Consider the following 72,089-nt stretch of genomic DNA (forward strand, 5'->3'; position numbering starts at 1 on the left):
AATGCAGAGTTCCAAAGAATAGCCAGGAGAGATAAGAAAGCCTTCCTCAGTGATCATGCAAAGAAATAGAGGAAAACAATAGAATGGGAAAGACTGAGATCTCTTCAAGAAAATTAGAGATACCAAGGAGATATTTCATGCAAAGATGGGCACAATAAAGGACAGAAATGGTATGGATCTAACAGAAGCAGAAGACATTAACAAGAGGTGGCAACAATACACAGAATAAGTATACAAAAAAGATTTTCATGATCCAGGTAACTGTGATGGTGTGATCAGTCAGCTAGAGCCAGACATACTGGAATGAGAAGTCAAGTGGGCCTTAGGAAGTATCACTACGAACAAAGGTAGTGGAGGTGATGGAATTCTAGTTGAACTATTTCAAATCCTAAACGATGATGCTGTGAAAGTGCTGCACTCAATATGCCAGCAAATTTGGAAAATGCAGCAGTGGCTACAGGGCTGGAAAAGGCCAGTTTTCATTCCAATCCCAAAGAAAGGCAATGCCAAAGAATGCTCAAGCTACCGCACAATTGCACTCATCTCACACGCTAGCAAAGTAATGCTCAAAATTCTCCAAGCCAGGCTTCAACAGTACATGAATTATGAACTCCCAGATGTTCAAGCTGGATTTAGAAAAGGCAAAGCTCCAGAAGTCAAATTTCTAACATGTGCTGGATCATCGAAAAAGCAAGAGAGTTCCAGAAAAGCATCTACTTCTGCTTTATTGACTATGCCAAAGCCTTGGACTGTGTGGATCACAACAAACTTTGGAAAATTCTGAAAGAGATGGGAATACCAGACCACCTGACCTGCCTCCTGAGAAATCTGTATGCAGGTCAAGAAGCAACAGTTAGAACTGGACATGAAACAACAGACTGGTTCCAAATCAGGAAAGAAGTACATCAAGGCTGTATGTTGTCACCCTGCTTATTTAACTTATATGCAGAGTACATCACGCAAAATGCCAGGCTGGATGAACCACAAGCTGGAATCAAGATTGCCAGGAGACATATCAATAATCTCAGATATGCAGATGACACCACCCTTATGGCAGAAAGTGAAGAAGAGCTAAAGATTCTCTTGATGAAAGTGAAAAGAGGACAGTGAAAAAGTTGGCTTAAAGATCAACATTCAGAAAACTAAGATCATGGCATCCAGTCCCATCACTTCATGGCAAATAGATGGGAAACAATGGAAACAGTGTCAGACTTTATTTTCTGGGGCTCCAAAATCACTGCAGATGGTGATTGCTGCCATGAAATTAAAAGATGCTTACTCCTTGGAAGGAAAGTTATGACCAACCTAGACAGAATATTAAAAAGCAGAGACATTACTTTGACAACAAATGTCCGTCTAGTCAAGGCTATGGTTTTTCCAGTAGCCATGTATGGATGTGAGAGTTGGACTATAAAGAAAGCTGAGCACCGAAGAATTGATGTTTTCGAAATGTGATGTTGGAGAAGACTCTTGAGAGTCTCTTGGACTGCAAGAAAATCAAACCAGTCAATCCTGAAGGAAATCAGTCCTGAATATTCATTGGAAGAACTGATGCTGAGGTAGAAACTCCAATACCTTGGCCACCTGATGCGAACAACTGACTCATTGGAAAAGACCCTGATGCTGGAAAGATTGACGGTAGGAGGAGAAGGGGATGGCTGAGGATGAGATGGTTGGATGGCATCACTGACTCAATGGACATGAGGTTGAGTAAGCTCCAGGAGGTGGTGATGGACAGGGAAGCTTGGCGTGCTACAGTCCATGGGGTCGCAAAGAGTTGGACATGTCTGAGCGACTCAACTGACTGAATGTTCTGAAAATATCAATAAAATTTAATGTGCTATTGTATCATTTAGATTCTCTGTTGCCTTATTGATTCTTTGTCTAAAAGATCTGTCCATTGATATGAATGGGGTATTAAAGTCTTTCAATATTATTGTATTCCTGTCAGTTTCTCCCTTCTTGTTTGTTAGTATTTGTTTTATGTATTTAGGTGCTCCTATATTTGGTGTGGGCTTACCAGGTGGTTCAGCAGTAAAGAATCAGCCTTCCAATTCAGGAACAAGGGTTTGATCCCTGGCTCAGGAAGATCCCCTGTAGAAGGATGGCAACTCACTCCAGTATTCTTGCCTGGGAAATCTCATTGACAGAGGAGCCCCAGAGTTGGACATGGTTTAGCGACTAAACAACAACAACAATGTATTAGGTGCATATACATTGATGAGTGCAAAATACTCCTTTTTTTTAATCCTTTTTTATTATATAGTGTCCTTCTTTATCTTTCTTTATAGCTTTTGTTTAAGTCTATTTTCTCTGCTACGACTATTGTGGCCCCTGCTTTCTTGTCATTTCTGTTTACATGAAATATCGTTTTCTATCCCTTCACTTTTAATCTATGTGTGTCCTTAGCCCTAAAGTGGATTTCTTATAGGCAGCGTATTGTTGCCTCTTGTTTTTTTTAATGTAATCTGCCACTCTGTTTTTTGATTGGAGCATTTAGTCCATTGACATTTAAGGTAATTATTAATAGATACATATTTGGCCCTCACTTTTGACTTCCCTGGTGGTTCAGATGGTAAAGCATCTGTCTACAATGTGGGAGACCTGGGTTCAATCCCTGGGTCGGGAAGATTCCCTGGAGAAGGAAATGGCAGCCCACTCCAGTACTCTTGCCTAGAAAATCCCAGGGATGGAGGAGCCTGGTGCAGGCTACTGTCCATGGGGTCGCAGAGTTGGACACAACTGAGCGACTTCACTTCACATATTTATTGCCATTTTAAACTGTGTTTTCCCATTGATTTTATATTTCTTCTTTGTCTCTCTGTCTGGTTCCTTTTTGTTTTTCCTTTTGTGGTTTGATGATTTTATTTTGTATTATATTTATGTTCTGGTTTTTTTGGTTTTTGTGAGTCTGGTGTATGTTTTTGATTTGTGGTTACTCTGTTTTTCAAATATGTTAACCACTTTTTTATATCTATTTGCCTTAGACTGGTAGTTACAGGAAGGCTTCCTTGAGAAACCGACATATGAACTGAGCTTTGAAGAGCGGGTACGAACAAATCTGTGTAGAAGACAGCTCCAGACACAGGAAAGAGCATTCCAGGTGGCCCTGAGGCACGAAGGAGAGCTAGAAAACCTAAGAATGCCATCAGTGTGGGAGCAGTGGGAGAGGTAGGGAGAGGCCAGGGTTATAACCCAAGAAAGGATGAAGGAGGCAGGGCTAGAATGCAAGGAACTTGAAAGTTTGAAAAAGATTCTGGTTTCTTGGATAATACATATCCTTTGGAATGTGTATATCCATTCGAGATCAGCTTGCATGTCTTCTCCTCCAGGCAGCCTTTGCCTTTCCTGATGCACTCTCTCTTCCTGACCTCCCTTCACTGCTTTGCGCTCATGGTTTATTTAACACTGCACGTGGGTAATGCAACTATTTGCTATGTGTCTGTACCCTACATCTGATGGTGTACTTCCTGAAGTCAGGAACCATGTACTGTTCATCTCCATATACCCCAAGTTATAGTTTTATTGATATCCCACTGAAAGGAGAGAGCTGACACCAGTAATCATGTAACTGTAATCCAGGGAAAAATCATGAAAGATAGGAGGAATAATCTGAGGGGCTAGGAGATTTTTTTTTTCAATTTTAATTTTTAAAGTTGGTTTTTTAAAAATGTATACAGGATTTCAGAATTTGTTTTTAAGAAAATATTAATGGATATTTAGAATTAAATTTTTTGTCATAATCATCCCCCACTCCTCCCAACACATATGCGTGTCTAGTAGTAGAAGAAAGAGAAGCCTTATGAGTATGAATTGAAGTATTCAATGAATGAATGGTCTTCATCCAGATGCCCCGGCCCCCGCCCCCGCCCCGCCGTCTCTAGCCCCCTGTGTCCTCCAGGCTGGACAGCAGACGGTTCCTGAGCTGAATTTAGGGCTGTTGGTGTGCCCGGCCTGGGCTGGGCCCTGGTGGTGCTCTGCTCGGGGGCAGCCCTGAAGGTGCTGGCTCGTTACCCGCTGCTGACTCAGCCCTTTGTTGCAGGTACCCGTCTAGTGCCCGGGGCTGCAACAGCTCCGAGACTGGGGACTTACTATTTATTGTTTCCTCCTAGATGTGATGAACAAAAGAATTTGAGTAAAAGTGAGAGCCAGAATTAGGGTGGACAGGTTTTGTAATAATTGGCTTTCTCGCTGTTGGCTCTTAAATTCTAAACCTGGGTGGAGGAGGTGGGGCAAGGGTAGCAGTTGGAAAGAGGGTCTTGAGGGTACCTCTGTGAGGATGACAGCCCTTTCTCGGATGGGGTGGGCGGCCTGCCTGCCCAGGAAGCCTGCTCTTCTGTGGCACTTCCCCTTTTGCTCTTGGAACTGGCTCAAAGGGCATTTCTGTTTCCATCTTTCACCATTAGGGATGCACATGAACCGTAAGATAGAACTTGTTTGAAAAATTAAAGTCCAAAGCAATGTGAACTGACCTCTAAGGCAAAGGAAAAACTCCGGACCTCTACGGGTAACTTGGCGTAGAGGGACACAGGGAACGCATGGAAATGTGTTTGGTTGTAATGGCAGCCCACTCCAGTGCTCTTGCCTGGAAAAGCCCATGGACGGAGGAGCCTGGTGGGCTGCAGTCCATGGGGTCGCTAAGAGTCGGACACGACTGAGCGACTTCACTTTCACTTTCATGCACTGGGGGAGGAAATGACAACCCACTCCAGTGTTCTTGCCTGAAGAATCCCAGGGACGGGGGAGCCTGGTGGGCTGCCGTCTATGCCGTCGCTTGGAGTCGGACACGACTGAAGTGACTTAGCAGCAGCAGCAGTGAAGTAGGGAATTTCTTTTAAATCATGTGACTAAGAAATTGTTTATGCAAGCTGTTAGGTACTAGACCACACAAGGGGAGACAAAGCCGTTGTATGAGAATCCCAGCTTTAACCATGGGCTGTCAGCTTGACAGTCTTCTCCACTTTATTTGTGTGTTCCCTCTGAGTCTTACTCCACGTGGCCGCCACCAGCCACTGGACTAAGATACTTGTTGACTAGTAGGCATTGAGAAGAAATGGCAACTGACTCTGGTATTCTTGCCTGGAGAAATCCCACGGACAGAGGAGCGTGGAGGGCTACAGTCCATGGGGTCACAAAGGAGTTGGACACTACTGAGCACACACTAGGCTTGGCAAGTCTCAGGCCATTGTTCACATACCTTGCTAAAACCCCTGTGTTTTCCAAGTGCATTAGAAAGGGGCTCCAATTCTAATAATGAGGCATTTCTTCATGACATAGAGTCAGCCATATTTGCCTCTGGGAACATATTATAATCAGAGATTATTTTTCTTAAAAAAAAAAAAAAACCCAAATTATAATCTAATCATGCCTATTTCTACCAGGCTTTCCTAAAACTGAAAATGTAACAGTTTCAAACTTCTATACTCACTTAAAAATATTGAGATGACTTGAGTTTCTGATAACTGCTTGCTAGTAAACCACTCATTCTGATGGTACAAAAGTCCTCTGGGGATTTTCTGGGGAGGGAACATAAGACATACTACAGGTAATGTTTTAATGCACCATAAAAGCAGTGTAAAGCAAAGGTGCTGGCTCTAACAAGGCAGGTTAATTATTAAATTCACAAGCTTTTTTTTTTTTCAAAGACTTGGTTGTTCCAAATACATTTTGAAAGTTTTCCAGAGGCCTGTGAATTAATATCTTCTTCCCTACCCCCTGTCCGTTTTCACCCTGGTCATCAAAAACATCCAAAATTATTCTACTGACCTTAAAATTGAACTTTTAAAATAGACTTTAGTTTCTCCTCTTGGGCTAAATCAGTGAATGAGTGAATAAAAATGCTGAATATTCAAATGTATTTCTATTTTGAGCAAAGTCAAATGAACAACTGAGACACAGGTCCTGCCTCTAAAGGCATAATCCTTTGTTTTCTTGTTGCTATTTTTTCATATCTATGGCTGAGTTGGAGCTGAAGTTGGAGGGCTGGTCTGGTAATGAAGTCCCTGGAAAAGTCAATAGGAAGATTTGCTTTATAAGAATAAGATTTCAGAAATCCTGACATATTAACCTGCATTCAGGATGTGATTTTTTAATAAGGAGAGGCAGTGTTCGCTAAAAGATGTAATTTCTGCCCAATAGACCTTGATGATTTAGTCTTTCCTGAAGAAATATATCAAATATGCAAAACATACAATGATTAACAAAATTAATTCAGTCTCCCAGTGCTTAAGAGCCATTTATAATTTTATTGAGGTAGCAAAACTACAGAACAATTTTTCATTATCTCTGCCCATGGGAAAAGTCAATAGCTAGCTTTCAATGTCTTTTTAGATGATGCTGCAGACCTTACAGTGTAAATATTAATAAAGAGAAATACAAAAGAATGATAACTATAGGGGGAAGACAGTGGAAGAAAAGTCACTAGTGGATTCTCTGCAAATGGAGCAGTGAGCCCCAGTACTCATTTCCATTTGTCAAGAGATATTTTGCTAAATTTTTGATTATATATATACATATATATGTATGCATATATATGGTCATATATAGGCTCATATTCTTCTGGGTGTTAATGTGATGCAAAGTGGCTTTTTGAGTAACAGTTCAGCCAGAACAAAAGAGACACCCCGCTTACTCAGATTTTCTGATGAAGATATTCTGAACAGCATTCAGTATTTTGGTTGCCCACACTGTCCACATACCAAGCAGTATATCCTACCTCTGCCCTTGCATTCTTTGTTTGCATTCTTGTCCTGATATAGAAGAACCGATCCTTGTATTTCTTTGGTTATTAAATAACTTGATATTTTTAAAGGTTTCAACAAACTGAGAAAATATGTCAGTGGACCCTGTGTACTCTGTACTTTGATCTGTGCTAGGCTGGTTATTTGAATATGCAAGACAGGAGGCCGCTTCTTGTTATCCACCTCTATGACAATCATTTCATCTGTAGCAAAATATTATCGAAAAGAGACAATATGTGGACATTTAAGGATATAGTCTCATTGTACCAAACTGAATAATATTTTCAACTTCTAATACTCTATGAACAATGTATGCGTAGAGAGCCAAGCTTGTAAGAGGTAATTTCTCAGTGAGCTTTATTTTGAATTTATTTCTCATTTAGGATAATACGCATCCTGACTTGTACTTTTGGAAGATGTGTTTCAGAGGTGACAGAAAATAGTGGTAAGTGTTCCTTCTCAGAGAAGATTGCTGTGCTGGTATCTGTAGATGCCCCAAGGCTGAAGTTCCTTTTGAAACTATTTTTAGACTACTTGAATCCCCAACCTCCCACCATTCCCCATACGGCAAAGTCTTAGAGGTGCCGCTTCCAAGGAAATCCACGATTGTGATGCCATGTGTATTTGTGTATTCGGGAAGGAAAATATAAAGACAAGAGCAATGACTTATCTTAAAGATCATTTATTTGTTCCAAAACTATATTTAGACATAAATAGAAGTAATACATCAAGCTATTTCTCTTCCAGTCAAAATTAACCATTCTTCCCTTTTTTATTGCACTTTGCTATACTTACTATCCTAGTCAGATTTGAAAAGATTGTTACGTGTGTGTATTTCTTTCTGGAGTCCCTGAATAGTGGTTCCTTGGGAAGTAGGGACCAGGTTTTGTGTTTCCCCCTGGGCACCTGGGAGCACTCACAGTGTAGACAGTAGCTGCCCAGTTCTCTCTTCAGCTGAATCCAGCGTTTCAAACGTTTCAGAGAAACCCAGTTGTTAGATAAGATCATTTCATTTTGTGAAGGACTGAACTCAGGAAACTGAGATCAGAGCCATGGTGGGAAACTTTTTGTGTTTTCAGACATTTTTGTGATCACAATGTAAACGGAACATTGTCACAGCGGTCCTTTCACTGAGGTCGCTGAGGACACATCAGAGGGGTGTTTGATTTCTCTTCTAAACCCATGGTGATGCCCATCTCACAGGCACCCTGGGTGTGGCCATCAGCAGGTGGACCCTGAAGCGGTCATGGCCCCAGGATGGATTTCAGAGGCTAAGGGTATGGATGAAAGTTGGGGGGTGGGAATGAAGAAGTAGAAAGAGGAGAGGAGGAATTCAGCCAAGGGGTTAATGTTTCTAATACTGTGTCTTTTATCGTTTTGTAGGGTAGAAGTGTGGGGAATTGTTCCATAAATTTGAGTTTATGAAGCGGCTGGCGCAGTGCTAACTACATGGTAAGCAAACACATCTCATGCTGCAGTGTCTTTAAAAAATAACCTCTGGGGAATTAAGCCACTATGTTTAGAAGTGGGTCGACAGTGATTTGAAGTGTGGGGATATTTTCAAATCTGCACGCCATAGCCAGACATTAGAAATACGTGCTTTCGTTGTTGTTCAGTTGTTAAGTCATATCCAACTCTATGCAACCCCATGGACTGCAGCATGTCAGGCTTCCCTGTCCTCCGTTATCTCCCAGGGTCTGCTCAAGTTCACGTCCATTGAATTGGTGATACTATTTAACCATTTCATCCTCTGTCGCCCTCTTCTCCTTTTGCCTTCAATTGTTCCCAGCATCTGGGTCTTTTGCAATGAGTTGACTCTTTGCATCAAATGGCCAGAGTATGGGAGCTTCAGCTTTAGCATCAGTCTTTCCAATGAATATTCAGAGTTGATTTCCTTTAGGATTGACTAGTTTGATCTCCTTGCTATACGTGCTATAAGCTGTGACAAAAGCAAACCCCACCTGGAGATCATATTGATCATCTCTTTTGAGTGGAGCCCAGAGGCTGGAAAGCCCCTGAACCAAAGTTTGTGTTGAGTTTGCTCAGAGCTCACTGTTGAGTGCTTTGGATTTCACCTCCTCTCACGGGCAGTGCTGTGGATCATCCTGATTCTTTGCCCGCTCCCCCCATAAGCGAGGAAAGACAAAATGTTGTTTCTCAGTGTTTAATGGTCATAATGTTCATGAGTTAATCACTAAAAAACATACATATAACACACTCCTTACCCTTCACCAATTATATTCCAGGATATTATCATAGGCACACCCCTAAATACCCAGTCACCCAGGCTGAAGCCTGCTATCCCCTCTCTTTGAAAAGTAAGCATCGATTGGATCAGATGCAAGATGGGGTTAGTTGGAATTAGATGTTTGCTACAAAAATCCACGGGTATATAGAGTGGTGGATGAATTTCACTGCTTTATCTACTAAGTGTCTAGAGTGGTGGTAGGGGGAGCAGTGAGGGAGGGGAGGAGGGGCCTGAATGGGGGCTTGGAGGTGAGTGGAGGATAAGAAGGCCTTTCCCAGATACCTGCTCCTAGTCGTCTTCAACTCTCTGGATCTCTCCAGGTGCTCTGATTCCTGGGTTTCCTCATCTCAATCCCAGGCAGATGGAGGACAGGCACCCTACTGAGGCATCTCCCACCCAGGGTCAATGCCCACAGCGCGAGTTGTCCAAGTGCCCGCCGCCATGGTCTGGTTGTTGGCAAAAGCGCAGCTCCTTTCCAGGGCTCTAATCCTCCCCTCTGCCCTCAAGGTCTGGGTTCTACTAGTGGAGTGTAACTGTAACCACCATTTAAGAACATCCTTAGGGTCTGAAACATTGCCAGATATTTTTAAAAAAGCTATAGCTTGATTCTTTGAGCTGTTGTTTCCTCTCCAGGGGAACAGGCAGTCAAGGTTGTATCAGCAGGATAACACTTCAGGAAAATCTTTCAATTTCGCAGAAGAGATGTAGAAAAAAACTGCTAGAGGGTGCATAAGATAGCCCTCATTTAGCAAGATAGAAGCCAGCCTGCTAAATGAAAAATAGCACATTCTGAGGGCTGCAGGGGACAGCATTGGATTTGTACAGTGGCTGTGAAAGGATAGGTAATCTTGGGGATGTTGTTCATGTCAGGGGAAGTGGTGATGCCCAGGTACTGAATACAGATCTGGGAGACCTAGGGTGAATGACTCTTACTGGAAAAATGATTCTTTTCATTAGAACACAACTCTGTTTCTATGCTTATTAAAAATTACATGGTATTTGCTTAGGAATAATCTTATGGACTTAGAACTGATAGGAATTCTATCACTTAGAATCCTAAGATTCTAATCTTAGGAGTTAGAAGTGACAAATATTTTTATTAAGTGTCTCCCAGCCCCTTTCAGGGATTTACTCCTCCCTTTGAAAACCAGAAATAGTGGAATGAAGTGATGTGATTCTAATAGTGCTTGTTTTATCAACCATGTTAATCTCTGTCTAAGGAGCTGGGCAGGTTACACTGTGTATTTGATTCCTGACTACTGTCCCTAAATGGACCATTCACATCATTAGGTTAAATTTATTTACATTGTTGGAAATTTCCAGCCAACCCACCATTCAGTAACCTTAGCTGGGTGGGTTCTTAATTTCCTCATCTTACATAACACCCTGAATACAGATCTAATGAGGGAATGAATGTAGTATTTCTTTTATTTGATTTAAAGCTTATGTTTTAGTTTCCCTTGCAAGAGAAAATATTTTATAATAGAACAGAAACAAGTGATAGCAATGTTGATATTGTCGCCATCGCTCAGTCATGTCTGACTTTTTGAGACCCCACGGTGACAGGAAAAATCTTAACAGACAGAATACAGACTTCCTGTGTTCATGTAGGGGAGATTGAAGTAGCCAAGGATATAATTTCTAATGATGACCTGATCTGATCTGTGATCTCACTCCATCAGTGGCAGTTCAAAGAGTGGTTTCTAGCACTTTGCATCAATGTAGTAATTGGGATCTTGAAAAAACTCACATTTGCCATCTCAGATAGGAAGAGTCAAAAATATGAGTACCCCTAAGTTCTTGCCTGGAGAATCCCAGGGATGGGGGAGCCTGGTGGGCTGCAGTCTATGGGGCCGCACAGAGTCGGACACGACTGAAGCGACTTAGTAGCAGCAGCAGCTAAGTATTTGTTGCTGTTCTTTAGTTGTTAGGTGGTGTCCGACTCTTTGTGACCCCATGGACTGTAGCCAGCAGGGTTTCTATGTCCATGGGGTTCTCCAGGAAAGTATACTGGAGTGGGGTGCCACTTCCTTTGCCAGGGGATCTTCCTGACCCCAAGATCAAACCTGGGTTTCCTGCATTGCAGACAATTCTTTACCCGCTATGCCACCAGGAAAGTCCAAACTAAGTATATTATGAAAAAATAAGTTAGCTCATTCCAGCATTATTTGTAATAAGAAAAATTGAAAACAATTAAAATTAAAATAGCTAAACAAACAGTGTTATATTCATTTAATCCAATGTTATTCAGTATTTAAAAATTGACAAAGTTTGAGGTATTAACTAAGAAAAATAAACATGTTGTAGGGAGTGGGAATAACTACAGAATGATATGCAAATCATAATTTTACCTTGATAAAAATAAATAAGTCTATCTACATATATACTATATGTTAGTACACATACACAGACATGTATATGTCTACAAGTTGTGGCAGTGTGGTGTGTGAACATGTAGAGGGATGAGTAAATTAACTATAAGAAAGATGTAGGAGGGCAAACATTGCATGCTTTTCTTTTAATTTTTTTACACTGTTTTACTTTTTATTGTACTGTATCATAGTTCACATACAGTACTATGGTAGTTTCAGGTGTACCACAAAGTGATTTGACATTAGATACACAAAAAAATGATTATTACAATGCCTAATAACATCTGTTCCCATAAAAAGTTATTACAGTATTATTGATAATATTTTTTGTTTTTATATATATATATACACACCCCATGAATAATTTATCTTCTAGCATGTTTTCCTTTTCATATTACTGAAGTAGTATATGTGTATTAAAACAATAAATAGCTAATGAAAACATTACCAACTCAATAGATGGGTTTCATCAAATTAACTGTGTTATATATTAAAACCACCATCAAGTTCAGATGTTTTATTTAAGGCCACTGTAAAAGCATATGTGTTTCTGAGCCAGGTCAGAGAACCTGGCAATGATGACTTGATGTTTTTAATATCTTTGTGCTTGTAACTCTAATTATTTTTATTGATTTAAAAGAGTGTACCTCAGCATTCTATCTGGGTGGTCCAGAGATTGGAGTAGTGTATTGTAGCACTCTGAAGTAACTGTCATTAGGCAATTAGGATCTTGCAGACTATTACATTCTAAGCATGTTTTCATTGCCTTGTGTAAATATTTTGACAGTTGCTTATGTGCACTGATAACATTTTGCATAACAAAGAGTAACAGGTGCAGTGAAAAGGGAATCAAGTTCCTTGAGGATGCATTTTTGATTTATTGTGTGTGCCTTGACTTTTCTAAAGGTATATTAGCAATAATAGTTTTTGTGGTGTAATTGCTTGCTATGAATAACCTATGGCAATGAAAACCTTCTTTGGGGACTTCCCTGACAATCCAGTGGTTAAGACTGTGCTTCCACGCCAGGGAGCATGGGTTCAAATCCCTGGTCAGGGAACTAAGGTCCTGCATGTGGCACTCTGTGGCCAAAATTTTTTCAGAAAGCAAACCTTCTTTGGAATAAAGTAAGAAATCTTCTCACATGAGTTCAGGAGATCATGGAGAGGCATTCTGATCAAAACCTCTGCTTCCCAGGGGTGTCACCCTCTTAGGCCCTGGGCCAGTTGATGCCCTGCCCCTGCCTAATTAATGGGCAAGAAGATGTAAGGGCAGTGTCAGAAGAACACAAGGTTTGTCCATCTAATGATCAGAGGCAGTTCTAATGAGCACTTGAGTCCACCACACATCCATGCAGATAGAGATGTGAACACTCACCCATTTATAAAGGATGAATTGTGCCTGCTGTCACCCAGGGCCAGGGGACACGGCAAAGATTTTTTTGGCAGGTAGACTTTTTTCCTTTTAAGGGATATATCTGGAAATGTAGTTTAATGTGCACTTGTGGTTAGAAGAAAAACCATAAAATGACTTTCCTACTGTGATAAAGTTTTTTGGAACTCAAGGAGGGTCAATTCCCCCTCCCCTCAGAATTGCCTGACTATAATTCCTGGTAAGATATACAAGCTAAATCCATATATTTCATGCTATTATCATCATGTGAAGTCAGCCTGAAAATAGAATATAAAGAAAAATCAAGGCTAATATGAAAAGGTACAATCCAAAGCCATTTACAGCTGTCATGGCATTAAAATCACAGACAGAAAGCAGTGTCTCTGTTGTAAAACAGAATAAAGTGTTGTAAAATTAATACAATAATACTTCTATGAATGTGTCCAGAGGAAGAAAATCCAAATTCACTCATCCAACATAAATACATTGGTTTTCCCTCCCCCAGATTTGGAGGTTACTATTATAGTTTGGGGAGATGCATTTTACATAGTTTTATAAACTTGGGATTAATGTAACTTTCTGATTAGATACTTATGGTTAGAGAGTCATGGTTCTATCTTTCTCTCTCTGTGTCTGTTTCTCTCTCCTCTTCTTGGTATGAAACACTTCATCTCAGTCACCCTAAATAAGAATTTTTCAGTCAGTTTAGTCGCTCAGTCATGTCTGATTCTTTGCGACCCCATGGACTTTAGCACGCCAGGCTTCCCTGTCCATCATCAACTCCCAGAGCTGGCTCAAACTCATGTCCACTGAGTTGGTGATGCCATCCAACCATCTCATCCTCTGTTGTCCCCTTCTCCTCCTGCCTTCAATGTTTCCAGGCATCAGGATCTTTTCCAATGAGTCAGTTCTTCACATCAGGTGATTAAAGTATTGGAGTTTCAGCTTCAGCATCAGTCCTTCCAGTGAATATTCAGGACTGATTTCCTTTAAGATTGACTGGTTTGAACTCCTTGCAGTCCAAGGGACTCTCAAAAGTCTTCTCCAACATCTCGGTTCAAAAGCATCAGTTTTTTGGTGCTCATCCTTCTTTATGGTCCAATTCTCACATCCATACATGGCTCCTGGAAAAACCATAGCTTCGACTATGAGAATGTTTAATCTTCTCAAATACTAGTTTTTAAACCCTAGTCTGAAGCCAAGTGAAGAGTTAGCACTTTAAAAATATCTACCAATCAAATCTTTCTCCCTATGTAATTCTAGTTCATCTATTCAGCAAAGTGCAAGGCAAGCTATTAAACAGCAGCATTTCATTCATTCACTGAATTCTCTTTGATAATAGATATGAATGAATGTTCTGACTCATGTCTTTCAGTACTAGGTTTGTAGGCTCTTATAATTGTTTAATAAAATTTAAAAGTTTAACACGTTTTGCTGTAAAAAGTACCCTTGGCTATTGGGTTATGGATCCTTAGCTCTGACTTAACCACTTTCACTCCTCAGCATTCCTGTACTATTGGTGAAAGATGAGTAACAGAAACTCTCAAGGAGATAGCGTATCAGTGGCTGGCCAAGGACACAGCACTACACGTGGAGTAAGAGTTCGTTACACGTTGAGTTAATGGGGTAAAGTGTTCAGGTCTTTTGGATTTTGGTTCTATGGTGTGTGCATTCAATTACACCAGGTTTAGTGAGGCTAAAAGACAAATTAAGTTTCAGAGGAACTAAATCATTTCTGTACTAAAGAGAGCAGTAGTGTGTACCCAGCTGTCAGCAAGCATGTGTACTAAGTTGCCTCAGTCATGTCCAACTCTTTGTGACCCCATGGACTGTAGCCTGCTAGGCTCCTCGGTCCATGGGATTTTCCAGGCAAGAGTACTGGAGTGCGTTGCCCTGCCCTCCTCCAGGAGATCTTCCCAACCCAGGGATCAAACCTGCATCTCCTGTGGCTCTTGCATTGGAAGGTGGATTCTTTACCACTGAGCTATGGGCAAAGCCCATCCATTTGGCAGGGAGGGTTACTATTAGTGCATTTTATCAATTTAAGAGAAATCTGTTAATAAAATATTATGTTTCAGTCAAGTGAGGGCTTACAAAGTGAATATGACATAGGCATTTTCCCCAAGCTGTTCACATCAAAAGGGAGAGACAGACTTCTGAATATCTGATCATAACACAACATAAATCTGTGCTAAAATCAAGGTCAAGCTGCTCAAAAGAGAGAGAGAGAGTAATTCACCTTCAATTTATAGAAAAATTTTATTTCCAAAACCAAGATTCCTTGCCAGTGAAGCATATGTAAACATTTTTAGATAAAGTACATTTTTTGAAATGTTATTTTAATACAACTTTTACTAGTAAGAAAATATGGAAATTCTTTGAAGGCTAGTAAAACATCTACAGGGGTATGGAAATTGACATTTGTGGGATTATTGGCATGAAACTCAGTTTTTAAACACACATGGGACATTTCTGAAAGTCAGTCTGATACATTTGGCCTAAAGATCTCAATTTTTTTGAAAGATCTCAACACGTCTATGGCCATACCACCCTGAACACGCCCGATATCATCTGAAAGATCACAACATAACCTGTCACATTATCTTACTGTAATACAGTAAATAGATGACCAAAAATGTTCTGTACATTCAGAGTTTAAAACATACTTCCAAACCAGTCAAGGAAGAATTGAAATTAGGAAATTCTTAGACGTAAATAATAGACAAAATACTATGTCAAAACTTGTGGGATGTAGTAAGATTGCACTGAAGGATAAATTTGTAGCCTTAAATGCTTGTTTTAAAAAATAAATGCAAAAAAAAAAAAAAATGAGCTAAGCATCCAATTTAGGAGATCAGAGGGAAGAACAAACTCACTGAATAACGCAAACAAAGTTGAAGAGACAGAAACTAATGAAACAGAAATCAAAGGTACAAGTGAGGTTTGTGTTGTATGGCAGAAACCAACACCACATTGCAAAAATTTTTTAAATAAATTTAAAGTTAAAAAATAGGAAAAAAGGAGTCTGTTTTTAAAAGAGTAATAGAGGACTTCCCTGGTAGTCCAGTGGAAGGGAATCTGCCTGCCAGCCCAGGGACAAGGTTTCAGTCCCTGGTCCAGGAAGAGCAGCAAACCCATGCATTGCTGAGCTACTGAGCCCATGTGCCTAGAGCCCGTCTCTGCTGCGAGAGATGCCACCGCAACGAGAAGCCTTTGCACCACAGTGAACAGGAGCCCCGCTCAGCGCAGCTAGAGAAAGCCCACGGGCAGCAACAAAGACCCAGGACCACCGAAAAAGGGTAATAAAGATAGCAACCTCTGTGAGGCTTTGTCAAGGGGGAAAAAATGAGAAAAGGATGTTTCTACGCATTGCATTACAGGATTAGATAAATGAGGAAAAACACGTTTATGCTCATAAATTTAAAAACTTCTAAGAAATAGATGCATTACGAAGAAAATAAAAATAATCGGAACTGACTAAAAATTAAACAAAACCCAATTTGTGCTATAACCATGGAAAAAATTGAATTAAAAATTTAAACTCTTTCTGTGAGCAAAATGTTATGCCCAGGTTATCTTCTTAGACAAGTTCAAGCTATTGATAATTCCAAACTTAAACTCTTTTACAGTAGATAAAAAGATGAAGCACTTCTTCTCAACTCATTTTATGAGTCCATAAAACTCATATCAACCCAACCCTTATATCAAAGCCAGATAAGAATGGTATAAAAAAGAAATTATTAAAAGAAAATATTACATATAGAGGCAAAATTCTGAAACAAAATACCAGCAACCAAAATTTAGCCATAGATTAGAAAAAAATCACACAGTCAAGCTTACAAATACAGGGCTAATATATTTAATAGGTTAAGGGAATATGGGAGAGGAAAGAGGAATATGGTTACCTCTACAGTAGTAGAACAAATATTGGATAAAATTACACACATGTTCATGGTTTAACAAGTAAGCAAACATAACTCCTGGTAATAAGAAGATCATCACTACCTTAGCCAGAAAAGGTAAATCTAAAAAATTGTATTTATTTTTCAGAGATCTAGAAGGTAACTAGAAATAAGCTCTCTTGCTTCATATAAAGATAAGAAAAGATTGTTAACATTTAAACCATTTTTTTTGCCCCATTATATTTATAAATGTGTGTGTTTGTACAAATATAAATATACACAACTACACAGAACTTTATTGCATAGTAGTTAAGAATGTGAGTTCTGGAGAAAAATTGCTAAATTAAAATCCTAGGGTTGTATGATTTGGGGCAAGTTTTCTGACTTCACTGTGCCTCAGTATTCTCATCAGTAAAATGGGTGAGGAAAACATCTCATTGGGTTGTTGTAAGAGTTAAATAAATAAACACATATGAAGTATATAGAGAAATGCCTGACAGATTCTAAGTACTCAATATATGTATTAGTGACTATAGTTTTTTTCACTCAGTACTAAAATATCTCCTTTATATTTTTTCTGTATTTTCCAAATTTTCTACAATATTTTACTTTTATAAAAAAAGCTATTTTAAACACACACACATGTACTGCTCACATACACCCCACAAAAGTCTTTTGATCTGAGTTGCTTTGTACACTTCCCTGGAAGATTGGGATGTGGCAAAACATGTCTTCTGAGACTCTGCTTTCATCTGTCATGGTTCCTGTCAGGATACCTCTGTGCTCACTGCATCTCCTAAGGCAGGACAGTTGAAGCATTGTTCTGACCATGTGTCATAATCCTATCACAGTCCATTCTGAGCCCTGGTGAGTCCAGAGGAAGAGGAAAGGTTCTTTCTGATCATTTTGAGACAAAGGTGCAGCAGAATCACCCATGGAACTTCCTGACTCAGGATGCTCACCCTGCCCTTGAAGACTGTGATGTGGCAGGTCAGAGGGCACTTGCATAACTGTGATGCCAATGGGCACCTGGGTTGTGATCAGCTGCTTTATTCTGTTTCCATTCAACCTTTCCTCATATCCTGACACCGGTAGCCCTCAGTTGATGGATTTTAATGGCATACAGCACTTCCCAATGAATTCCAATTAATTTTCCAAATTGTTCAGGAGATATTCTAGGTTAGAAAAAGGAGAAACAACATTCCTCATCCTCAGAAGTTTATATTTTCATGTAGGAAGACAGAAGTAAACACAGGGGATATTTATAGAATGTAATAAGTGGTCTTCAGAGGGAATAAAGGGGCTGATTTGATAGAGTGATGGGAGAGGAGGCTTGAGACAGGTACCCAGGGACAGCTCTACTGAACAGGTAATATTGTAGTGGAGACTCTGAGATGAGAGGAGCAGTTTATGCCCAGAGTAGAAGTGAATGTCTTCCAGGCAGAGGCAACAGCCACCACAATAGGGCCACCACCACAGGAAAGAACTCTGCATGTTCAAGTTCGGTGTCTGGAAGACCATGTGTGGAAGGAGACTCTGGGGAGGTCACTTCATGGGGACTTGTCTAGGCCAAGGAGTTTAGGGTTTATTCTAAGTGTAGTTAAAAAACCACCAGCTTTTCAGTGGGGTATGGTGGAGGTGACATAGGAAATCCATGTTTTCAAAGTTTGCACTGGTTTTATATATGGAGATAGATTGGTGGAAAGTAATAGCAGAAGCAAGGAAATTCAGAAGACCATTGCAATAACCCGGGCAACAGATGATGGCAGCTTGGACCTGGTGGGTAGCAGAGGGCTGGAGAGGCATGAATCAGGTTGGAGTCTCTTTGGAGGTAGATGGCAACTAGGGTATTTGTGGCAGATTCACGGTTCTGATTGGCTAATTGGCAATTGTAGATTCAGGCCATTGGGTCAAAAGCCACTGCAGGGCCTCCTTCCCGTGAAGGTAAATGGAGGTTAATGGAGAGAATGCTGACTGGTCTCATACGTTCAAAGTCCAAGTTCCCATTTGTCCTTTGGCTCATTAGATAGTTGCACTGTGGCAGTTGTAAATGCCTTACTGTGTCAAGAGGGTGAGATGCTGTTTTCATCAAGGGATCAGTTTTCAGCTGCAGAGTTCCATATTCTGGGCAACATTTGGGGCTCACTTAATTACCCTCTTTCATCACAGGTAGACTAAGTCTAGGCTTCCTCAGTCCCAGTAGATGTGCTGGAGATGAGGGGTAGCTCCAGAGTCTATGGGGCATCTGTTCCAAGTTCTTGAGTAGTCTTGACCTCACCTGAAGCATTGGGACCTCTCTCTTGAGAGGACCAGAGCTAACTAGCTTCTCAGAGGTTGATTCTGAGCCTGGGTCAATCTGAGTCCAGGGCGTAGTCCTCCCATTCTCTACACACCTACTCAATGTGACTCAATGCAAGTTCAACCCAGCCCTACTCAGCCCCTGGGGCATCTCCAGAGAGTCTCAGGCTGGTGAGGAACTGGGGGATGGGGCCCAAATGCCCCGTGCAAGCAAGCTCAATTGTGTCTGACTCTATGACCCCATGCAGTGCAGTTTGCCAAGCTCCTCTGTGCATGGGATTTTTCAGGCAAGAATGCTGAAGTGGGTTGCCATTTCCTTCTCCAAGGGAATTTCCTGACCCAGGGATCACACCCATGTCTCTTGCATGGGCAGGCAGATTTTTTACCTCTGCACCACCTAGGAAGCCCAATGGGATGGGGGGGACGGTGTAATGTGACAGCTCCTGTGGGCAAAAGCAGAAATGAACCATACTTCACTTCCCCATTTTCTATTAGGAGAAAATGGTAAGATATTACAAAACCCATGGTTCTCAGATGGGGTATGCATGTATGATATGGTGGAACATTCTCAACCAGCAGCTTAAAGAAAATATAAGTAAGAAAGAAATTATAAACCAGTGTGTAAGTCAAATGACACACCCAGTGCCCTCAGTTTCAGGAGAGATGTTTGTATGCATATTAACTACAGAGTGTAAGGGTGTTTCCAGGAGTATGATCCAGTTTCTTTATCTCATCCACAAACAAGTGTTATAAAGGACTTGGACCTTTATGCTTATGGCACTGAGTGAGGGGTCAGGAGTAAATTTAGAAGCAATTTGAAGACATGAAAGCTGTAACCATTTATTTTATAGGTTGAAAATATTGAACAGTAATGTGGATATAAATGCAATGTGAGTTTTAAATATTGTGTAAAGTACTTTTTTAGGTTTTCTGGAAAAACAGATTTCAAAACAATACATCAAGTATGAACCATTTAATTGAAAACTAAACAATTTGGTGTTTCACTCAATCTAAGAAGCTATCAAATATAAGCCAGCCCAATTTCAGACATGTTAAAATGTGAGCACAGGTACACTTTAAAATAGGTTTATAAAGGTTAATAAAGATTTTTATAAATGCTATTCATGATTGTTTTTAAATAAATGTTTTTAAAGGCAGAAAGAGTATAAGAACAATATATTCTAAAATGTAAACAGAAATATACTTTAAAATGTTAAAAAAGATACCTCTATGAGAGGGGAGTAGGATAGGATAAAGGACTTTTTACAATGAGCATGTAATGAGAGAATTTGTGTCTCTGTGTGTGTGTGTATAAATGACACCGATTCATGTGAGTAAAGCTATGTGTAAATTTGCTAGTCAAAAAATTTTGTGTATGGAGCAAATAGGCCAATAGGTTATGATTTTTATTAGCACAGCAAACACTCACATAATTCAGGGAAGGTCAAAGAAATTTTCTGTTTGTGCTTCAATTGCACATTCCTACCTGCTGTGAAATAAACCCAACCTTCCTGCCGGGGTCTGTTGATTCAGCTTTGCCATCTGGAGTCATCTAACATTCACATTCTGAATGGAATAATGCTGCTTTGGTCAGAGGCTCTGAGGGGAGCAGAGTTTGTGGTAGATGGTGTTAATTACATTCTTTCCATAAAATAGCAGGGCTCTAAGCACAAGCTGGGTGGAAGCCATTGTGTCCATGTGGCAGCCAAGATTCGGGATATAGGTAATTCCCTTGGATTTCATCTGTTATCTCACTTGGAAGGGGAGAATCCAGATTCAGATCAGAAGGTGAAAGGTTTATGGGCGAGAACACCAGTCAGGCAGGGCCATGAAGTCCAAGAAGTGGCTGCTTCATTATTCATGATTCCTGCTGCTTCTGAGAACATTCTGTACCACTTGTGCTGTTGGCTTAGTACAAATTCCAAAGTCATTTTATATTATCATTTAGAATCTCATTTTCAGATGAGGTGGATAAATAAGCTGAAAGTTAAACATTTGTGAACCAATACATTCCAACAAAGTCCACCCATTGACCATAGGCCCAAAAGGATATCATGGTGCTTTAGAATTGGTGCAGAAAGCGGCTTTCTCCTGTCTACTAGGAGTATTCATTCATTTCTTCATTTACTCATTCATTCACGAAATGACTTGCTGAGTGCCTTCCGTGTGCTGGAAATACATACTGACTGATGAAGTCAGAGAGGTTCTTGCTCTTGTAGAGTTTACATTCCAGTGAAGTTGACAGATAATGAACAAACAAGAAAGAAAGAATTACGGATGCTGACAATGTTATGAAGGGCATGAGTGACATGCCAGGGAGTAAGTGGGAGTGAGAATGAGCCAGGAGGTTCTTCATGTGGTTTAGGGTGCAAACAACGGCGCCTTTTCGGAGAAGCAGCACTAGAACTTACTGCCAAAGGCTGCAAAGGCATCAGTAGAAGCTTCTAGGAGAACCCTTCCCTGAGCATCAGGAGACCTGGGTTTAGATGGGCAGTATATTTCTCAAGGAGCCGCTTCGCAGTGAATCTAAATAATCACAAAGCTCTTAACTGAAGAAGAGTAACTCTTATGTGAAAATGCTTTGTAAATTATAAAGAATTTTATAACATGACCTCTATTCAGTATTCTTAGCTCTTCTAAGTAGGTCAGATAAGGATTAAAATTAGTTGGAAGCTGGTAAGTCCAGCTACATAATTTGCAGTACCTGGTACAAAATATAAAAGCAGGACCTCGTGTTCAAAAATAATTAAGAATTTCCAAGTGGCAACAGCAGAGTTTTGAACCATGAAACTTCTGAGCACAGGGCCCCATGTGACTGAACAGGTTGCCTTCTCACGAAGGCCAGCCCTGAACACTTTGCTATTGTCATATTTGTTGGTAAAGGGCTGGGGAAGGGGTAACATTTTTTTCACTACATTTATATTCAGGGTACATATTTTAGCAAAATACTAAATTGTCAAATACTAGTTTTTATTAATGTAACCATACCATTGAGCTTATTCCAAGAAATCTGGTCTGTTTCTTCATTTGGTATTTTCTACCATCTTCTTTCAATAATTAAAAAATCTGGGCCAATATCCTTTTCAAAAATGTGTAGCAGTTGAGTTGTTTGTATGCAAGTTGTCTTGAGAAAAAGGACTTTTGTGCACTAAAGAGATCTTGGTTTGAAATAAGAATGCCTGAATGTGAGTCCTGGTTCTGCCCTTAATGTTTGTGTGATTGTCAATAAATTGCTTAGTCACACTGAACTTTAGTTTCTTCTAAAATGGAAGAACGATCTCTTAACAAATGAGTCTGAATTGTTGGTAAGGAGTAAGTGACATCATGCCTGCTGACCTGCAAAGTGTGGCTCATATAGAAAATGATTCTTTGGTGGTTTTTTTGTCTGAAGGCTGGGAAGGGCTGACAGTCAGCTGACTTGAACTAATGAGAGGTGTCATTTCTGATTGGGGGCATGTGTTCCTTGCTGTTATTAAATATCTTGAACATCATCCTTATATGGTAGGCTGTATGCCAAATTGATTTACCCAAGAATGGCAAGTTTATAATTTTATTTATATTAACAATATCTCAATGGGAGGGCATGCAATTTTTGAAAACTGACATTAAATTCACATAACATAAAGTTAACTATTTTGAAGTGAACAACTCAGTGGCAGTTAGTTCATTCACAATGCCATATAGTCATCATGTTTATCTAGTTCCCAAGCATCCGTATCTCCTTAAACGGAAACGTGGTCCCCATTAAGCAATTGTTCTCCCATTTCTCCTTTCCTTCAGCCTCTGGCTGCAATTAATGCACTTTCTGTTTCTGGGGATTTACCTCTTCTGGATGTCTTGTATAAATGGAGTCACTAGTATGTGACCTTTGTGTCTGGCTTCTTTGACTTAGCATGTGTCTTCCAGGTTCACCTTGTAGCATGTATCAGTACCCACTTCTTTTTATGAATGAACAGTATTCTACTCTATGTGTATGCCACAGTCTGTTTATCCATTTATCTGTTGATGGACATTGGGCTTTTTCCATGTTTTAGTTACTGGTAATAGTGCCACTCTGAAAGTGCAAGTAGATATATTGGTTTCAATACCTGATTTCAGTTCTTTAGGTGCATACCTAGGCGTAAAATTGCTGGGTCAGATGGTAATTCTATGTTTAACTTTTTGAGGAACAAGTCATGTAATTTAAAGCCAAATAGGTAATCAAATACATTGTTTTATTATAAAACATAATAATAACAAGAAAACACTTCCATTCCTTTTCTTGCTTTTTCTATCCCAGCTGCTGGCTCTTGAACTGCTCTGTCATGAGACTGACCAAAAAGGAAGACTTGGGCTCCAGGGTCCCTGATTTTGACCGAGAGACCTCCCAGCTGAGAGTTCCCAAGGATGTGTTAGATGTCAGTGTGGGAACACATGAGCCAGACTTCATCGTGTATTTCCATCTTCCATTGTCTATTATGGGAGCTTGCTGGTTTTAACAACCTCTGAGTCAGTCTAGTGAAGAGAACTATTAGCCAAGGTTAATTATCATCATTGAAATGTGAATAAATGAAAGAAAGTGAGTCATGCACTAAGGCGATTTTATGGTGCTCTATGAGGGAAGGGTAAATCAAATATTCAAATCTAAACTGCAGGGAACATTTGAGTGAGGCTGAATCATATGTTTGAGTGGATATGTATTTTATAGCATGTGGCTGTAGATTGTTCAGGTGATTGTCCCACTCCTGTGGTCAGACTGTTCTCTCCCTGGCAACCCAGCGGTGACCTCTCCAAACCCATCAACCTAAGCCCAGGTCACTTCACATGGGAGCCACCCAGATAGGGGAAGAAGAAAACAGAAGGGGAAGAAAGAGAGCAACAAAGTCACATTTCTTCTTCTGAGTTTCATCAAGAGCTGCTCTCATCCTGCAGTGGACAATTTCCCCTGCAATTCATACTTTTTACCTCATTTTAGCCCAGCAGCCCAAAGAAGGTAGCAGGGGGGAGCACGTGGGAACGAAATGACCAAAGAGGAAGGACAGTGTTTCTCCAGTTCCATCAGCATGTGTGTATCCCATGTGATCTAAGCCCAGATGCCTTGATGCCATCTTCACCTATTTGCTATTCATCTATTCAGTTAATGATTTGATTTCTAGGTCTGCCCCAGGCACTATGTTAAATGTTCTCTGGGACACAGGCATGAATCAGAGTGAACTCTGTTCTCAGTAATCCTGAAGGGAGAACAAAAAGTTGGGTGTGGATGCCTATAGCCTTAACACGGTGAGAGGAGTGTGGGGGAGCTCAGACCGCCTTGACTTGAATCTTGTTCCACCTTGGCAGAGCCACCTCCTATCTCTGTCCCTTGGATCTCCATTTATTAAATGAGGGTGATACTAGGACACATCACATAGGCTTATTTTGAGGAACTCAATGGGAACAGTGTTGGCACTAAGGTAAATCTACAAAAAAATAAGTGCCAAATATACTAGCAGAGAAATGACTGAAGTGCCCTGGAATTCAGAGGCAGCCATGTGCTGGGAGACTAGGACGGCTCAGGCTGGAGATGCATTTGACCTCGGCCTTGAAGACTCGGCTGAGCTCTCTATCTGATGTTCTTTGTCTGACTGTCCATCTGAGTCAGTGCTCTCAGCATGAGATAAGCAGAACTTCGCCCAAATTTCTCTGTGTATATCTATTAGCATGTAATATACACCTGGCTCTCAAAACATGCTTTCTGAGGACAATGAGTAAATTTTTTCTTACGTAAGGGTTAGCTATGTGTCCTTCAAATAATTAGATCACTATTTGCTTGACTTTGAGTTAGTCACCTCATCTCTTTGAGACTTGGTTAACCCATTTGGAATAGAAAAGACTAGAATAGAATAGACTCAGGAAGCACTATGTCTTAAAAAAAAAAAAACAGAACTCTAAACTATCATGATTATTAACAATATTGTGAGTTTAAGCCTTGACTTTCATTTACATTATTTATGAAGCATTGCCTACATGTCACTTAAACCTTGGGCCTCAGTTTTTTAGTGATTTGATTTCTCTTTCCAAACCTCAAAAGGAGCTTTCCAAAACTGTAAGACTGCCAAAAATTCTATTTGACCAGCAAAGTTTACAGTGCTTATGCTTACATTTACAAATTCCATCCTTCTCCATCCTACCCCTGGTCTGTCTGCTTTCCATCATTTTACCTGGTGAAGGAAAAAAACAGCTAGTTTACTACCGCAGTAAAAGTCAGTGTCCTTCCTACAAATACAGAGATCTCCGAAAGGAATAGACCTTTCATTTTTTTTTTTAGATTTGTGACCTAATCTCAATTAGACTCACTACCTAACCTCACTCTGCTTTGCCTTGTGACTCAGATGGTAAAGAATCTGCCTGCCATGCAGGAGACCCGGGTTCAAACCCTGGGTTGGCAAGATCCCCTGGAGAAGGGAGTGGCAATCCACGCCAATATTCTTGCCTGGAGAATTACATGGACTGCAGAGCCTGGCGGGCTACAGTTCATTGGGTCACAAAGAGTTGGACACGACTAACAGACTAACCCTTGGTTTATTCATACCTGTTATAGATCCACATACTTTATTGCCTAAGAAAAAGAGAACTCCTGGCGGTTTTCTCTGGGCTAGCTGTAAGGAAATCTGGCATATGACTAAAGGTCTGCGGCTCCTCAGTCTCGGGGGTGCTAAGGGGGCAGAGTGGAGATGGATGGGCCATAATAGAGTTAGGTGAGCTGATCTGCATTAACTTCCACTTAGAGAAGCAAAGACCTGTAAGATGCTGTGAAGACTAATGAAGTAAGAATGATGGAATTAAACAAAAGCATCAGTAGTGAATCACTACTTTCAGTTCCAGGACACGATTTATTATTTTCAACTACTGCAGCCTATTTATTCACAGACTAGAAATTATAAGTATTTTAAAAAGGCTAATGATTTATTTTCTTCTTACCAGCAGGATTAGAGTTAGGCCCAATATCTTTGAAACCTGTCAGAGCCTGGGGTAGGTGTGGTATGTGAGTACCAAGGGAAGAACAGGCATAAAGGAAAACTTCAGTATACTCTGGGCTGATTAATAATGTCTACTCACCTGTTCTCAGAAATCTTAGGAATGTCCTCATGCTTCCCTCTCTCTCACTTCATAGCCTAATTTTTTCAAGAAATTTTGCTCTAAAATGAATTTTAAACTTGGCTATCCTATGTCATTCCTGTGGTCACTCTCTGAATTAGTCCCTCACCACCTCCAGATGGATGTTTGTAATAACCTAAGCTGCCCACCTCTAGATTCTTTCCCATTCCTTCTTTCATGCTTTTGTCTGTTATTCTTCCTAGAAAGAATCTGGTTATGCCGAACCCATTTTCCAAGTCTCTGCTCTCCTAATCATTGTTATTAATAACTGTAGTAGAAGCAATAATTTGTTCTTTTTGATTTTGTAATTTTCTTGAACTTTGCTCCTGTTACATTTTTAACTGTTTGCTTGAAAGCCCCACCCATTCCCCCATCCCCTGCCCCTGATATCTTTTGAGCATCACAAGCCCTGAAGTGTCATGCTCTAAAATGAATTATCATCTACTGATCTTGTCTTGGAGAAGGAAATGGCAACCCACTCCAGTATTCTTGCCTAGAAAATCCCTTGGATGGGGAGCCTGGCGGGCTACAATCCACAGGGTGGTAAAAGTGTTGTATGTGCCTTAGTGGCTAAACAACAGTCTCCTCTCTGGAGGTCAGGGTGCCAGCCTGGTGGAGCACTGGTGAAGGTCCTCTTCTGGGTTGCAGACTGCTGGCTTCTCCCTGTGTCCTCACATGGTGGGAGAGGAGCTCAGAGGGGTCTCTTTTATAAGAGCACTAATCTCACTTATGAAGACTCCACCCTCTGCCCTCATCACTTCCCAAAAGCCTCACCTCCTAATACCATTGCACTAAGCATAGGATTTTCCTATGTGAGTTTTGGGGGACCCAAACATTCAGACCATAGCGGCAACATTCTAAACCTATCCCAAAGGCTGGAAACTTGACCATAGGATCTCCACTTCACCTTGACCACACATCCTGTGTTCTAGCATCTCATCTAAAATCTGTACTCTTGTGTGAATCTCAGTATACCATGGGAAGTACTGGTCCTCTTGTCCTTGCTGATCTAACACACCTGTCTGAGAAATCTCGAAAAACAAGCCCAACTGCTAGTCATTGCCCTGGTTTGGTTTTTGTTTTTTTTTTTTTTTTTTTTGCTTGGAATAGCACCTTTATGTAATTTTTCTTAACTAAGAAATATGATTTATTTTATTTCCTGGTGGCACAGTATGCAGTTAAAAAAAAAAAGGCATAGGCTAGTATTTTTTGGTCTTTACTTACAAGGCTTTGTTATGGGTATGTTCAAGTACTAAGTTCACCAAAGCTTTTTATTCCAATCTCTTACTCACAGACAGTGTGACCTTAAAAAGAAAAGCTGAATTAAATTCTCTACCTATTAAGATGTTCTTTTTTTTTTTATTACTGGTGTCAGTATCCAAACCATTCTTAAATTATAAGCCATGTGATATGAACTTAAAACCTGTGTTGCAATTCTAGTTCATTTTCTTTGTATGGTTATCAGTCGTGATGAAAGGCACAGTCTCTTAGGACAACACCTGAGCTTGAAGAATGATACTAATTTTTATCTACCTAAAGTTAGAAGGAAGAATGTCATTGCTGCCTAAGGTGCATTTCAGGCCACGCTTAGAAGTTTTTATCATGTTCCCTGCAGCTCCACTTGCTGACATTTTCGTTTTTTCCACGTTTCAAATGACTTATTCTTCACAAAGGCTTTCCTGGTCCCAGCCAGCCAGCCAGCCGGGATTTCTTTCTTTTCCCACGCTCTTTAGGTCTTCATTCTGTCATTATTATACTTTCATATGTTGGTCTGTATTGTTGTTACTGGAGGTGCACGTGGTGTAAAAGAAAAGCACAGACTCTGGAGGTGGGCAGATGGGTTATGTCTCTTGGACTGTGTGGCTCAGATGCATTACCTCCCTCGCCAAATCTCAATCTCCTCCTCTTTAAAATGGGGATTATAGTACCCTTTTGGCAGAGCTGCCATGAGAATTAAAGAAAATGCCATGCTTGGAGTCACTCTGAGTTACCCCTGGCATCAGTGGTGGTGGAAACCTCTGTCAGCCCATTTGCATCATGGAAACAAACATGATTCCATCTTTTCCTGTAGCTCCTTTTTCTTTTTTCCCCCATTACACATTCATTTAGTATTCTTGCCTGGGAAATCCCATGGACAGAGGAGGCTGGTGGGCTACAGTCCGTGGGGTTGCAAAGAGTTGGGCATGACAAAGCAACTAAACATCAACACATTTATTTTCTGTAGCTATGTATATTGGGCAGTATTGTTAATTATATCTTGAAATGTAAATATTTGGGATCATGAAATCAGATGATCAGTATCTTTTATATTTTCACATCTTCTATTGGACATAGGCTCTTTTTTAGGAATGAAGGAAAATGCTACCATTTTTGAGTCGTTCATTTATGTCAATCCTGCAATGTTGCATGTAACTTTATAAATATCTCTAAAAAGATAGTTTTGTAAATATTTAATCCTCTGCTAATTTGATTTTAGATTATCAATGTCAAGTATTCTGTTTTGGGTTTTTTAATGTTTTATTACACTGCATTAAAAAGGAAAAATTGTACATTTTTGGAATGTTTCTATGAGTAAATTTAATGTACTAAAATAAAAATTTAAAAAAGTAAATTGTACTGTAGATAGTTAGAAGCAGAATGTGTATGGTATGCATGTGTATGTGTGAGTATTTCTGTGGACGGGCCACAGAATTGGAAGGAAGCTTGCTGTCTCTTAGTCCTCAGGGTCCGAGTCTGCGGGTCCACGGCCTCTGTATGGCCGTTCAGAGGAGGGTCCTGGAAACAAACTGTGTAGACGTGTTTAAACTTTTCAGTGCTTATCCTAATTGAAGATGAAGCCTCAACTATATAAATGTAGGTTTGCCTGACTGTATGTTCTCCCCGGGGAGCTTTTGGTCAAATTTCTCTATGGGGCAAAAAAAAAAAAAGGAAACAGTTGCTATGTTATATTGAAATAAAGTATGTAACTTGGTCTTTGTAAGTGAAAGGTCATGAGTTCGTCCCTCATACACTTCCTTTCCTCTGGGGAACCTGCAGGCTTGCTCATGTTTCTCTTGGGCTGTGTGAATTACAGAACTGGACACGGCTGCACGCGACCTTATTCTCACCCAGCCTTCCTGGGCCTCCCCCACTCAGCACCAGTGCTTCCCTGGTGTGTCTTTCACCAGCTCTGACCATTACTAACACAATTTGGGGGAAGGGGAAAAGGCCGGAAACCAGTACGCTGGTTCATTTGTCGACTGATGCGTTCATTCATTCATTCAAAACATTTTTCTTTTTCTCAGCTAAGAATGTGATATGTTTGCTAATAAAGGACACGTCATGCATGCATGCGTGCTCAGTCACATTTGACTCTCTGTGACTCCATGAACTGTAGCCCACCAGGCTCCTCTGTCTGTGGAATTATCCCAGCAAGAATACTGGAGTGGGTTGCGATTTCCTTTTCCAGGGGATCTTCCCAACACAGAGATCAAACCTGCATCTCCAGTATTGGCAAGCTAATTCTTTACCACTGAGCCATCGGGGAAGCCCCAGTAAAGGCCACATGCCGTCATAAACATTCTTCACGTGACACGGGTCTTTGTAAACATTCTTCACGTGACACGGGTCTTTGTCCTCCGTCCGTCTCAGTGTCGGAGTCACACGGTGAGAATTGACTGCTGGGTCTCCTCTTTAGTACTCTGTTTCAGGGGTGCAGTATCTGATCTGACAGTCCCTCATAGAAGGTGGGACCCATAGCTCTCGGCACCTCTGTGCATATGCATGCATTTATGCTTCATATTATCAAAGAATTTAGGACTGAGTTTCATGATGTCCTTAGCACACAAGAAATTTTCAGATTTCTCAAAGCAACCAACAAGTCCCTTTGGGTTGTTTCCTAGAACCTAAGTGTACCTTTTCACTGATCCTTGTTAACATTTAAACCTATAGTTTCAGCATTGCGAGATTTTTTTAAATCTTGAGCTGCCTTTTGAGACATTGCTTATTCTTTGTCTCATGTGCAAATTTGATTAATCAATGTTTATCAGTTCTCTTTGAGTTATTCAGTTTATTATGACTTCAGTAGCTATACTATCATGCAGCATTAAAGAAAAAGTTGCCAAATATCTTTAGAAATGGATATTTGCCACATCTATAGCATTGCTAAACTGATGATACTCTAGTAACTTCATCATGAGGCTACAAGACCTTGACTTATTCTTGGTCAACTAATGGGAGCTGTCTTCAGTTGGCACTTCCTTTCATAAGTTCGGCATATCATCTGTTTAACCAACCTGTCTTTGGAGAACTTTGTTAAAGATTGATATCAAACATTCATCAGTAATTTTTGGAAACTGCTTTTTAAAAAAATTGGAACTTTTGTTCCTCTCTAGATTTCCAACATTTCTTTAGTTTCTATGAAACTAAAACTATAAACTAGTTTCTATGCTGAGATTTCAGAAATTAATCTTCCAATCACAATAGGCTCCTTCTAGAAACTTGAGATAGCTTATCCAAGCCTAGGAACTTGACCTTGGATAAATAGGGCAGATACAGTTTTGATCTCAAAGCCTTACTATGTTCTATACTTTCCAATTGAAAGATACTCTTTATAAGGCAGAAACAAAATAGGAGAAAATTTGCTCATCCTTTCTTGTCTGTTTTTTTAAAAGTATTTTTAAAATTTATTTTTTTTAATTGGAGGAAAATTATTTTACAATGCTGCGTTGGCTTCTACCATATAGCAATGCAAGTCATCCTTAATTATTCATATATACCCTCCCTCTTGAGCCTTTTAATTTTAAGCCATCTGCCAAGCAGTGGGGCTACCTCTTCATTGTTTTTTAAAAAAGTCTTTACCTGCCCTTGACGATTTGTACAAGTGCTTCTAGCCTTTTAGCTTTTTATTTCAGCCTGTAAGTATTTTCTCCTCCCTGACACCTCTCCCTCCAACCCTTTCTATCTCACTTACTTGCACTTTTTTTCTTGTATATTATATATTTGTATTTTTTATACTAAATCCCTCAGCTTATTTTGAGGCCTGAATGTGCACAATTCCACTGCTAGCAAATCTTATACCCTTGGCTGACTCGCTTGATCTCTCAGAGATGAAGTTCCTTCATCTGTAAAATTGCTTCCCTGTTGGCTCAGATGGTAAAGAATCTGCCCGCAATGCAGGAGACCTAGGTTCAATCCCTGGGTCAGGAAGATCCCCTGGAGAAGGGAATGACTACCCACTCCAGTATTCTTGCCTGGAGAATCCCATGGACAAAGGAGTCTGGTAAACTACAGTCCACAGGATTGCAAAGAGTCAGACATGACTGAGTGGTTTTCACTATTCCATAAAATTGCAGGAGGAAAATGCATGACTTACAAAGTAGTTGTAAAGGTCAAATAGAATGGTAACTTCAAAAGCTTTTGGTAAACTCTAAAGCACTATTAAAAATGTAACCTTCTTAATCTAGAGAGCCAAGTTGTACTATATAGAAGCATATGCACATAGACTATTAATACTGGAAAGGAGCTGAGACTTCATCTAGTCCAACCCTCTCAGTTAACAGATAAGGAAACAGATCAGAAAGGGTGATGGAACTCACCAAAGCTCCCAGCTAAAGCATCATGGTAGAAAGCTTCACATACTCTGGATGGTGATTTATGACCTCAGCTGTTTCTGTCCAAATCTGATGACCTTGGTTCTAGTTCTGGCTCTGCTACTAAATGGTTCTGACTTCTCTGGAGCTGAACTTGAAATGACTCTACCCTGTCCACCACTCCCCATTGCATCCACTGTGCCCTATTCTATTACCTTAACTTCCTTCTCAACGCAGCATCACAGACAGCCAAGACCAACCTTCCTGAGGCAGACCTTTCTGCTTTAGGTTCTTCTTCTCTATTCTGTTGGGGCCTATGTGTTGTTCTCTGGCCTATAAAATAGTTTTGTTGCTGTTGTTTTGCTCTTTACCATTTAGTGGCAAACTATTTCCAGAGACATTGATGAAATTAATAAATTAAGCAAGGGAAATGGAAGCTCTGGGTGAAATTTGGTATAATTTGTTTGTTTTGAAGAAAATATATAATTAAACAAATTAGCACATCCTTATTTAGTGCCAGCTAGAGATATGAGGTCTAACAATTTACACAAGGCAGTCTATTAGAACTCAAGCTCACAGAGTTTAAAATATTCTAAAGGATATTTGTGTATCCATTTTATAAATAATGCTGCTTTATACAATGGATAATAGCTGCCACTTTTGGAGCATCTGCAGGTTGTGTGTGGACTTGATGACAAGTTTCAACTTATTAACACTGCAAAGAAGTACTATTATTCTTATTTTATGGATAAGAAGACTAAACCTCAGAGAGTTTAATTTCCTTGTCCTAGGGTACATAGGCCAAATGACATAATCAAAATTTGAACTTACATTGGCCTGACTTTGGTTTGTGCTTTTTATGAAAGTTCAGAGATGTTCTTCCTGCTATAAATTATACATCTGACTATACCCAGTATTATGAAGTCTGAGATGACATGCTTGCTTTCTCTTAAATTTTATTCATCCAAATAATTAGAGATAGAAGCAAAGAACACTTAATTTTAGAAAATCAGTAGATGGCCAGATGGAATTCTGCCAAGAACCATTTCTAGCTTGGCAGTTTCCGATCCCAGATCTGGGCCTTTCTGTCCTCAAAATAAACAAATCAAACACTTAACTTTAAATTTACCTTTCAAGGTACTAAAGGGTGGTAGAATAATTAACTAATCCAGAATGCACATATATTTGTTGAAAATTTACTTATGCAATGGGTTCCTACATTTTTTTTTTCTTACTAGACAACAGATAAAACTTACTTTGTACAGAATGCACTGACTTGGCCAGATTTTCTGAACCAGACACTTTTTATTCTGTCCTGCTTTAGGTGCTAGATCTTTTTTGGAATAAAGACCTCTCCCCTTAGGCTTTTCCAGAGATATTTAGGCTGTTATGTCATTGTGATTCTTTTACTGGGAACTGGGGCCAGCAGTATAAACATTCATCCCAAATCTTAGCCTTGAGGTTATGCTGTCCTGACCTGTGTCCTAAAGAGGAGAATGGACCGGAAAATACTTAGAACATCCTTGTGTCCCTGAAGACCAATGATGAAGGAAGATGTTAGTATGTGTGGGTGACCTGGGTTCAGTCTGAGAGGTTTGTTTATTTATTTGTAGATAGTAACATATTGTTGGTGTTCTCTTGGCATCAGAGGAATTAGCAGATTTTTTTTCTTTAAAGAACCAGTATCTATTGATTGTTTATAAAGATAAAATTATTGATACTGCTGCTAAATCTAAACAGCTGTAATGTGGACGCTCTTTCAGTATCGCCGTCACTTGAATGCATCGTATGTGAATTTACACACCTCTGTTCAAACAAGTCAGGGGTTTTCAGTTGACTGTCTTGATCGGACAAGTGGTCATAAAACAAGACTGGGCATCCATTAGCTTCATCCTCTTTGTGGTTTGTTTACAGACACACTATGAGAATTTGACATTTGGAACTATTTACCCGTCTGAAAAATAACAGTAGTAGGCACTTTGGTACTATCTATTTGTCTCCTTTTTTGGTGTACTGAGGTTTTAAGAGTTAAGCTCCCTTAGCTATCCAAATGAAGGGTTTGGCATCATCACCAACTATGATCAAGGAAATGAGTAGGGTGACAAGCATTCTTCCCCTGGAAGGTATTTCTGGAGTGGACTAATTTTTACCACTTGGTTCTCCATCATCAAATCCAGATTGGGATATGGTTTAATACAGAAAAGGTGGAATAAATTGCCTTTACTGTTCAGGCTTTACTGACAAGCTTTACTTAATTAGAATTTGGTTTGGAACAAGGGGGCAAAGACTTATTATCAATGATTACTCCTGATACTTTTAAATAGTTTTTAAGCTATTAAAATGCCCCTAATCCTGAATTTTGAGGAAGAGAAAGAATGATGGGTAAAGGTAAATCAGATGGGCTTATGTTCTTCCTGTAGTTACAATGTATCATGCTTTAAAAAAACTCTTAACAGTTTCCCTGGCTCCTGAGTTAACTTTTAATACTTTTCTTGGGAAAAAAATTGCAAGTAAGATTTGGCTAATTTTTTTCCTACTTGATCTTGGTATGTCAGAGGAAGGGTAATCCTAGAAAGTTTACACTAAAGTAAAACACTGTGGAACATAAGGAGAAAAAGATAGGGAGCACTCATAAATAAATGTTCCTTCACAACTTTTCATATAAAACAATTTTGTACTTACGAAAAGCAACAATAAGTGGTTCTTTGGCTCTAGTCCTCTGTGAGTTTAATACCAGAAACACGGCCCGTCTACTTTGTGTAGACACTGCTCGGGAAACACCAAGATGAATAAGCCGTGCACATTGCCTTCCATGTTCCTTCTCTCTAATGGAGGAGACTGATGTGTAAGCACTATACAGAAGATGGATTTAAGAGTCTGAACACAAGCAACTCAAATGATATATTTGGGGAAAATAGAAGAAGGAAAGATTAAATGTGACCTGGGTAGTCAGGGAGAGATTTTGAGAAGACTTTGCACTTGGTTGGAACTTTGGAGACATGGCCCTTCATGCTGAGGACCAACAAAGAAATGGGAACATAGAAGAGCCTGTTTGGGAAGTGACAAGAAGACTGATAGGGCTGGAGAGTAGGACGTAGTAGGAAAGAAAGTTGGAATGGAAGTTTGGGGTCAGATTCTAGGGGAAGATGAATGTTTTTCTCTGCACACCAATTCCTTAGGGAACAAAATCTCACGTGAACCTGCAGACAGTCTTCTTTAACTGCCTTCTTTGAATGCACTTGCTATGTCAAACAATGTTTTTTTTTAAAACAAGATCTGTTAAGACACCCAAGTATTGCCAAGTCTAGGCCACTTAGCTGTGGGCCATAGCTAGGAAGTAGCAGTTAGGATTAGAAACAGCCCCAGAAGGCATCTAGAGCTACCTTGTACTAGTTTCTTAAGGCGGTTGTGACAAGTTACCATAAACTTAGTGACTTAACCCAGCACAGGTTTACTCTATTTCAGTTCTGTAGGCCAGGAGTCTGAAATCAGTTTCACTGGGCTAGGTCAACTTGCCTACAGGGCTAGTTCTTTCTGGAGAACCTGAGGGAAGATTTCAGTTGCTCTCCTTTTCCAGGCTGGATTCCGGGATGGATACCTGTGTTCGTAGGCTTGTGGCCAGTTCCTTCCTCTTCAGATCATCTCATTCCAGTTTGTGCTTCCATCATCACCTTGCTTTCTCTGATTGAATCCTTCTGGGCCCCTTTGATAAGGATAGTTGTGATTATCTCGGGTCCACCTAGATGATATAAGACAATCTCCCCATCTCAAGTTCTTTAATGATCACTTCTGCAAAATCCCTTTTGCCGTATAAAGTAACATTCATAGGTTTCGGAGACTAGGATGTAGACATACTGGCAAGGGGATGGGGCATTATTTAGCCTGCCACAAACCTCCACATTTTGTAAAGTAGCATGTTCAGAGCCAGCTTGGTGTAAGGTCATACAAGTCGCTACTGACACTGTACCATAGTGTCAGTCTTTCCATGCTTTCAGTGAGGAACTGGCAGTGCTTTTGAAAGGCAGAGATTCCAATCAGCTGAGACTGGACCTGATCAGAACCACCCAGAGTGGCTTTTTAGGAGAGAAGAAGCTTCTTCATACTTAGTGTTACTGCATGCTCAGTCACTCAATTGTGTCTGACTCTGTGACCCCATGGACTGTAGCCCGCCCCCCTCCATGGGATTCTCCAGGCAAGAATACTGGAGTGGATTGTCATTTCCTCCTCCAGGGGATCTTTCCAGCCCAGGGGTCAAACCCACATCTTCTGTGTCTCCTGCACTGGCTGGTGGGTTCTTTACCACCGAGCCGCTGTCACTCGGCAAGGACCAATTTAAGACAAGGGTAAATGCTCTTTATAGGACCCAGAAAGGCTGTGAGATTTTTCTTTCACAGAGAAGAGAGAAGGGCATTGGGGGAGGGAAAAGAGAAATGTGCATGAAAAGAGAAGAAAAGAGGCACAGAATGCAGAGAAGGAGTTGTATTGAAGTGGAATCAAAAGAAAAGAAGATGGTCAAGTGTATCCCATAATAATGCCACTCTTCTCTCTATACGGTCTCTGAAACCAAGTGTATTCTGCAATACTTTCTCTCATTAATGCCTAGAGTTTATCTTCCTTAACAGTTATATTGTTTTGCTTATGTTTTGATCACAATTTATGTTCTTTACTGATTCATCCTCAGTATAAGATTCTCTAGAGAATAGCAATAATTTCCATTTCTTTTTACACCACAGAGCACAAAAAGGTGCTTTATAACAGTTTTAATCATTTTAATGATGATATACAGAGTGCATCACACTACTATCATTAACATTTTTCTTTGAAAAAGTTTTGGAGAAATTCCAACCTAATATTGTACTTTAACTGAAAGAAGAGCTTGAAGCTAATATAAAGGGGATATTGTTTTTGAAACTAATAAAGAAAACAAAGATTACCAAGAAATAGCAAAGACATATTGATGTAAAATTGGAAAAGCAATGCAAGAGATGAAATGGGACCTTTGAAAGGAAAGGGAAAGTTTAAAAATGACTTTTAACTATAAATAGAATAAGGGAAGGACAGTATAAAATGCTCCCCTATTATTATAGGAGGAACTATTGCTGATTGATGGAATTAAAATAGAAGCTTAAAAATATGTTCATCTTTACCCAAAAACTGATACAATAAGAATCAATCTACATATTAATCAGAGGAGAGGTGAATCAAGATGAAAGAATAAGAAACATTATCAAAATATTTACTAAAAAATATTGAGTATTTTTATATTAATATTTCTGTGTCTTATAATTTCCCAGCTTCTTCAAGGTAGACAAATTTTATTCTATTGTTGTAATTTGTCCTATATCAGCTAACAGATTTCAATACATGATGGGTACTTAGTAAGTATGTGACAATGATTATTAATGTGAATTAAAGCTCTTGAAAATATCCAAAAACTTAAACATTTGACTTGGAATATTTACTTATGCTCATGAATACAGAGTTTATAAAAATAAAAATAAATATAGTATGACATAATTTTTATTTTGAGCACTTTCTTTTGATAAGATGTCTGAAAAAACTTACCCAAATGCTCTCCACTTCCACCTATGGGAATCTCACTCTTCAAAGCACAACTAAGTGGCCACTTCCTCACAAGACCTTCCCTGATCCCCACTAAGTCATTTATGACTCTTCCAAGTGTCTACAGTACTTTAGCTGATTCATCTTGTCCTCATAATTGCACACTGATTTTAATTAAAATTCTTTCTGTTAAGTCTGTGTCATCTGCTGTATTAGTCACTCAGTTGTGTCCAACTCTTGGCAACCCCATGGACTGTAGTTCTCCAGACTCCTCTGTCCATTGGGTTCTCCAGGCAAGAGTATTGGAGCGGGTAGCTATTCCCTTCTCCAGGGGATCTTCCTGACCCGGGGATCGAACCCAAGTCACCCTCATTGCAAACAGATTCTTTACCACTGAACCACCAGAGAAGGCCCTATGTTTTCTACTAGATAATAATTCTTCAAAGGCAAAAACGGCCTATTCATACTTTATGACTAGTGCACCAGTCATCTACAAATAAACAATATGGATAAGCATGAATAAGTCAATGAAATGAATGTTTTATAATAGTAACTCAGAATTACCTTGACAAGATCCTGTATACTCTACCTATTGAATTAGTTCTTCTAGGCATGGGGGTGAGGGTGGGTGGGATCTGCAATTCTATTATTTTTTATTTTTTCTTTAGGTGGTTTTTTTTTCCATTTATTTTTATTAGTTGGAGGCTAACTATTTTATAATATTGTAGTGGTTTTTGCCATACATTGACATGAATCAGCCATAGATTTACATGTATTCCCCATCCCAATCCCCCTCCCACCTCCCTCTCCACCCGATTCCTCTGGGTCTTCCCAGTGCACCAGCCCCGAGCACTGGTCTCATACATCCAACCTGGGCTGGTGATCTGTTTCACCCTTGATAATATACATGTTTCTATGCTGTTCTCTCTAAACATCCCACGCTTGCCTTCTCCCACAGAGTCCAAAAGTCTGTTCTGTACATCTGTGTCTCTTTTTCTGTTTTGCATATAGGGTTATTGTTACCATCTTTCTAAATTCCATATATATATGCATTAGTATACTGTATTGGTCTTTATCTTTCTGGCTTACTTCACTCTGTATAATGGGCTCCAGTTTCATCCATCTCATTAGAACTGATTCAAATGAATTCTTTTTAATGGCTGAGTAATATTCCATGGTGTATATGTACCACAGCTTCCTCATCCAGTCGTCTGCTGATGGATATCTAGGTTGCTTCCATGTCCTGGCTATTATAAACAGTGGTGAGACGAACATTGGGGTGCACGTGTCTCTTTCAGATCTGGTTTCCTCAGTGTGTATGGCCAGAAGTGGGATTGCTGGGTCATATGGCATTCTATTTCCAGTTTTTTAAGAAATCTCCACACGGTTCTCCATAGCTGCTGTACTAGTTTGCATTCCCACCAACAGTGTAAGAGGGTTCCCTTTTCTCCACATCCTCTCCAGCATTTATTGCTTGTAGACTTTTGGTTAGCAGCCATCCTGACTGGCGTGTAATGGTACCTCATTGTGGTTTTGATCTGCATTTCTCTGATAATGAGTGATGTTGAGCAACTTTTCATGTGTTTGTTAGCCATCTGTATGTCTTCTTTGGAGAAATGTCTGTTTAGTTCTTTGGCTCTTTTTTTGGTTGGGTCATTTATTTTTCTGGAATTGAGCTGCAGGAGCTGCTTGTATATTTTTGAGATTAATCCTTTGTCTGTTGCTTCATTTGCTGTTATTTTCTCCCAATGTGAGGGCTGTCTTCTCACCTTGTTTATAGTTTCCTTTGTTGTGCAAAAGCTTTTAAGTTTCATTAGTTCCCATTTGTTTATTTTTTATTTTATTTCCAATATTCTGGGAGGTGGGTCATAGAGGATCCTGCTGTGATTTTTGTCAGAGAGTGTTTTGCCTATGTTCTCCTCTAGGGGTTTTATAGTTTCTGGTCTTACAGTTAGATCTTTAATCCATTTTGAGTTTATTTTTGTGTATGGTGTTAGAAGGTGTTCCTGTTTCATTCTTTTACAAGTGGTTGACCAGTTTTCCCAGCACCATTTGTTAAAGAGGTTGTCTTTTTTCCATTGTATATTCTTGCCTCCTTTGTCAAAGATAAGGTGCCCATAGGTTCGTGGATTTATCTCTGGGTTTTCTATTCTGTTCCATTGATATATATTTCTGTCTTTGTGCCAGTACCATACTGTCTTGATGACTGTAGCTTTGTAGTATAGTCTGAAGTCAGGCAGGTTGATTCCTCCAGTTCTATCCTTCTTTCTCAAGATTACTTTGGCTATTTGAGGTTTTTTGTATTTCTATACAAATTGTGAAATTATTTGTCCAGCAATCAGAGCAGAAAAAGAAGTAAAAGGAATCCAGATAGGAAAAGAAGAAGTGAAACTCTCTCTGTTTGCGGATGACATGATCTTCTACATAGAAAACCCTAGACTCTACCAGAAAATTACTAGAGCGAATCAATGAATATAGTAAAGTTGCAAGATATAAAATTAAGACACAGAAATCCCTTGCATTCATATACACTAACAATGAGAAAATAGAAAGAGAAATTATGGAAACAATACCATTCACCATTGCAACAAAAAGAATAAAATACTTAGGAGTATATCTACCTGAAGAAACAAAAGACTTATACATAGAAAACTATAAAACACTGATGAAAGAAATCAAAGAGGACACAAACAGATGGAGAAATATACCATGTTCATGGATTGAAAGAATCAATATTGTCAAAATGACTATACTACCCAAAGCAATCTATAGATTCAATGCAATCCCTATCAAGCTACCAACGATACTTTTCACAGAATTCTATTATTTTTAAAAGACTGCCCAAGTTATTCACATAAAGTCAGACAGGCACCTGGCACCAGGAGCATTTGGGAATCACTCACCAATAAATCGGTCAGACATAAAGTTCATCTTATTGTGTGCTTGTGAGGTATGTTCACCATGAGTTTGGGTAATTATCAGAGAATGGGCAAACTGTTTCTAAGGGGAGATAAGAATAATGGAAGGTCTCCAAAAGCAAGTAACAGTAGATATCAACTGGCAGTGAGATTGGCTGGGAATTTAGGTAAAGCCAGTCTTCTGGAGAAAAATCTGAGTCAATTCTGCCTAGTAAGTCCAGTCCTATTCATACCCAATGGAGAGTTAAATTAAGACCACTAAGTAAGCTCTGATACACTTTCTTGTTCCCCATGAGCTATCAGAATAAATGTCATTCTTTTCCATCAAGACCTGTTACACTAACTTTACTATATGTCTACTCACTAAAGCCTACCCTTGAAATTCTACTTCACTTTTCATGTTGTCAGTCGGTACCAAAAGGGAGTTTTCATTAACGATGACAGTTTGAACTCTTCTCAAAAGCATAATAATGCGCTAGTAAGAGAAGCCTTCACTAGCTTCCCAGGTGGCACTAGTGGCAAAGAATTGTCTGTCAATGAAAGAGACATAAGAGAGGCTGGTTTGAGCCGTGGGTTGAGAAGATCCCCTAGCTCAGGGCATGGCAACCCACTCCAATATCCTTGCCTGGAGAATCCCATGGCAGAGGAGCCTGGTGTGCTACAGTCCATAGGGTCACAAAGAGTCAGACACAATTGAAGCAAGTTAGCACACACAAAAAGAGAAGACTACAAAGCCTCAAAGACAAAGAAAACAGAAGAAAAATCAGGAGGTGAAAGATTTCAACCTTTTTACGAGACACAAAGCAGATGGAGAAGTGGTAACTGGCTCAAAAGAGAGGAGGAGGCTATAACTTACATGACCTTCAAAGTAAAAGTGCTAATGAAAAGCAAGCCTGTCGCCATCATTGAATCCCTACAAAGCTAGCACTAGAGTGACTGGGCTCTTGGATCTCTTTCTGGACTGAAGATAGTCTATGGTTAACCTACATTCTTACCAAGAGCAGGAGATTTGAAATTTATCCTCAAGCAGCTCTGAAGGGAGAATACTTCAGACATGGAGGCGTGAAGATATTTGAGACATGGGCTGATTCAGAGGCATTGAAAGGACCTGCATATTGAATAGTAGGAACCCCCCTCCCTTTTCTGCTGTGTTTATCTTCCAGATATTTACTCTTCAGACAGAAACTCTTCTTGGAAGAGATGAATGGCATCAGAGAAGAGATTTCCTCATCCTGATGTTTGAGTCTCACCCAAAATATTTGACTTCCATCCTGACTGTTTCACAACGAGTCTCATCCGCTGATAACCTCCGTGTTTGCACACAGAGCTACCAGTGCTTTGCCCTTAGACGTTGATTGGTGGCCAAGGATCATCAGATGCTCTCGGAAAGCCTCCAGCATAAAAGAGAGATCAAATATTTAAACAGAAATGAAGAAACTTAGAAATTCATGTCATTTAGGGAATGGCTCAATTTCCCACTTCCTTTCATTTATTGCACTCTCTGACTGCTATCCCTGCCCCAGTTCTAATAAATGGATTTTTGCCTCTTTTTTATGGCCATGCTCTCCTCTTGTACTTCTTCTGGGAGCCCCTGCTTTGTTTTTATGCCCAAGACAGCCCTGATATCCCACCCAGTACTTATTTCTTTCCAGCCTTAAGCTCTTCCCTCTCATTTCTAGCCACACAAAGGTCACTTCTCCCCAGTGTCCTCAACTCAGGGTTTGTAGCTTGAGTCTGGTTTCTTGCTCACAGCTTTTTCTGAGCTGCCCATCTGCCCACCTGTTTGTGACAGTTTCAACATCCCCTTCCCTGGCTCCACCCACCTGCTCTAATACTTGAATATCCCTGGTCCTGCTGATGTCCTCTTGGTTGCCTCTGCCTTCCTCTTGTCAATCAATCTGTAACCTGTAGGGCAAGCTGATTTTCTCCCATTGCCTACAGCTGCTTCTGCTCCCTAAAAACCTAATCCACTTAGATGGAGACGTGCTGTTTTCAATTCCTATAAGTCTGAGCCCTCACAGTGAATCCTTAACTAAATACCAAAATAATTTCAGCACTTAAGAGTCATCTACTGCCCAAGGAATAAGTTGGTCTAAATTTGCCCATGGGAAGAACACTGTGTTTGGTTGAAGGAAGGAAAAACCCTCTATTATTCTCAATTCCTTTACTCTGAGCTGAAATTTTGATTCCTTGGGACACTCTTTGACACGGGTTAGCAGTGGTAGAGATCTGCCCTTACTACCTGCCTGTATCAGGTAAACTGTGCCCTGCCATCCCAGCTTCTACAACTATAAAGTCCTGGCCATGTGGGCCTGTGTACCTGATGCTGTCTTCTTCCAGTCCATCTGGGTGCCGAGTGAAAGCACCAGGATTCCATAGGTGGATTGCTGCAGCTCTGAATATCCTTGAAACAAAGGCAGTTTTTTGGAGATACATTTTTGAACTTGAAAAATCTCAGAATGATTAAAATGAAGGCTGATGCATGAAAATACACTCTCAAGAAGTATCTTAAAGTAAGAGTCTTTAATTATTTTTTATGTTCTGGAAGAAATAAAGGAGATAAAAAACATTTATCTTTTTTTAAAATTTAGCTTCTCTCAGAAATAAACCTCCTACTCGGTAAGCCATTAAATGCCTAATAATAAGAGAAACGCTCTTAAGATGTAAATTGAAATAGGGAAATCTTCTAAATCCACCTACATTTTTTCATTGTTCTTTCTCTCAAAGTCTTATTTAAGTGTAACTTGTTTTCTCATAAAATTAAGTTTCAGATTTTAACTCCTGAATATGACCTACTTAGTCAAACATTATAAATCCTTCAAAAATGGTGAAGTATTGTCTTTAGCAAAACACATTGTAATCTTGCAAAACACATTGTAATCTTGCAAAACACATTGTAATCTTGCAAAACACATGATCATAAACCAGAACACTGCTTTAAAAACTTTAACTTTAATCCACTGCTTAATTTTTTTAGTTATAGTTGTAATTCCAAATGCCAAGATGGTGTTACTCATGTATGTAGGTGATTTTCAGAGGGACATAATAACAAAGATTACTCTTAAATGAATTACGTAAAGAGAAAGCTACGTCTTCTTAAAAGTCCTTTCAGTCCTTCCTAGTCTGGCACTTTTTTCAACTCTTCACTTGTTAATCTCCAGTCTTAAAAAAAGAAAGCAAGGGCTTTCCTACATTCCAGCTAGAATTGCAATCACACTATTATGGCTTTTTAAAGTAATTACCTCTTGTTTATGACAGATGATTTTAGTATAAAATTTATGATTGTTTTATTCCAAGAATTATTAATTTTACTACATCATTCGTGGTATAGAGGTATGACACAGGTTGGGCAGTTGGTATGTGAACAACAGAAACTTAGGAAACATTGGTTTCTGGGAAGTTTGAGTGTTTCTCAAGCTTTACTGTTTGGTTGATTTGTTTTCACTGACTCAACCAAGTCAATTGGGTGTTTATTTAATGTAAGATAGACACAATCACTGATTATGCCAACCTTTTCGCATATTAATAAAATGCAACTGTTCTTTAGGTATTTAGATCTAATGATACTTTTTAATCTTCATCTTTCATTGTCCTCTAAAATAAGCATCCATTGGTAGCCCTGTCTACCTTTAAACTTCAGAGAAATCTCTGAAAATTAGATCCAATGACATCAACACAACTGATGATCCATTGACCATCAAAACTGGTCCATTGACATCAACACAATTACAAACATGGTGCCATTGAGAGCAAGGACTCTTGTGATAAGATTTGGGTTAAAAAAAAAAGTCATAAACACCAAGAATGTCTGTATATTTTAAAACATACTCTCCAAATAAAAGTTTTTTCAAAAATTCTTATAGAACTTTAAGATACCCCCATGCCTAGGATATTTAAGAAATATTTGGCTTCACAAACACATTTAACTAGTTATTCTAACTTCCTACTCTCTAAAGTCAAGAATCCCCAAATAATACTGACCCCAAAGCTGGAATGGAAGAGAAGGAATCATTCTCCCTTGACTGTATCTACCCATGTACTAGCAGATCGCACTGGGAGTTGGTACAGAGGGAAAGAAAGGAGCCCACAGGCTAGTGGGGAAGAGAGAGGAGAGTAAGGCAGCCATAAGACGAGACAGGATATGAAGGAGGGGCTTAATTGCACAAATCAAAGTTACAGAGATTTGAAAGAAGAAAACTTTTCATTAGTTCAGTTCAGTTCAGTTCAGTCGCCCAGTTGTGTCCAAGGCTTTGTGATCCTATGGCCTGCAGCACGCCAGGTTCCCTGTCCATCACCAACTCCCGGAGCATGCTCAAACTCATGTCCATTGCGTCAGTGATGCCATCCAACCATCTCATCCTCTGTCGTCCCCTTCTCCTCCTGCTTCCAATCTTTCCCAGCATCAGGGTCTTTTCCAATAAGTCAGTTCTTCACATCAGTTGGCCAAAGTATTGGAGCTTCAGCTTCAGCATCAGTCCTTCCAACGAATATTCAGGACTGATTTCCTTTAGGATGGACTGGTTGGATCTCCTTGCAGTCCAAGGGACTCTCAAGAGTCTTTTCTAACACCATAGTTCAAAAGCATCAATTCTTCTGTGCTCAGCTTTCTTGATAGTCCAACTCTCACATCCAGGCATGACTACTGGAAAAACCATAGCTTTGACTAGACAGAACTTTGTTGGTAAAGTAATGTCTCTGCTTTTTAATATGCTGTCTAGGTTGGTCATAGGGGATAACAACAAAGTCCTAAAAGAGATGGTATTTGAGATGAGATCTGAAGAATGAGCAGAATTCAGACAGAGTGGATATTCTAGATGGATCACCCTCAAACTTTCATTGATAATATGCTCTGTACTAGGGGCTGAAGGCACAAAGAGTAATAAGATAATTATATTGAATTAATCAATATTATAATATATTGAAGATAATAATAATAATATGTTATAGAAAAACACTTCAGTGGAAGTCATGGCTGTAAATTGTTACCACACAATGTAATAACTGGTGTAATAGCACTCTTTAGAAGCAACTATGGAGAAAGAAATTATTTCTGCCTGGGAGATTGAAAAAGCATTTCTAAAGGAAATGAACTTTGATCTGGGCTTGAATAATAAATAGAGTTTTACCAGATGGAAAAGATGAGAAATATATCCCAGGCAATGATCACAACATATGACAAACCATGAAGGCATAAAAGAGCAGAATGCATTTGGGAAGGGTGAGAATCTTCTATGTGGTTAGAATGTCAGGGGAGGAGGTGAAGATGGAAATGAGACGAATGGAGAAAATGCCTGGAAAGACATATAGAGGCTAATTTGTGAAAGGCAATGCATGTGATGCTATGGAATTTAGACTTCATCCTAGAAGACATTGTTTTAAGTAAAACAGTATAGTTCAGATCTCTGCATTTAGAAATATCCTTTTGGGGACACGAGAGAGGTAATACAGGAGATGTGGTGCAGGGGAGGTAAGGAGGAGGTACCCTGAACAGACAGAGCCTTACGTGGCAATATGGTCTAGGAATAGGGAAATTTAGAGTGAACTGTAGAGAGCTTTGGAGGCCAGATTGAGGCATTGGCACTGAGTTCTGTGAGAACAGAAACCGCCAGTGCTGTACTTTAGGAAGACTGATCTGGAAAGGGTCTATGAAATGGATTACCACGGGGAGACCCTAGGGCCCAGGACACAGCTTAAAGTCTATAGTGACAGCTTGGAGATACTCCCGATCTACCATCTGTTCTGTCCCTGCTCTTGCTCTTCCTTTCTAGCTGAATTCTGGTTTTGATCTATTAACTCCCCCCTTTCTCCTTTTCCTAGCCCTGGGCTTCAGAAGAAGCACTATTCCCTGCTCAGAGGATGAATCTGCTCTAGGATGAGACTATGGAGTCCATTTCTAGTCAATGAAACATGAAGAAAGTCCTCTAGGGACCCCTGGGAAATGTCTTCTTTGTTTTGTCTCTTTGAGCAAGAGACAGCCTCTCCTGCCAAAAGTTGTCTCCATGTGGCACTTGGAACTGCCAGTTCACCATTTTGCTGTGAAAAGAGGAACTAGTCCATGGACAAAGCAAATATCCAAGAAATCTGATTTCTTGATGGTGATATGAGCCACTGATTTAAACAACACTGGAACTGCCTTCCCCTTCAGACATCTGAAAAGATGAGCTGTTTTGCTAAAGAAGTTACTAAACCAGATTTTATACATTCATATTGAGTGTGAGTTGAAGGTGCCTTCAGAGAAAGCTCAGGGTAGGCATGTTGGGAAATGAGACCATAAGACACATATAGTTCTCTTCCTTGCTGTAGACCTGGAAGAATTATAAAGGCTTACTCCTTGCTACATTGTCTATTAATTATTCATGCCTTGTAAGTAAAATGAATGCAATTTACATCAATAGCAATAATGGATAGCACATAATGTACTGAACAACTTCCTGTTTGAAAATTCCATTAGTGCTTTCGTGACACTAATGTTGGTGATAGTGTTCTGCTATTATTTTAGTTCACAGGTGTATGTCCATGCTCGGTGTGGCAGAAAAGGAGGAACACAGACCTGGGCTCAGATAGCTGCTCCATCACTAGGCTGGGGCTTCTCAGGCGGCTGAGTGGGCAAAGAATCCACCTGCAGTGCAGGAAACACAGGAGACACAGGTTTGATCCCTGGGTCAGGAAGATCACCTGCAGGAGGGCATGGTTACCCACTCCAGTATTCTTGCCTGGAGAATCCCATTAACAGAGGAGCCTGGCAGGTTACAGTCCATAGGGTTGCAACGAGTTGGACACAGCTGAAGTGACTGAACACATACCACTAGGCTACCTTTTGGCCCTGGCAAGTGGCTTAATTTCTGTGAACCTCAATTTGATTTCATTTTAAATAGGCTTCATAAAACTTACTTTTCAGAGTCTGTGTTTAGTAATGGTGATGACTATATGCATGCACATTTTCAAAATTGTATTTTTTCAAACTGACGTACAGTTGTTTTACGATGCTGCATTGGTTTCTGCTGTAAACCATTCCATTATACATTTATGCAAGTTCTTTTTTTTTTATTGCATTTATATTTTTTCTTAAAATTGTCAGATTATAACCACCTATCCTTAATGTCCATTTTAGTTTTCCCCCTATTGAGGTCACTGCCAGCTCAAGAACCTTCAGGTCCCAGGAGGGAGGAGTTGTAAATCTATGGAATTCAAGGATGCGGATGGGACTGTGCCAATTGTCTGGCAGGATCACTGCTTCAAAAGTGCAGGCCCAGAGGGTTCCCTGGTCCAGTGGTTAAAACTTTACCTTCCAATGCAGGGGGTACAGGTTCCATCCCTTGTTGGCGAGCTAAGATCCCAAGTGTCTCACAGTCAAAAAACCAAAACATAAACTAGAAGCAGTATTGTTAACAAATTCAATAAAGACTTAAAAAAAAATGTGCAGGCCCAGTCATTTGCCTCCTCTCTTAATGTAGAATAGTTTTCAGTGCTCAGAACTCACCCCTTCAGATTCTGCTGTCAGCCTGTGCAAAGTCTGGGAATTAGAAGTAAAGCTGGACTGATGGCAGGCTTGGGCCTACACATGGGCTCCAGTTCAGCTGGCCAGAGAGTCTGTTATTGGGATACAAGGATCTCTTGCAACTAATATTAAATATGTGTTTTTATTTTTCACTTGTCCTTTTTCCTTGTATACATACCTCTCTCAGGAACCACAATAAGAGTGGCTCAGACCAGCCCAGGATTTAGAGATTTCTTATTGTTGTCAGCTGGCAGGGTTTAATGTGTTTTGGCTAAGCACCAACCTTGACGCTGCCCGTGGATAATTTGAGCATTTGGGCTCATTCATTTTTAATTTCGTGAACACTTAGCCCTAGTTAGGACATGCTATTTTTTGCCTTTTATTGTGTAGGAGTTACCTGATAATTATGGATATAAGTTTCCCTTTGATAATTGAGAACAAACATGTTTCCACTTCACTTGTGAAACTTAAATTTTTGCTTTTATGGCAATACATTCATTATATAAACTTCAAAATACATCTGAAATATTTGATCATTAAAATGATTCACTACTCTTTTTATTTTTTCACTACTCTTTTTAATAATCACTCCCCCAGGGGTAGGGCTAGGGGAAGGAAGGACATATTCAGTTTATTTTCCTCTTCCTGGGAGTAGCCCAGCAAGAAAAAAAAAGCCCAGTTGTGGAAACTGCCCTGAGGCCTGGAGTTCTGGAGGTTTCCTTCCACTGTTGCTCTGGAGGTGACCATCTTGGGGAAATGCCCTTGTTCATTTTCTCCATCTGTCAAAGGAAAGTCACACTCATTGCTTATTTCCAGTATAACACTATAGAGAAAAATCAATAAGTTAAAAAAAAATTAAAAAGGCTGTAGAGAAAATAACCAGAAAGTATCTTATGCTCAGTAATGAAAAGCATCATTGCTAGTCATACTAAGCAATGAGCCCCGACTTGATGCCTAGGATTCTCTTCTAAATGAGGTATCAAAATAAAAATGATTAGGGTCATATATGTAGAATCTAAAATATGGCACAGATGGAACTATCTGCAAACTTTCTGTCTACACACTCACGTATAGTGAAGGAAATATTCAGTGTTTGTCTCTCAGCCTGCACTTTGTACTCTCTGGGTAAACTTGAGTTTACCTGCCTGTCCCTATTACACATACAATCAGAGTTTGAACTTGAGTAAAGTAGAAGATGAAGCTGAGATTTTCATTTAATCTCGATGAGTTCATTCTTTGTCCACCTGTGTTCCTCCTCCTCATAAAAAGTTTATATATAAACATCGTACTTACTATGTGAAAGTAGACAAGTTTAATAAATGCATATCCCCATGTAAGCCTCTATTAGCATAGAGATATTCTGAGCTGAGTGGGATTCTTTGCATGTTTTAAGCCAGCATTTATACTGAATGCTGATATTTTGGAGCTGTGCCTGGAAAATTGTGCAGAAGCAAATCTGCTCCCACATTTTATAGAAGATTTATGTTTTCTATAAAGTTCTAACTTCTTCCTCTACAAGGCCCTGGGTAAGCAAGCCTTAGTCTCAGGAGCCTAGCATCTCCCATCCACTCTTCTCTCCAGGCACACTGGCTTTCTGGCTTTCTTTTCTCACTCACCATACTGGTTCCCACCTCAGATTGTCTACAATTCTCTTTGCCCTCATCAGACAGTAAAATGGTCTGTCACCCCCTACAGGTATTATCATCTCCTCGGGCCATCTTCCCTGCCCACTCTGTCCACACGAGACTGCCCAGTAGACACAGCAGGTGAGACAATGTGAGTCAGACTCCTAATTGTATATATAGTAGCTACATTAAAAAAAATTAAAAAGAGATAAAATCAATTTGAATGCTACTTTAATTTAACCCCGTATAGGTAACATATTGTCATTTCAACACTAACAAGATAGTTTGCATTCTTTTTTCTCATTATAGGTCCTTGAAATCTGGCACATTTCTTCAGGACATCTCAGTTTAGACCAACCACATTATAGCTGGTGGCTACTGGTATTGGACCGCACAGACCTGGGATAACCCACTGCCTTCGGCCACTCTCTACCATATTACTCTGATTTATCATTATTGGGACATTTATTAGTGTCTGAAGTCATCCTGTTTGTTTATTTCCTTGTATATCATCTCTCCTTCCATCCATTATGAGCCCCCTGCCCTGAAATGAAAAGTCTAAGAGACCAAGCATTTCTTTTTATTCTTGGCTGTATCCGCCAAACTTAGTATATTGCCAGTTTTCAATAAATATTTGTTGAAAGTTAGATGAACAAGAAACCGATGTGCTGTTAAAACAATGAGTCCATATGATTTTTGCTGTTTAAGCCTTTCACCCCTCATGCAAGCTTTCAGGTCAGTGGAATAATAATGACCACTTCTTGCTGCCCCGTTGCCCTTTCCCCATCCAGGTCCTCCAGTAAGTATACTGCCTTGTTTGGATCCAACCAATTTTCTGATATGGGGTTGTTTTCTTAAGAGATGGTACTTTACAGCCCATCTTAAAAAGGGGCTCTCAAGTTAGCATTCAGCTCACACTAGGCAGGATAAAAATGGGCAAACAGCTGGACTGTCTCTTCTTTCCCCTCCTCACCGTTACGAGATTATCTCAGAAGGTAGTCAGACTGTCACTTGTTATACTTTCAGTCAATGGGAGGAAACCCTGGATCTGTAATCAGCTGGAGGCCTTGTGGAAACTGCCCTGAGGCCCAGAGTTCTGGAGGTTTCCTTCCACGGCTGCTCTGGAGGTGACCCAGTCTTGCCAACATGACAGTGGTTCCAGGGCTCCAGATTTGCCCTTGCTCATTTCCTCCAGCTGCCAAAGGAAAGTCACACTTATTGCTTATTTCCAGTTTAAGACTATAGAGAAAAATCAATAAGTTAAAAAAAAAAGTAAAAGTATATAGAAAAAATAACCAGAAAGTATCTTATGCTCAATAAATAAAAGCATCGTTGCTGGTCATACTAAGCAAACAGCCCTGACTTGGTGCCTAGGATTCTCTTCTAAATGAGGTATCAAAATAAAAATGGTTAGGGTCATATATGTTGAATCTAAAATATAGGACAAGTAGAACTATCTACAAAACAGAAACAGAGTCACAGATATAGAGCTCAGACTTGTGTTTGCCCAGGCAGAGAGGGAGGGAAAAGAGTGGACTGGGAAATTGCAGTTGGTAGATGCAAACTATTACATATAGAATAGATAAACAACAGGGTCTTACTGTACAGCATAGGAAACTATATCCCATCTCCTGGGATAAACCATAATGAAAAAAATATGAAAAAAGGATGCATAAATGTGTGTAACTGAGCAATTTTTTTGTACGGCAGAGATTGGCATGGCATTGTAAATCAGTTATACTTTAATTTTTAAAAAATGGTTATAGTCTTGGAGGGTGAGTCAGTATGTGAGGCAAATGGAAAATTGGAATGGGATTTGAAAAGAATGCTTACCCTTTCTACAGTTGGAGGAGTTTGTGGAAAGAGAAAAGTTCCTGCAAGCTTGTTTTGGCATTTAATCACATGAGCATACAACTACTCCTGAGTGAAAGAGAAAGAAGAGAAATTTGACCCAATTCAGCCCATCCTCTCCATATCTTTTCCTCTTTCCCTCCTCTGGATAATTGAAACTTTGCTCCAGAATAAACCTGGCTATGGCTTATTTAGAAAACCTACAGAAGGGTTGTTGAGTTTCAGAATGTTGAGTTTTCAATTTCGAATTTCACTCATTCATTTAAAAAAAAATATTTTGTGCACCTACTTTGCATATGAAAATTGAAATGCAGACATAAGACCTCAGGGGGCTTCCATTTTAGCAGGTGACACATTCATTAAAGGACAATTTCCGGGATTAATCATTTGATTACAATCACAATGAATGCCTTGAAGGAGAAGACCCAGGTGGTGTGAGAAGATTTAACGGAGTCTTCTTGATTTAGTCATCCGCCCAAAGAGCTCGGTCAGATGAAACCTGAGAGGAGGGGAGCGTTCGGTGGGTGAGGGGGGTTAGGGAGATTTTTAGGCAGAGAGAGCAGCAGATGTTGATGTGCTAAGGTAGGAGGAACCTGGCAGAGTCAATAGAAGAAGCAAAGGCCAGGGTTGCCACCCCAGCAGCTTCCCCAATGAGGGGCTAAGAGAGCAACAAAGGCCAGAATCCAGAGTGTCTTCTGTTCTCTCCAGGAGGGCTTGCTGTAAATAATTGAGTGTTCCTCTCCATTCATTTACCTGATACTTAGGTTTCTAGCACTCACTGCTTATGTCAAGCCCTCAAATGTAGCTTTCCCAAGCACCACGAACAGATCAACAAATCCCTCTCCTCCTGTCTGGAGAAATCCCTGACCTGTCGTCTGCTGCAGTTGCAGGCCAGGAGCACCAGGGGGCAGAAAGCATCAGCCTTTGCTTCGGTAGACCACACCATGGTGAAAAGGAACACCAGTTTTGACCCAAAGTGTTGAATGAAGAGTTAAGAGTTAACAAATGTGGCAACTGCCAGGATCTGAGTGCACTGCCTCTCTAGTCTTGGCTGAGCATCACAAAAATAAATAGGCAAAATTATTAGTAAGCGTACAGAGTATGATTTAATTTGCTCAGAATTAAGCCAGAAAGCTTCACTAGCATGCCTTAATGAAGCCGAGGCAGTCACATGACGATGGTAAAGAAAGAAAGAAGCAAAGGCCATGTGAAGGGACGTCTCAAAACCTGGTTCAGTTCAGTTCAGTTCAGTTCAGTCGCTCAGTCGTGTCCAATTCTTTGCGACCCCATGAACCGCAGCACGTCAGGCCTCCCTGTCCATCACCAACTCCCGGAGTCCACTCATACCCATGTCCATCGAGTCGGTGATGTCATCCAGCCATCTCATCCTCTGTCGTCCCCTTCTCCTCCTGCCCCCAATCTTTCCCAGCATCAGGGTCTTTTCCAATGAGTCAACTCTTTGCATGAGGTGGCCAAAGTATTGGAGTTTCAGCTTCAGCATCAGTCCTTCCAATGAACACTCAGGACTGATCTCCTTCAGGATGGACTGGTTGGATCTTCTTGCAGTCCAAGGGACTCTCAAGAGTCTTCTCCAACACCACAATTCAAAATCATCAATTCTTTGGCACTCAGTATTCTTTACAGTCCGACTCTCACATCCATACATGACTACAGGAAAAACCATAGCCTTGACTAGACGGACCTTTGTTGGCAAAGTAATGTCTATGCTTTTAAATATGCTATCTAGGTTGGTCATAACTTTCCTTCCAAGGAGTAAGCGTCTTTTAATTTCATGGCTGCAATCACCATCTGCAGTGATTTTGGAGCACCCCCAAAATAAAGTCTGACACTGTTTCCACTGTCTCCCCATCTATTCCTCATGAAGTGATGGGGTCAGATGCCATGATCTTAGTTTTCTGAATGTTAAGCTTTAAGCCAACTTTTTCACTCTCCTCTTTTACTTTCATCAAGAGACTTTTTAGGTCCTCTTCACTTTCTGCCATAAGGGTGGTGTGGTCTGCATATCTGAGGTTATTGATATTTCTCCCAGCAATCTTGATTCCAGTCTGTGCTTCCTCCAGCCCAGCATTTCTCATGATGTACTCTGCATATAAGTTAAATAAGCAGGGTGACAATAGACAGCCTTGACGTGCTCCTTTTCCTACTTGGAACCAGTCTGTTGTTCCATGTCCAGTTCTAACTGTTGCTTCCTGACCTGCATACAAGTTTCTCAAGAGACAGGTCAGATGGTCTGGTATTCCCATCTCTTTAAGAATTTTCCACAGTTTATTGTGATCCACGCAGTCAAAGGCTTTGGCGTAGTCAATAAAGCAGAAATAGATGTTTTTCTGGAACTCTCTTGCTTTTTCGATGACCCAGCAGGTGTTGGCAATTTGATCTCTGGTTCCTCTGCCTTTTCTAAAACCAGCTTAAACATCTGGAAGTTCATGGTTCATGTATTGCTGAAGCCTGGCTTGGAAAATTTTGAGCATTACTTCACTAGTGTGTGAGATGAGTGCAATTGTGCAGTAGTTTGAGCATTCTTTGGCGTTGTCTTTCTTCATATCAAGAAGCAAAAAAAGTCAGTTTTTGCTCTCTTCCAAGACTGCTTCTACATCAGAATGAGGGCTGAGAGGAGAGTTTGAGAGAAGTGTTGCTGCTTAGTTGCTAAGTTATGTCCGACTCTTTTGCGACCCCATGGACTATAGCCACCAGGCTCCTCTGTCCATGAGTTTTACAGGCAAGAATACTGGAGTGGGTTGCCATTTCCTCCTCCAAGGGATCTTCCCGACCCAGAGATTGAACCACAGCTCTTGTGTCTCCTGCATTGGCAGGTGGATTCTTTACCACTCTACCACCTGGCAAGCCCTAAGAGAGATGTAGAAGAGTTAAAATATGTAAGAGTTAAAATATGTAATCAGGTTAATGCAATTCTAGAGCTGATTTGCTGTTAATAGGAAGACCATGCACCTTCCACTTGATGGGAGTTAGATTCAATCTTACCAGGTTTATGCTAAACTTCTGGCGGCTGTTTCCAACACATGATTAACAATGATACCTCTGGGGAAAACAGAGAACTAGACAAGGCTACTCATTACTACAAATTGGTCATGGACTGGGTAGCATTAGCCTCACGCTGATCATGTCTTCCTGATTGCTGCAGATGGAAATCTTATGCCAGCCACGAGTCAAACCAAATAATTAGCAGATGTCACCAATGTTAATCTGCTGGTGTTTAAAAATGGAACAAGTGAGTCAGTGAAATATTTAGGAAGGGAAGTCTGTGCCAACCATTCCATCATCAAAAGCCTTGTATGAACAATGTAGTCTGTATAATCAAGGCTTTTGAACATGATCATGGAAAAGAAAATGGAAGTCTATTGATCAAGCATAATTTTAAACACTGACTATTTTATAAATATTATATTATGTAGATAGTAAAAAAAATCTAAAAACAATACTTAAAACTTATCACTAGGGCAATGCCTTTCTGTTATTATTATCATCATCGGTTATTCAAAAGCAAATTATACTGTTTAGAGTGAAGCATGAGGAATTCCCTGGTGGTCCAGGGATTGGGACTTGGCACTTTCAGTGCAGTGGCCCTGGGTTGAATCCCTGGCCTGTGAACTAAGATCTCACAAGCTACAAGTTGTGGCCCAAATAAATAAATAAAGTGAGGCATGATCTCTTCTCTAGAAACATACACTTTGATAAAGAATACTAATATGCATGGATCTAAGAAACATCCCACAAATATGTTTATACATGCAACTAAGGTAGAAAAGCCTAACACAGGTACAATTAAAATTAGAAGAAATAGTATGATTTAGGGGAAATTAATAGACACACTAGATATGTGACAGACATTGTCCTGGTCACTTGTTGAGCATTACTATATATATACTTCAAACCAACCCCATAGAGTTGGGTTTACTATTATCTCCATCTTCTAAGAGACAGGGAGAGGGGAGTAGTTTTCTTTACCTGTGGAAGCAGTTCTCTCTGTAGTAGACCTTTGTTGATAGATCACGCAGTATCCATCCCCTCTTCCTATCAGCCTCCCTGTTTCCTTTGGGGAATTCGCTTCTCACCCTATAGTGGGTAGTCTTGGTAGGCCAGAAAACTCAAATAAGCTCTTCTTCTTTCATGAAGGCAAAGAGGTTCCAGGAATATCTTTTGGCTACATCCTTCCTCTGGGAAGGATTTGAAGGGAAGGTCTTCTAAGATCTAAGCCTGGTCAACTGAACTTCCTGTCTTCTATTCTCTTCTGGGTTTTTTTTTTTTTTTTGGCTCTACTTAATGGCATGTGGGACTTCCCTAACCAGGGATCAAACCTGTGCCCCCTGTAGTGGAAGCACAGAGTCTAAACCACTAGATGGTCAAGGAAGCCCTCTCTCTTCAATTCTGATGTAAGTGGGGGAAAAACTGCCCCTACTAGGAGACCCTCCTGATTTTTTCCCCCACCTTTAAACCTGCTTCTTCAGACTTCCATGAAGTTGGTGCCTTGCGCTCACCAACATCCTTCTAATAACTTGAACTAGAGCTGGCATTTGTTGCCTGTAACCAAAGAACCTAACTAATGCCTCAGAGTAAGAGCACCAGTAATTCCTCCAACCCCCTTCTGTGTCAGGAAAATACACAGTTTTTTCTGTATCTCAAGAACTGGAATAACTTCACAAGTTAAAGATTAGGTAGTGGTCCTTATCATAAATAGACCAGAATGCAAATCAAAACACTGTTGATATTTGCTTTCATCCTAACTGGTGTTTATACATAAATTCAGCATTTGGAATTTGTTGTCTCCTTGCAAACAGAGCTCATCCTCTTGGTAGATTAGACTTATATTCTAGTGTTACTATTTGAACTGTTTTCTAGTGAGACCCCTTCCCTTTGTCATATAAAAGTCAACTCCAGTTGCAGTACCCTGAATAGGCCAATTCTGAATCTGTGGGTAATGCATAGTAATTATGCTTATCAACTGGGTTCTTACTAAGTGCGATGAACCCTGCTCAACTTTTCACATATAGTAAATGTGTGTGGTAAAGGTTATTATTCCCATATCACACATGAAGAGGCCAAGCTTGGAGGAATGAAGTGACTTCCAAACCATGAACCAGCCCTTGAACTTGGCCTGCTTGAGACCAAAGCTTCACAGGATCTTATTAGGAGAGCCTCAACCACTGCTCTGTGGAAAGCCAGGCTCCTCCTCCACCCCTCCAGCCCTTCAAGGAGGCCTTCATTGTTTCCAAGTCACAGGTGAGAAAATTGAGACTAAGAGGAGTTAAGTGCCTCCACTGTTCACAGAAAAGAGGGCTTTGTCCTTCTAAAGCCATCATTGGAGCTACGCCCTCCCGCCCCCACAACCACCCCCCACCCACCCCCGAACTACCCCCAGCCGAACTCCTCCCCCCGCCCCCCCCACCCTCAAGGCTTCTAGTCATTGAATATTTATTAAACGATTACAATTCTCCTGGGGCATTATGTGTTTTCAAGACTGCAAAGCTCTTTTACCAACTACCTGGATTCTCTTAAGCCAGTAGGATTTAATGGCAGTAGTTGGAGAATTCTGTGCTGAGTCAGTGGCACCAATCTAATTAAATGTTAATCTTCATCCTATGATTTTTGGCAAAAACCAGAATTCTGCAGTGGAAAGGGAATTGAGAAGTGACTTAGTCTAATTTTTTTTTTTTTAAATATTAATGGGGAATCTGAAGATCAAATAAGTTAGGAGACTTTTCCCCAGGCCCAGAGTTCCTGTGTTGCAAACGGAAAGCTAGGGAGCTGGTCTCTAGATGCCCAGGAAGTGCTCTTTCCACCAGTTATTTCCGCCCCTGGGTACCATTTAAATGTAAAGTACAGATGAGTTTAAGAGAACATCAAGAGCCTGAATAGATAGTCAAGTTTTCTCACGTTTCCATTCTTTAAAAATCATTTTCATGCTAGAGCATTTGCTTAACAGAACAGATCCTAGGTAGATGGAATCATATGCATTTTCATTTGCCTAATTTGGACCACGAATGCTTTGCGGTGCAATGATGGACTTTTTGCAGCTAAGGAGATGGTGTGGTGGTGGGTGCGGGAAAAATGCAGGCTGCCTACTCACACTTCCACCTCTCAGCATTCTCTGAAACTGCAAGATATTCTGTTCATGCTCAGCGAACTAAGTGATCGCCCCCTCTCCTCTCCCTCCTCCTGCTACATCATCTGAAGGAGATTTTGATTGGCAGCTCACTCGTCTTCCCACGCAGTATGTGGGGCTCCTACCTCCAACCCTAAAATTCAGTCACTCAGCTCTTGTGTTCTATATCTCTTATTTTTCATTGCTTGCCCCCATTGAGCTAGGAGTTTTGTCAGTTCCTAAAGGTCTGTCTTTGTTCTTTTCCTTGAACAGCATCTAACACTGTGATGATCAGAAGCTGAGAATGAAGGAAAAGCAGCAGGACACAGGCCCATACAACAGCCTAAGCATCAAAATTCAGCCTTGGCTTTTGAAAAAGTGCAATACTGTTCAATAGATCAGGTAACTTGAAAGGACGACACACCGTTTTCTTCTTCCCCAACATTTTTTTTTTCCAAAATGGGAGGCCAGTGAAACGCAGTGTGTAACCCACTCAAGGATGTATGGGGACTTGGACTGGCCAGGTATGGGCTGTGTGTGCTCTTTAGACCTGGGACACACACATAACAGCTGAATGGGGAACTCCCTGGATGAGAGCCAGCTGCTATTTTTGCTGACGCTGTCAGCAACAATTGTTGTGAGCGCTGTCCTTGTGTTCTTCTGCAGTTTCTCCCCTGCCCATATGTGAATTAAGATACAATCTTTGGCTGTTTGACTCTCCCTTCCTTCCTTTTCTCAAATGTCACATAGGAGATATTGACAGCCAGATGACACAGGCTTGCCACCAATGTAGAATTGACTCTGATTTTATGCACAGACCAAGAGAACTTTAGAATTGGGATTTGGGGATGATGACTTTTGTTCTGTGCTACCCAATAGCACTCACTAGAGATGAGAAGCAGATGGTTTGCAACTTAGCACTGTGAGCAAAAGTTGCCTGTTTTTGCATTTTGACCATTGAATATCAGAGCCAGGGTTGAGCCAAGAATTCTGAGCAGTCTGGCGAGGCTGATTTGATTCTCAGAAGTCTTCTCATAACTGTGGAGTTATGGGCTCAACTTCAAAGACTAAGTCCTGGGAAAGGGGCCCCAAATTCCCAAGTTCTGCGGTGGGAGACGGTGCAAGGCTCATCACACCTCTCTTCGAGGCAATGTTAATTGCTTTGCATCCAGATGTTTTCTTTCTCAGAGCCAGAGATGAAGAGGCTGAGACATCTTGTTACTGATGTTAAGGAATCGTCCATGCTCCTATGGCAAGTGAGTAGCTGAGTGGGAGATGACTGCCACATCCAAGCTCTACTCACTAGACCACTTTCATTCCACTCCTTTCAAAAAATAATTATCAATTAGCTAACTCTATTCTTAGAATAGGATAGAGAATACGATTTCCAAGATGACCTAGAGGGGAAAGATGGTTTAAAAACTGAAGCTCTGAAGGCATTATTTATCCTGAAGCCATTCATATATGCTTCTATTGGTTAAATAAATAATAATACAGGGGATACTGCACTGTCATTAGAAATAATGATGTAGAAGACTGAACACCTTGGGGAAGTGAGGTATATAATATCATAGAGCTATGATTCCATTTTAGCTAAAGGAAATTATAGCTGTCCATTTATACATGCACAGAACCAGAGGATACACGCTAAAATGCTAACAGTATCTAAGTGAAGTGATTAGCCATACATTTTTAAAAACTTTCTTCTCTTGGCTCATTTTTCTATCAAAAATTTTTAAAAGATAAACAAGAATTGGAAGAACTGTTCCTGTGAATATTACATAACTATTATTTGCCACATTATCAGATCAAACTAAGACGTTTTCCACAACACAATGCTTTTTTTAAAGAAAAGAGAAAGAGAGAGAGATTGAGAGAAGGGATAATCTATGTTTCCAAAGCCAGAGAACTAGCAAACAAGACACTCATTACCAAAGGAACTAGAAAAATAAACCAGGTAGATTTTCCCTCTGTGAGAGTGTGATAACTGTGCTCTACCTGGCTATTATGCTGACATGCTCTAGTTGCAGAGAAATAGGTGTAATTATAAGAATTTTTGACAATTGTAGTTTCTTTCACAGAAGTGACAAGTTTTGTGTAGAAATATTTTACTTTGCTTAGAAATCTCCCACGGGTACAGAGGAGTAGCTGCATATTGCAAGAGTATTCAGATGAAGAAAAAGCAATATGGGAATGAATTTTGCAGCCTTCAAATCACGCCTAAGCTAGTTGCATGTCCTTCAAGTTGTTTTCCTGGGACCAGCAAAATACAGTTTGCTGTATTTCTTCAACGTAGTCCTCACTGCTTTGGAAAAGTAACTAAACCTTTAGTTGTTACTTCTGGCTCCTACTTATTACGAATTATGAAGAATTATATCCTGGAACTTCTGGTTTGGTGCAGAAGGTCAGATTAGACCCAGATGTTGACACTTAATTGAAAATAGCAAGAAAGCAGCTAGAAAATGACTTTGGGTGTTTGCAGCACTAGCTTAGGAGACCATGTGCAATTAGTGGCTTGGGAAAGGTCCATGTTCTTAGCACAGAATTGGCACATGGATATAGCACAATCTTGGCACAAAAAGGTTACCAATAAATGTCTGTAAAATAAATGGATTTGTTATATAGCTGTTCAGATAGAGGACCACACTGCAAACTCACACTTTCAATCTCTCTTGCTCATTTGCTTCATGTAAATTAACTAAAATTAAGCCATCTCTCCATGTAGTTCCTATATAGTTCTGTTGAAGCTAAGTCTCAAGTTTCTCTTGATCTTCAGAAAAATGCCTAAGAATTTTTTCTCTAGATGTTATCTCCCTAATTATAATAGTAAAATAAAAATATATACACAACGATCAATACCAGTACATGCACACAAACTTTTGCAGTTAAACAGCTTAAGAGTATAATTCTTTTAACAAGGCACACACACGCATGCACATACATAGCATTAACTGACATCTGGGCATAAATAGCAAACCTCTAGAGTCTGTAATAACCCGTCATGTCTTTGGGATTTTTAAATTATGTCTGAACTTACTAAAACAATTTTCTTTGTTCTCTTCCTCCTCTGCTTTCTCACTATTTTTAAGCAACTACTTAATAGAACTTATACCTAGAGAAGGTGATAAAAGAGGGCATCTATTATTAAACAACTATTGTGTGCCAGGCATTACTTTAGGCATTTTACATATAATATTTCTTTTAATCCTCAGAGAGCTCTTGCCAAGTAGATATCATTAACACTGTTTTATGCATCAGGAAACATATTCAGAGAGAATAAAAGACTTTCACAAACGCGAGCATCTAATAAATGACTGAGCCAGACTGGGACCCAAGTCTTTCTGAAAATTTTAAAATTTTCCCTCCACTACTGTCAATAATATAGAAATATTCCTGCTACCTAACAGAAGATTATTGATGATTTGGAAGGCCAAGGGTAGTAATCATTTAACTTGTGTTGTCTTCTGCAGCCCCCTCCTATTTGACTGTAGAGTCTAATTTTGAGCAAGTGGCCCTCAAAGCGTGAGCAAGAAAAGGCCTGCGGTGTAGAGATGCATTGGCTGGCTCAGCCCTGCTCTGGAGTGTGCACCTCACTTAGCCCCTTCCTCGTCTCCGTTTCAGGCCCCGGCCTGTGTCTGTGTCCTTTACACAAGACTTCCACGTTTCCACGAGATGACAGTCCACGTTGTTCATGGTGATTCATCTCACACTGTGCTCTACATTTTTTATTGCACCAAAGATCAGCGGGAACTCGAGTTTTATACGTGGAGGTGAAAGATCTCTGACAAGAGCTTGGCACATTCTTGGCACTTCCTTAACGTGGTTGCTTCTCTGTTTGTGTTCCTAACAGAGGCCCTAGATTTAAATAATTTGTTTATTTTTCAGTTAAACTTCACAGTGGTTAAATTGTTCCTTCGGTAGACAGAATTAATTTTGATGAAGTAATGAGTATGAGGGGGACATTGAGCTATTCTTTTATGACTCCCTTTTTCAAAGTCCATAAATGTGAACTTTGATTCACCTATTTACTCTGGCAGTTAAGAAGGTGACACTGATATATTCTGGTATTTATAAAAAATATATGGACATTCTGATACCTATGGTCCTGATTTTCAGGGCTCAGAGTCAGAAAATGGAAGCAGTTCGCCTCTAATGCTTCATTGCTATTGGCATCTTTCTCCAGTTTAGCCAAACAACCTGTTTTCTTCAGGGCCCATCTTTCAAGGGTTTGGAGGATATAGTCATGTTTTCTCTATCACATCCATGTTTATATATGGTGTTACAAAATTTAGGTTATGGAATATATGCTATTCTATATCTGACATTATTCTCTCAAATATATTTCATAACTATTTCCCCCAAGGAAAATAAGTATGTTCCTGAAGCATAATATTTCTAGGATGGGTTTTATTCTTTTTCAGTATGTGACATAATTTATTCAACTAATCCCCTGTCATTAATTTTTGTTTCCAATTTGTCTTTGCTATGAAACATGTTTTAAAAATATTTTTTTGTCTGTGGGGTTTTGATCATAGCCCATATCTTACTATAAATGTCTATAAATGTGGAATTACTGAGTAAAGGTCCAAACTAATTCTGAATAAGTGTGATGATGCCATCACAAAATGCCAGTTTTGACATTCTCCACCGGTTTTACTTCTTCTCATTCTCCTTTGTTTCTGTGTTGACCTTAAATTTCAACACATGATTTGGGTTCTTTTAGAAGCTGACAGCATGTTGTGTTCATTTTCTCTACTCTGCTTATTCTGCTGAACACCTATTTCTGGAAGTTCCTTAAAATAAGCATTTATGGAGTTGTCAAATAACTATGAGTCTTGCATTGGCATATGAAATATCTGTGTCAAAAGTTAGGCAATCCCTTTTTGAATTATAGTTATCCTTGGATATATGCTCCAGAGTGGGATTACAGGATCATACAATAGTTAATTTTTCTTTTAGTTTTTAAAGTTTTTATCCCACTCCTGAGTATATATCCAAAGAAAACCATAATTTGAAAAGATACAAGCACCCCTATGTTCACTTCAGCACTATTTACAATAGCCAAGCCATGGAAGCAACCTGATGTTGATCAACAGATGAATGGATAAAGGATATGTGGTACATATATGCAATGGAATATTACTCAGCCACAAAAAAGAATGATATAATGCCATTTGCAGCAGCAGTATGGATGGACATAGAGATTATCGTACTACATGAAGTAAGCCAGACAGAAATGTCATATGATATCACTTACATATAGAATGAAAAAAAAGTGATACAAATGAACTTTTACCCAAAACAGAAATAGACCCACAGACACAGAAAACAAATTTATGGTTACCAAAGGGGAAAGATGGGAAAGGGAGGGATAAACTAGGAGTTTATATATACACACTACTATATATAAAATATAAAATAGATAATCAACAAGGACCGATTGTATAGTAAATTACACTCAAATTTCTGAATTAACCCATAAGAGAAAAGAATCTGAAAAAAAATAAAAAGATATAGCTAAATTACTTTGTTGTATACCTGAAACTACCACAACATTGTAAATCAACTATGCTTCAATTTTTAAAAAGTTAGATAATCCCACATGTGTCAAATTCGTTATTTATAGCTCTTTGCAAAGCTCAGTAATATGCCAGGAAGTTTCCGTGGTTGATCACAGATACAATTTCTCTTCCAAGAAAAATTCTCATTCTTCTATAATATGAATGTTATACTTTTTTTTCAGATAAAATTGATTAAACAAAACATACAAAATTAATATTTTGGATATGTGGTCAAGATTCATCGGTAATAGTCTTAGACTTTTTTTTTCACCTGCAAATATATTAATCTTATATCCACCTATCAGCTCGGATAGCTGTGCATTTAAATACAACACTAGATTATTTCTTTGTCTTGGAATTTCTGTATTCCTCTAGCAGCTTGAAGGAAGTCAGATAGTATTTGTGTTGGAAATATACGAGTGTGCCAGCCACTGGGTTAACTACAAACACATAGATGGCTCTTTTGGCATCAGACTAAGAAAATAAGTCCTCTCATCTGGTGCATACACAATGTCCTGAACAACTATTATGATTAATTAACTTTTCCATGTTGATGTACTGAGTTATACTAGCTCTTAGAAAACTAGCTCTGACTAGCTTGTCATCTGATCGCACACAGAGACAAGTCAGGTGAAAATGGAAAAAGCCAATCAACTAATCCTTTAAGAAGCAATGGTGATTTTTCAAAAAGGCATCTCAGTCTAGTTAATAAATTGTTACCTATGTTCCTGAAAGGAATCTCATTTCACAGTGGGCTTAAAAATATACACTTGAATAAATAATTAATAGTTAATACACTGTGCTTGCTAGTGTCTATTCGTATGTTGCAATCTTGGCCTCAGATAACCTTTCTTTGAGTTCTTTAAGGAAGGTCTGTATTAGGAGCTTTTTTTTTTTTCCTCAACATGCTGTTGTGTTAGAGTAAAGCCTAATTAAACAGAACTTGTTTCACTCAGTTAAAAACCTTGATACCTATTCAATGATGATTGATGCTAGCAGCCTGAATTGAAGTTTCATCAGGATAAACACTTTTATTTTTCAAGCACCTATTATGTGCTAATACTCTACATTTGCTCTTTAATTTTCCTGACAGTCCTGCAAACTGTTTGACAGACGGTAAAACAGGCTTAAAGTGTCTAAGTCTCTTACTCAAGGTCCTGCAACTTGTATGTGGCAGCTGGGATATTTAAACTCAACTCCTTTTAACTCTGGAGGTGTATCCTTTCCATGAGTGGACACTTCTGGAATTTTTTCATGCTTCTGTGTATGCGATTGTAATGTGGGAAACAACAGCAGCAATCTCAGGGGAGGAAAGGAATTTGGGATTCATGTAGGAGCCGCCTCACACCATGCTTTTGGAAATACGCTCACCAAGAAATGTCAGCCTTTGATGACTTAACTGATCCTCCCCGTCTCCAACCAGCTTCGAAGAAGGACCAGAGACTGAACATAGGGCAATTCTGCTTTTTATTCCACACAGTTACCTTTATTTTTTTTTTCCAGTATTCCTGAGATATAATGTATAGAAAACTGAGAAACTATAGGGAAATTAAAAATAGCACAAAACTCATGCTCACATGTGTGTGCCTCACAAGCACACATGGCAAACGCATTTTTCTTGTGTGGCACAGTTAATGGGAATAGGGACAATGAAAACGAATGGTCTTTTAAAAATTCAGACACTCTAAAATTTACCTGTGGTTTCTTCGGAATGTTGGGAATGTCATGTGGCCTCATAGGCTGAACAATGGCAAAAACATATGGACCTTCAGAAGAACATCAGTCACTGACTTTCTTTAACATTCCAGGCAAATTGCTCATTTCTATATACTTTAAAGTAGTTTGGTGAAGCATTACAAAAGATTATTTTTAAGTTAAATATTTATATCAGGCATACTATTTTGGTGACTGCTAGTTCTCCTTGCCTGACCCCAGCAAGGGGTATTTTAGATACATTGTTTCCTAAAGAGGCCAAGACGGGCTAAAAGTGAAATTGTTACTCAGTTTGCTACGGACTCTGCAACCCCAGAGACTGTAGCCCACCAGGCTCCTCTGTCCATGGAATTCCCCAGGGAAGAATACAGGGGTGGGTTGCCATTTCCTTCTCCACAGGTCTTCCCAGCCCCGGAATCGAGCCCAGGTCTCCTGTATTGCAGGCAGATTCTTCACCATCTGAGCCACCAAGGAAGCCCAGCCTATTTCAGGTTTTCCTAGTATGACATGACCCACTCTGTGCTGGGCACAGGGGTAAGTACTTCCACTTTCACCCCTTTGAAATAGGTAACATTATTGCACCCAGTTTCCAGATGAGGAAACTGAGACCCAACGGACATTAACTAACTTGCCCACTAACGTGGCAGGCAAATAGTAGACTCAGGATTCAAACCCTCGTGGTTTGCTGCCAGCATCTGGGCATCTCAGCACCAGGCTATACCACTCGAAGAGAGCCAGGCTACTGGTTGGGAAGTTAATCTTTCAATGTACTGCCCAGTGTTCAAGGCTGGAGAAAGGATTCCAACCAAAGCTTTATCATCACCTTGAACTGTATGTTGAATAATAAAGCAAAGAAAGAAAAGGAAATAAAAACTGTTTAGGATTCAGGCCTGAGGATCTGTGGACCCTTAAAAACCTATGGGATTGAAAGCTCCTCAGAAGGCAACATTTCTAGCACAGAGCTAAGGAAGAAAATGGAAAACACATCTCTGGGTAGAAAGTTTCTTTAGGCATCATGAAAGGGTCATACTGTTCTAAGGGGTGCCTGAAGCTCACCATCTGGTCTGCAGGACAAGCCTAGGGTTGAAATGATTCTTGACTTTGGTTCCTGGCATATGCAGGGCAAAGCAGCAAATGCCGGTTACCCCCAGCGTGGATCTCTCCCACACACTGAGCTGTCCCACATGGGCACACCCGTGTGGAGCTCCATTTAAAAACAAACAGGATTTCACAATTCCTTGGCCTTTCTTGGCCCATCCCCTGGGTGGGGCTGTTTGCTTCTCAAAGCAAAATGGCCTCTATCTTTGGGAGGGGCACTTAAAGTAGGCAAAGCTTCTTTATTTATAGGCTAATCATAAGGCAGTAATTGGATTGGGTCTATCTGCCAGTCACCCTGAGATATTTATGGCATGTGCTTTCTCCAAGTTTGTCCCTTCCCATTGTCCAGGTCAGAGGGAAAGTAAGAGGAAGGAGGTTATATCATGGAGTATTACTTCGAGGTGATTCACCATGGGTGTATTCCAGCACTGGGTTAGATGCATAGTGTTTGCGAAAAGAGAAAAAGAAAGAAAAGATTAACATTTTGTGCTGGGAACCAGGTACAATCAATCCTTCCTCCCTTGATATTGCTTCTGAGTATATTCAGACTAGTTTAAGGATTCTCTGGATTATGTATTGTAGTTTTTTTTTATCCTGTTTTAATTTGGGAGTTGTTTTAGTTTATGGTTATTTTATTGTTTATTTCACAGGCTTGTTTTTACTTAGAGGAGCCATCTTGAACAAAGAAAATACTCTAGAATGAGTGTTGTGTGTTGGGACAAGATAAAAAGAGAAAGGGTGACCTAAATCCTGGTCCTGGCTTTTAAGCAGTGTGATTCTGGATGAACTGTGCAACTTTTCCACTTGTAAAAGGCTTGGGGTCATATCAGTGATTCCCAAGCATGACTGCCCATCACCTAAAGATTGTTTTGGAATGAGGTGGTTACTGTAAAGCAAGGAACAGGGACCACTTTGGGTGATGGAATTGTTCTCAGGCTCATGCTTAGCTGCTAAGTCATGTCCAAGTCTTCTATGACAGCCATGGACTGCAGCCTGCCAGAATCCTCTGTCCATGAGATTTTCCAGCCAAGAATACTGGAGTGGGTTGCCTTTTCCTACTCTAGGGGATCTTTTATACCTTGATTATGATGGTAGTTGCATGCCTGTATATATTTGTCAAAATCTGAGAATTGTACACTAAAAAGGGTGAATTTTACTGTATGCAAATTATCTTATGGGTCAGGAAGATCCTCTGGAGGAGGAAACGACAACCTACTCTAGTATTTTTTTTTCACTCCAATATTCTTGCCTGGACATTGTCAAAGGATCCTGGTGGGCCACAGTACACGGGGTCACAAAGAGTCAGGCACAGCTGAGCATCCACACACAAATTATCTTAATTTTAAAATTAAAAATAATTTTGTAATCTCTTAAATATGAATATATTGGAAAAAATTCCTAGGTCCCGTCTAAACCAGCTATCTACTGAAGAGTATCTATTCTTTTTAACCAACTCTGTACTTGTGAGTCTGATAGAAATCAACTCAAAGTTTTCATGATCCCACGTTCAGGTGTTTTATCAGCCATGACTGTGAAGTTAAGAGTAATGTGGGTGGCAGAGAGCAGCATGGTACCTATAGTCTCAGCATGTCTGCACAGGCCATTTAAATCACATGAGAAATGGAGGGAAAATGTATAGCTAATTTCTGAGTTTAATACCCAGAGCATCCTTAATGATCAATGAGCAGAAAAGGTGAAGCAGGCTGCTACCAACAGCAGATTAGAAACCAGTGTGAAGATGGGGGATTTTGAACTTAAAACTATATATTAATAAAAACTATTATATTCCTTCATCATTAAAAAGAGAAATAGCAGTGCTTTGGGATAAGCCTGACACCAAAGATAGTGTCTAAGTGTCCAGTAGAAAGAGGTTCATTGATTTGACTAGGTGGATTTTAAGAGGAAAGAGAATGCATCCTCAGGTCTGACAGAGATTTTGGGCCCAGCATCAGCCTTGAAAGATTTCCCCTAACACTAGAAAAGCTACATGCATGAGACCCTCAAAATTAAAAGTGTTTACTGATAGCATTCACAATACAGTGAACTCTTAATAGGAAAAATGGGAGGTTGAAAATAGCTTTGTTTAAAGTTCCTGAAAGAATTTAGTAGGTAGATTTGAGGTGTGTCTCATTCAAAGTATGCTTCCTTAGGATCATCCCTCATACCCTTCTGAAGCTGGGGGATTAGGTGACTATCATGTACAGTGCAGCCACCATCTCCGGCTACAGCGGATGGAATGGTGGCAAGCACCGGTGGCAGTGTGATTGGGAATACCGCATGTAATAAGACCAAGGTGGTTCTCTGGGGAAACCAGATTGCAAGGTCACCGAGGAAGTGGCTTGCAACTGACCAAAGTCACAGGCAAACTAGCATTAGATGGAAGCAGTGACTAGAAATAGTGACACAGCAACAACCAAAAGAGGAGCTAACACTTCAGAGGCTTCCATGTGCCAAGCACCAGGTGAGAATCCTGTTGGGTGGGTAATATCACCATCTTGATTATGAAATAAGGGAACAAAGATTTGGATGTGATATCTTTCCCAATGTTGCACCACTGATAAGAGCTGGGAAGCAACCCCGCTAAGGTCATTCTCACTCGAGTCTGCACAATCTCTTAAGCAATGGCTTTTCTCTTAGGAAGCTCAGGAGGCAGCTGCAGCCAGCAAGATGGAAGGGGTGTGCAGGAGAAGCAGACCCCTAAGATGCAGCCGTGCAAGGAGAACTGGTAAAGGAGTGGCCCCGTTTCTGAGAGCTTCTGGGATCCCAGATCCAATTTGCTTGTGACCTGGCTGGGCTCAGAGGAAGGTGTTCTGTCTTAGGACATTTGCTCTGATTTCATCAATGGAATTGCCTGTGCATTTTTTTTTTTTAAAGCTTTTACCCACCACTTGGTTACTCACCCCGCTCGCCTCCTGTCTCTGATGAAAGGCACCATTTATAACTGCCACCACAACCCTGCAGAATAACAAGTTGGCATCCTAAACAAGAGCCAGCAGTCCTCCGTCTGCCTCTGTGAGGAACCTGTCCTATTGCGGAAACAAAAGGAATTGACAAGCTGCCTCGGTCCCTCAGGTTTGCCTGGGAGGCTCAGACAGAGGGATCATCCAGGAACCCAGGAGCAGGCACGCTAGGCGAGTTTTTCTCTCAGGAGGCTGTGATGGAGGTCAGCAGGGCAGACAGAGAAACACCCCAGAGGAGAAGATGCTCAGATTAAATGGCAGGCTGACCTCTGAGCAAATTTCAGAGCTGTGGACTCATGGGGGCATCTTTTGGTTTTAACATCTGGAGAGATGGCTCCATATTTATCAATTACACTGAAACACGCCAGTAAGGGAAAGATCTCTGGCTTGCTTGTCTATTGTGCTCTCTTATAGACTTCCCAAAGGGTTTTCTTAAGACTGTGTGACTTTAGCTCTTTGATCTCCTGAAGAGATGTTCAGGGGACCGATGACCTTTTCCTCTAATCTTACTGAGTGTTCTTTCTGAACTGAGCCACTGAAGACTTCCTGAACAATGGTTAAGCAAGCAGCTCCAGCCAGTTTGACACGACATCCGAGTTGGTGCTAGGCAGGGCCTTTTAATCTCACTAGCACCCACCTGGGTTGCCAGATTGGCACCAAGTCACAGGTGACCTCACCTGTCTTCCTAGTTAATCTTATTATGTTAATGGGCATGATTTCCCTGCGGTGGAGACTCGATGTGCTTGGCACCTGGACAATGCCCTAAGGCTTGACTCAGAGGTGAGCACGAGCTTGTCGAGAACTGGGCTGTCGCCAGCGGAGACCGTAGGTGCTTCCTGACTGGTGAGGGGTCCCAGGCTCACAGGAAGTTGCGCTCAAGTGGATTGTGAAAGACTTTCTCCAGAAAAGCAGCCTTGGATGAGAAGGAAGGACTGAGATTCCTTTGATCCTCAGAACACACTTCACATTCTTTGTGGCATCGTGACCTTTTTTTCCTTCCCCAAGGGAAGTATGCATTTTTATATCTCTGTGGTGCCCTGAATGTAGCATCCTAGCTGATGTATCATCACATTCCTGCCTGTCTGAAGAATCTTGATCTGTAATAGGAACTTGCTTCATAAAACACTGAGGGAAGCTCTCGTCTCAGCAAGGCATATGGGACAAGGCTTGAAAGTTAGATTCAGGGCACCATCAGCGATCCTTTCTAATTTCAGGGCTTTTGTTGTTGTTCAGTCTCTCAGTTATGTCTGGCTCTTTGTGACCCCATGGACTGCAGCACACCAGGCTTCCCCGTCCTTCACCATCTCCCGGAGCTTACTCAAACTCATGTCCATTGAGTCAGTGATGCCATCCAGCCATCTCATCCTGCTGTCCCCTTCTCCTCCCGCCTTCAATCTTTCCCGGTCAGCTCTATATTTGCCACACAGTTAGAATTTACTTGCTTTCATCATCCCCGCTATTGTGCGCCAACTCCGCTTCCATTCCCACCCCCCCTAACATTCTGTAAACAGCAGCTAAGAATAAGCTTTGGTAGTTCTTGCCACTCCTGTGTTCAATCTTCCAGCGTTACCACCTTACTTAAGACACGACCCACAAGACCTCACATGGCCTGTCTCCTTCTTCCAGGACCTCTTTGATTCTCCACCTATTTCTCTCCTCTTTCATTACTGTGCTCCAACCTCACCGCCTATCTCACTGTTCCACAAACAGCCCTGGCACACGCCTGCCTCAGGGCCCTTTTGTACTCTCTGTTCTCTCTGCCTGAATGCTTTTCCTCCAGATTCCTGTGTATCTCCCCAGCTTCAGGTCTCTGCTCAAAAGTCACCTTCGCATGAGGCCATCCCTGGCCTTGCTACCTGAAATCTCAGCCTCATCACCCCTCCATTCACTTCATAGCCCTCTTTCCCTTGTTTACTTACTCATATATTTATTATCAAATCTAACATTCTCTCCTCTTTCTTTCTCTCTGTTTTAGTTAGGTTTCCTCAGAGAAACAGAACCAACAGAATGCATAGAGACATATAGAAAGAGATTCATTATGAGAGGTTGAAAAAATCTACCATCTGCCATCTACACGCTGGAAACCCAGGAACATAACTTCCTTATTTGGCAATTGGCCAAAAGGTGAAGTGTATGTAATGATACATATTGATACTGATCTTAGAGGGCTGGCTTAGGTGGTGCTAGTGGTAAGGAACCTGCCTACCAACACAGGAGATGTAAGAGACACAATTTCCATCCCTGGGTCAGGAAGATCCCCTGGAGGAGGGCTTGGCAATTCATTCAAGTATTCTTACCTGGAGAATCCTATGGACAGAGGAGCCTGGTGAGCTACAGTCCATGGGGTCACAAAGAATTGGACATGACCGATGCAACTTAGCATATGCACATGTAACATTGGATGGAAACTTTTAGAAAACTCCATCTTAACATGAATTACTAGCATTACACAAGTTTTTCAGGACCAATATTGCCCAAAGTTACCTAGACAAATAACAACTGACAATAGCAGCTTTTCATAAAAAGGTGATATTTAGTAAATATATAGAGATAATAGAAGACATATATTAAAATTACTTTCTTATAAGTTTTCTTATACCTTACTCATACCACTACTAAGGAACCAAATGTTCCCTATATCTTTCAAGGAACTTGTACATTTAGGTGGTGTTTTGGAGACTCTCGATAGCCTAAAGGATATTCAAAAGAGGTTTCAAGTATCCTGTATATTTGGCTTGTGTGTGTGTGTACTCAGTCATGTCTGACTCTTTGTGGCCCCATGAGTAGTCTGCCAGGCTCCTCTGTCCATGGGATTTTCCAGGCAAGAATACTGGAGTGGGTTGTCATTTCCATCTCCAAGATTTGGGTTAAGTTTTACAATTGAAATTGAAATAAATGATTTTAAACCCATGAATGATCTCCCCTTCATTGAAGTTGACAACAGGAGGAGGAAGTCTTCAGCTTCCACTTCTGGGACTGATCTGTAACACCTTGAAGAGCATTAATATTGATCAGCAGTTTAGTTAACTTAGGTGTTTGAGATTGTTATCTTTCAGATATTACTTATTAGACACAAGGGGTCTCAGAACTTGAAGAGACATACTCTTACATTGCCTGGAATTTTATTGCAATTGCATCAGGATGGGCTAAGTAATATGATAGCAAGAAAAAACTCAACAAATCTACAATGAAAATTTATTTCTCCCCCATATTCATGTCTAATGCACATCAGCAGAGAATTTTGTGTTCTGTGGCTTCCCTGATGGCTCAGAAGGTAAAGAATCTGCCTACAATGCAGGAGACCAGGGCTTGACCCCTGGGTTGGGAAGATCTCCTGGAGAAGGGAACGGTAGCCCACCCCAGTATTCTTGCCCAGAGAATTCCATGGATGAGGGGCCTGGCAGGCTACAGTCCATGGAGTCACAAAGATTTGGACACGACTGAGTGACAAACACTTTCATTTTCTAGAACTAAAGTGAAAGAGAACTTGGTAAATGATTGCTCTTAATGTGTGCATGAAGAAGATATACGTATGTTACTTCTCTT

At 40.2% G+C, this 72,089-nt stretch overlaps 1 long non-coding RNA gene across 2 annotated transcripts; it reads left to right on the plus strand.

Annotated features, from left to right (window-relative positions):
- Positions 1 to 6,938: 6,938 nt before the first annotated feature.
- On the plus strand, positions 6,939 to 57,609 carry LOC139033047 (uncharacterized). Of its 2 annotated transcripts, none has more exons than XR_011485672.1 (3): positions 6,939 to 7,185; positions 8,124 to 8,192; positions 57,485 to 57,609. It is a non-coding gene; the product is annotated as an uncharacterized lncRNA (long non-coding RNA). The 2 variants fall into 2 exon arrangements; XR_011485673.1 differs by lacking the exon at positions 57,485 to 57,609 and adding an exon at positions 49,310 to 49,392.
- The last annotated feature ends 14,480 nt before the right edge of the window (positions 57,610 to 72,089 follow it).

Source organism: Odocoileus virginianus, chromosome 34 (assembly GCF_023699985.2).
Source record: "Odocoileus virginianus isolate 20LAN1187 ecotype Illinois chromosome 34, Ovbor_1.2, whole genome shotgun sequence".
Lineage (NCBI taxonomy): Eukaryota > Metazoa > Chordata > Mammalia > Artiodactyla > Cervidae > Odocoileus > Odocoileus virginianus.